The sequence below is a fragment of the Myotis nattereri genome (assembly GCF_964212035.1).
Source record: "Myotis nattereri genome assembly, chromosome: 12".
Taxonomy (NCBI): domain Eukaryota; kingdom Metazoa; phylum Chordata; class Mammalia; order Chiroptera; family Vespertilionidae; genus Myotis; species Myotis nattereri.
The window spans coordinates 58860429-58920495 of NC_138087.1; the positions used below are offsets into that span (position 1 = coordinate 58860429).

Sequence of the window (60067 nt, forward strand, 5' to 3'; positions counted from 1 at the left end):
AAATTAACAATAGATAAGAGAGCAAAAAAAAAAAAAATTGAGTGAAACTTCTCAGAGAGGATGAAGAAGAATAGAAACACAGTTGAATTTTGATACACTACTACTGAAGTTGGGGGACTCCTCAAAGTCCAATATAACATTGCCAGGCTTCCCCACTTCTCTGCAGCAGAAAGCAGAACCCTGCACACTGCACAGTGTGAATGAAACCGAGGATAGGAAGCAACAACACAGAGGCCAGGAAACCACAACTGAGCCGCCTCCCGCGGGATGAGCCTTGTTGCTGGAGACGGAGCCCTCAGCAATAGGGGTGCAACCTGATAGGGGCTGAGAGCTTCAGGCCACATTGTTGAGCTGGTTCCAGACCCCCACATTCCCAGGGGGAAATGGATCAAGTCTATGCCCGCAAGGAGAACTCGACTTTTCAGAGGAAGGACAGTTAAAAACTGGCCAAACACCAACACACGGGGTGGCAGGACACAAAAAAAATAAGAGAGCCAGAGGTCACCCAAAGAAGTTACCATTCCTAATCAAGAAACAAAAATTTTATTTCCTTTAGGAGCCTAATGCCTTTCTTTCTTCATCAGGAGCAAGTCCTTCCCCTCCTTCCAAGCAAAAAATCTAAAAACAATGTGTTGAGTCAAGAAACAATCTCTCCATGAATTCACATGAACTGGACCCTGAATTTTGCAGCCAAGTATTTCTGATCAATAACCTCCCCGATGACGTGGATCGATGGGCCCTTTGAGAACTCTGCTACCTGCTGAGACGAGAGAAACACACACAGCACAATGAAAGATGCCTTCCCAGGGACCATTTCTGCCCTGCCCTGACAGCCCTGCTTCCCCAAACACTCACCCTGAATTCCCCTGCAGGAAGCAGTCTGGAGCAGAATGCGTGTTGAGCCAACTGCATGCACGGACACTTGCCTGTTGCCCTCTAACTTGTATCATTCATTCAAAACACGCTAATTTATATCATTCAAAACACGCCAGCCTTCTGTTCAAAGGTCAAATTGTCTCCACAGAAACAGCAAGCAGCACGTTCGCTTTCAGGCCCCAGTAGGTGGTGGGTCTGGGCAGAGGCTGTGTAGAAGTTTCCTATTTGATCACACAGCTCTGGTTTTCAGACCTTGGCTCCACCTCTCAACTCCCAGCTCTAGTCTCCTTCACTTCGTTCCTTCTGGATCTTCTCCTCTAAGTCTGTGGCCTCTTAGGCAGCTGCCTTTTGTGGTGGCTTTTAAAAAGATGAATCCCAAATACCCATCTTCAGAGCAGTGTGGGTTTTAGACTCCCTGGCAATATTGCAGTGGGGGTTGGGGGGTTGGGAGAGATACTTTGTAAAGTATGTGATTAAAGTATATGATAACCACTATGCAGTACACCTGAAACTAGTACAAAATATTAACTGCAAAATGTAATTAAAAAATAAAATTTAAAGCCTTTTAAAATATATATATAGCCCTGGTGGGGTGTCTTAGCTGGTTGGTGACATCCAGTGCAATATCAATGTTGCACTCTCACATCGGAGTTTCTCTCTCCGTCTCTCCCTTCCTTTTTCTCTCTCACTCTTAAAAAAAAAAAAAAAAAAAAAAAAAAATTTTTTTTTTTTTTTTTTTTTTTTTTTTTTTAAAGAAAAGGCTCTCTAGATGAGTATGCCAAAGATTCCTGAACCTTGCACCCAGGCATTCTGACTTAATAGGTCTGAGGTAAGGTTCCGATATCTGTACTTTGAACGGATGCTATTCCATATCCATTTGCAAACCACTCTTCCAAGTAACAACAGAAGCCCTCCTGGTGCAGAAATGCCTCCCCTAGAACCTCTGAAATCTGCCCCATTGTGAACTCACTCTATATCCATTGTCATAATGTACAAATGACCCAACCTACAGATTATAATCTGTGCTTCCAGGTTCTGAATTTCTCGAGGGAAAGGACCTTGTCTTTTAATTTTGGCTTATTTTGCAGCCAGTGAGGTGTAGTTGAGAGACCACTGGTCTCTGGAATCAGAGAGTCCAAGATTGAAACCCTCTGATCCTCGACCATCTATCAAGGAGACTCACCTCGGGCAAATTACTTCACTTTCCTTTTTCAGTTCTCTAGTGGATAAAATGGGACTGACGTGATCAAATGTATTAAAGGTGAAAAACAAGCCTTGAGGAAAAGGGGCTGAACTTTGGAAGTCATGGGAAGACTGGAATGTCTGGAAAAGCAGGGTACTTGGCACAGCGCTCCCACAATGGATGAGGGGAACCGGGGCAGGATAGCAAGGCTCCCAGCTAGTGACTAAGTCCCAGGACCATAGCCAAGGATGGGAGGAGAGGGAGGGATGGGGGTATAGAGGCGTGCAGCAGATATAGTGCTGTTCTTCTAAAACTTTAAGAGAAGCACAGAAAAGGGTAGGCAAGTCATGAAGCTTTGGTACCGAGGTGATATAGCGAGGGGCAGGTTAAACTGGCACCGAGCCAGGCCTTTTCCACTCTTCTGCCCAGGACAGAAGACCTCAGGAAACCTGGCCCTCCATGAACCCTTAGGGATGTAGCAAATGAGGAGTGAGGGCCATTCTGGGAGCAATGGGCAGTAAAGGGCCAACCATGTGCAAAGGGGACATTAGCAATTGTCAATAGGTAGGTGGGAACCATGCAGAAAATACTCTGAGGTCTTTTGAGGAAGAAAGAATTGAACCTCCACCCTGCCTTCAAACTACAACTCATTCCTGGGTCTCCAGCCTGTTGGCCTGCCCTGCAGATGTCGAAACCTGTAATCACATGAGCCAAATTCCTAAGTCTCTGTCTCTCTCTATCTCTGGCCAGACCTGAAAAGTGTAGATTCCTCAGATACATATTTTAATTTCTAGAATAAACACACAAACACACACAAATGTTTGATTAACCCAAAAGGAGACAGGTGATCTGAGTATTTTGGCTGTGTAACAAACCACCACAAACATAGAGATGTGCAACAGTAATTTATTTTGCTCATATATTCTGTGGCTCAGGAATTAGGACTGGACTCAATGGGAACTGGTTGTCCCTGTACCATGATGTCTGGTATCTGAACTGGAAGGTCAAAGGCAGGGGAATAAAATCAGCAGAAGGCTTATTTTTTCATGTCTGGGAGTTGATGCTGGCTCATACCTGGGGGCGTCATTTCTCCTATATTGGGGTCTCAAAGTGGACTTATGGCATTGGCTAGTTTGGGCTTCCTCACAGCTTGATCTGTGTTCCAAGGGCAAACCTCCTGAGAAAACACCAAGTACAGACTATATCCTTTTTTATAATAGACTAGAGGTCCGGTGCACAAAAATTTGTGCACGGCGGCGGGGGGGGGGGGTCCCTAAGCCCTGCCTGTGCCCTCTCGCAGTCTGGGACCCCTCGGGGGATGACTACCTGCTGGCTTAGGCCCGCTTCTTGGGTATTGGGCCTAAGCTGGCAGACAGACATCCCTCTGGCAGCCCGGGAGCCCTCGGGGGATGTCCATTTGCCAGTGGGGAGCAGGTCTAAGCTGCAGTCGGACATCCTTAGCACTGCTGAAGAGGCGGGAGAGGCTCCCACCACCACCGCTGTACTGGCAGCCATCAGCCTGGCTTGTGGCTGAGCAGAGCTCCCCATGTAGGAGCGCACTGACCACCAGGGGGCAGCTCCTGCATTGAGCATCTGGCCCCTAGTGGTCAGTGTGTGTCATAGTGACCAGTCATTCCCAGTCTTTCCGCTGTTAGGGTTAATTTGCATATTACCCTTTTATTATATAGGATAGAGGCCTGATGCATGGGTGGGGGCCAGCTGGTTTGCCCTGAAAGGTGTCCGGGATCAGGGTGGGGGTCCCACTGTAGTGCCTGGCCAGCCTGGGTGAGGGGCTGATGGCTGTTTTCAGGCTGGCCAAGCCCCCCAGCAGGGACCCTCACACCATGAGGGTGTGGCCAGCTTGGGTGAGGGGCTGATGGCTTTTTTCAGGCTGGCTATAGCCCATTCAGGGTGGGGTGTCCCCGCTGGGGTGCCTGGCCAGCCTGGGTGAGGGGCTGATGGCTGCTTGCAGGTTGGCCACAGCCCCTTCAGGGTGGGGGTCCCCACTGGGGTGCCTGGCCAGCCTGGGTGAGGGGCTGAGGGCCGTTTTCAGGCTGTCCACACCCCCTTCAGAGTGGGGGATCCTGCTGGGGTGCCTGGCCAGCCTGGGTGAGGGGCTGATGGCTGTTTGCAGGCTGGCCAAGCCCCCCAGTGGGGACCCTTACCCCATGAGGGTGTGGCCATCCTGGGTGAGGGGCTGATGGCTGTTTGCAGGCTGGCCAAGGCCCCCAACCACCCAAGCTCCCAGTGGAGGCTGGCTAGAAGCAGGTATCTGGGATTTATTTGTCTTCTATAATTGAAACTTTGTTGCCTTGAGCAGAGGCCACAGCCAGCCAGGGCAGGCGGAAAGCTTGGCTTCCTCCATTGCTAGGGCAACCAAGCCTCCTGCTTGCTCCAGCTCCGTGGCTGCCGGCCGCCATCTTGGTTGGGTTAATTTGCATATGGTCACTCTGATTGGCTGGTGGGCATGGCTTGGGGTGTAGCAGAGGTGCAGTCAATTTGCATGTTTCTCTTTTATTAGATTAGATTTGGAGGTCATATTGCACAAATCTCTGGCACATTGTATTGCTTATAGCAGTTACAAGTCCCCATCAAAGTTCAAATAGAGAGAACATAGTCCACAGACAAGGCTGTCTGGGTTGCAGGCCACTCCAGTGTGAGATGCCCCTCTGGTCGGGAGGATGGGGAGGCCCAAGGCTCATGGACCCCCATGGCTGCCTTAAAGGAGGGCTGGCGGCCCGCAGCTTGCTGCCCTCCCCACAGGGTGGAGGGCATCCTGTGAGCAGAAGGTGTAAGTGGGCTGTCGGTGTTAGGCCTTTAACCCAACTTCCAGTGATGGGGAAGCCCCACCCCTCTGCGTGAGGAGCCAGGTAGCCCGGCCAGTATGGCTCACTGGTCAGGTGACCCGGGGAGGGCGAGGTGTCTGGAAATGTAGAGGGAGTGCCTGTGGGACCAACCTGAAGTGGTTAGGAGGTGAACCAGGGCCTCGGGATCACCCGGAAGTGGTCAGGTCAGCCAGGGTTTGTTGGGTCCGGATGACCAGCTGGAAGTGGTTACGTCATCCAAAGGGAGGGGCCAGGTGGACAGACGGAAGTGGTGATGTGACCCCTGGGTGGACTGGGCCCAGGTGAACACACAGAGGTGGTCAGGCCAGCAAGGGTGTGGGGCCCAGGGACCAGATGGAGTGGGGACGTCATTGAGGGGTAGGGTCCAGGTCAACCACCAGAAGTGATGACGTGACTGCAGGGGTGGGCTGGGCCTGGGCCCAGGTGAAGGCCCGGAAGTGGTCAGGTCAGCAAAGGGGCAGGTCCCGGGGACCAGCGGGCCTGGCGACATCATCAAGGGGGAGGGGCCAGGTGGACAGCTGGAAGTGGTGACCTGACCCCCTGGGTGGGTTGGGCCCAGGTGGACACCTAGAAGTGGTCAGGTGAACCAGGGCTTAGGGCCCACTCAACAACTGGAGGTGGTCAGGTGGACAGGCTGGTGGGGCCAGGTGAGTGCGGAGAAGGGTCATAAGAGGACACAAAATACCAACTGTCCTGTGTCCCAGACTCTGGGTGGCACCAAGGAGGTCCCTGTCCTCAAGGAAGGGCGTTCCCCGTGAATGAGGCAGAAAGCTGGCCCTCAGGGCCTGGCCATCAGTAAGTGACTCTGGAGGGGCCAGGACACGGCTCCCAGAATGGAAAGGGTATTACATAGTGGCGCTCGTGGTTCTTAGGCCTTCAGAATAGACTTATATCAGCTTTCCTCAGTTCCAGCTTGCCAATTGCAGCTCTTCAGCTTCTACAGTTTCATGAGCCAATTCCTTGTAGTAAATGTATTTCTCTGTATACATTCTGTTGCTGTTGTTTCTTTGGAGAGCCTCAACTAATACACATTTGGGTACTGACTGGTTGGTAAACTAACGAATGTAAGATCACCTAGCTGATCTTAATGTCACTGGACAAAGTGAAGAAGAAAAGGATGAACTCGGGGATTTTAATTCCAAGCTTATGTGCCCATAAATGATCTGAAAGCCTCTATGTGTGCTCTGAAGAATATCCTTATCTCCTCTAGCCACAGGGCTGAGATTGCTAAAAATCAAACCCAGAATCTTATCTTGTGACTGGCTGAATTACAGTGCAAGTTGAACTCCCAGCCTCACCAGGTGCTCACTGTTGAAGTGAGAGCATTGAATGGGGAAGGTACACCATAAAGTTAATGTGAGAATTAAATCAGGTAACTAACCGTGAAAAGTCTTTAGCAGAGTTTTTAGTATACAGTAAACACTCAATAAGCATTTTTGTGTCTGCGTTTCTGTAAAATAGGTGGCTTATTGTCAGCTCATCTCCACTCAGAAGGTGACTCTACTCACCATAGATTTCACTTTTCACTATCCCATCATCACAAAGAAAATGTAACACAGTCACCTCTCACTACAGTACATAATCCTCAGATTATGCATATTATATGAGCTTACAAAATTTTAAAAGTCTAATAAATAAATTCAAAACGGTTACTGATTTTTAATTCCTCTCACTCAATTTTCTTTTTAAAATTTTGGCTGTGCAATTTATCCTACTATACCACCTCAGTCCAGATCAAGGGAGAGTGTCCACGATCCTGATAGTCTTCAGTACAAATAAGAGACAAGCCCACAGTCTGTAGCTTAAACAAATAAGGAAATTTATTGAATCCAATAACAAAAAATCCAAAGGTTAAACAGCTATGAAAACAACATAATTAGAGCCCTAGTTCCACTCTCTGCAACTCATTTGGCTCAGACCTTGTGTATTGGTTTTGTCCTCGGTCTGGCTGCTCTCATGGCCCCAATATGTCCTCAGTCTTAAGACAAAACAACATCCAAAGGGAAAATCTCCCATATCTTTGTTTTCTAAGACAAGGAAAACTTCACCCCAAATTCCCAAATGTCTCTTTCAATCTCCATTATCTTCAGATGTCTCTGACATCTCATTGGCCAGATGATGTCACATGTCCAAGCCTACACTAATCACTGGATGAAGAGAAAAGACCAATATGATTGGTCTACACCAATTAACACTCACCTGTGGGGGCTGGAGTTAAGTCTAGAATTCTCCAAGCACAGGGACCCAATTAGATACTACTAGAAAGGAGGAAGGTTAGGCTACCAAGAATATATGCAGCACAGATTGCAAAACCAATAAAAGTTTCTACCAGAAGCAACAGAAGTCTGTGAAGAGCACATATGAAGAATGAGAAAAAAATACCCAGTCATGGTTAAAACATGACAATGAAACAATAGAGTGGCAAGCCTCAGAGATAAAGAAAATCCAGAGACTGTTTAGGGCTGACAGGTCTAGAATTATTTGTATATTAAGAGGCACATAAACTGTTGTCTTTTGTCTAACCACCATAGAAAGGGAATCTGATAGGGCAAAAATCACTGGGACTCACATGTGCACTTAAATAGGAAAATAGCAAGTCTTCCACATATTAATTTAAACCAAAGGGACTTCTGCAGGCAGGCAAAGGATACATGGAAGGAGGGAATAGCTTGGAGAATCAAAATGTCTGGACAAGACAGTTCAGGAGTAATCTTTGTCCATAGGTTACAGAAAACACTTGAAATGTGGTTTCACCAGAAGAACACTCCCCCCAGATTTCATTTGTTATGAAGATTATTAAGGAAAAGCAGGTGGGGCAAACCATGCTGTTGGGCAATTCAATAGCCCTTGTTAGTAATGGATCTCATTTTTGTTCACTGTCCACCAAATGGACACGTTCTTCAATGGATGCTTGGCTCATCTCCATACCCATGGGTAGTAAGTCTTGATTGTCTAAGATGTTATAGTGGTCTCATTTCCCATGCCTGTGATTGTTTCAGGCATGAACATGGGATAATTTTTGGCCCATAGACTATCAAGCAAAATAAAACAGAAATAATAGACCCACTCCTGGCCACATTTTGATGGACTCTCAGAACACTAAGAACAAAACAGAAAATTGTAAAAAGCTTTCAAAGAAAGAAGGAAAAAACCCACAAAGGAGTAATAATCAGACTTCTCATTGGGGATGCATTTATTTTAAAGAAACAGGAATTGATGAACCAGATTTGACTGATAACCAAACCAAAAGCTATTCTTAGAAAAGATCACTGGAATAGACAAGTATTTGGTGAGTCAAACTAAGAGGAAAAGGAGATAGCATGTAAAGAAACAACAAAGGCACTTGATTAAATTCAATCCCATTCCTGATTGAAATTGTAATAAGAAATATATTTTGGGAATAAAAAGAAGCATCCTATTCTAAAAAACAAAAATAAATAAAGTATCAACTGGAAATCTATAGCAAGCATTACACTTGCCAAAATAAAAAGACCAGAGCACTGAGGGAAAATAATTGTTAACATCAAATTCTATATGAAGAGTTCAGATGACAGTCTGATCCCTCCATTGCAAATTTTTCATGCAACGAAGTTGTGACGAACCAGGTCAGTTTGTAATCAACTTGTAAAGAGACCACGTCGCCCTAACCGGTTTGGCTCAGTGGATAGAGGGTCGGCCTGCAATCTGAAAGGTCCCAGGTTCAATTCAAGTCAAGGGCATGTACCTTGGTTGCGGGCACATCCCCAGTTGGGTGTGTGCAGAAGGCAGCTGATCGATGTTTCTCTCTTATCGAAGTTTCTAACTCTCTATCCCTCTCCCTTCCTCTCTGTAAAAAATCAATAAAATATATTTTTTAAAAAATAAAGAGACCACGTCATGGAATGACCCACAATCTGGATTTGTTTGACTGTCTTTTTGTAAGTGCCATTTAATTTGTTCTCTAGCCACCACATTAATAAGACACTTGATCTAAAGGCTTGTTTAAGTTCAAATTCAACAGTGTTGTTAGAGGTAGTTCTGGGCACTCTAACTTACATCTCATCATGAAGCACATGACATCAAATTGACCATTTTTAGAGATGCTAACTTTGATAGGAGAGTTCAGGTGGTGGCAATACACGGACCTAAGACATCTCTAACAGGGGTACAAAAGATTCAGTTTGCATTGAAATAGCAGCATTTCCTGGTGCATATAAACTAATATTCAATTTACAAAAATTCAAAGTACATACAAATTGGTCATAAATACTTCAGAGGCACCTATACCCTAGTCCAGCCGTGGGCAAACTACTGCCCGCGGGCGGGATCCGGCCCGTTTGAAATGAATAAAACTAAAAAAAAAAAAAAAAAAAAGACCGTACCCTTTTATGTAATGATGTTTACTTTGAATTTATATTAGTTCACACAAACACTCCATCCATACTTTTGTTCCGGCCCTTCGGTCCAGTTTAAGAACCCATTGTGGCCCTCGAGTCAAAAAGTTTGCCCACCCCTGCCCTAGTCCTTTGATGTCGTCCCGTTTTCTTGAAGTTCATTCAAGATGATTGTGAGTATAGAGAAATCAGAAGGGCCCCTCTCCTCACCACATCCCTGCCTTATCCTCCTCCATCTCAGCCTCAGCGCTTGCTCAGAGCTGGCTTCTGGTTTGAGTGAGGTGTTGCCTGAAGAATTTCTGGATCTCTCCCCAGGCGTGCTCCTGGGCTGCAGCATGCGCAACGGGGTCGCCTCCCCAGAGCAGGGGTTGAGAAAAGGAGTAATTATAGGAAACGGCAATGGGGTTATTAAGGGGAGCAGAAACGGGGTAAATACGGGATGCATAGCACAGGGGTGCATAGGGCGGCTCTAGAAGGTGGCCTGCCCCTGGGTAGAGCAGCATCCTTCCATTGCTTCTCCCATGGCTCTTCAGCTGCTCCAGGGCCTGCTTAGCATATTCTTTGCTATTCATCGATTGGTCATCCTCTCCTACAATGAAGAGGATCTGACCCTGGGCCTTTTCAATAGGAAACACGCTCCGCTGATTCAGCTTCTCCCGGGGGTCCCCCCTGTAGTGGAGGAGGCTCACAGCCCCTGAGACGTGCACCTGCATACGCTCCAGAAACGAGGGAATGGGTGACATAACCAGACCCCTGTACCTGAACGGAAAGTCATAGAGGGCAGTAGGCCCATTGATGCAGACGGTGGCGACCACCTGCTTCAGGAAGCAGGCCATGGCCAGCCCGATCTCTGCACCTTTGCTCACGGAAAGCACTCCGATGCCTGGCCCTCGGACCTGAAACACAAAATGAAGGGAACCCATGGCAGGCCATCCACTGAGAAGCCGGGCCACAGGCCACTAGCTAGTATGACGGGCATTAGAACGAGTGAGGAGGGAGTCCTGGCACTCGGGGTCACCGGCTTTCGCAACTGTGAACACTACCCACCTCCCCTCTCTAAGCCTATTGTCTTGCAGGGATGATAGTATTACCTACCTTGCAGGATTGTTATTGAGGCTCAAGGGAAACAATAGAAATAAACACTTTATCAAAGGCAGAGTTCTGTAAAAGGCTGAAGGATCTAATGCACCAGCAACAATCTACATCCTAAAAGCAGAGGCAGGTGAGCTTTCTGAAGAATCAGATTCTTCTCTCCAGCTAGGAAAAGAGGTCTCCTGGGTGCGTTCAAATAATATGTCAGTGCGTTCCTATCTAAGTAGCGTTTTATAGCTACAGAGGTTTTGCACGTCCATTAACCCAAAGGCTAATCCTAATGAGAAAAGACTTGAATTCTACCGACAGGTGAATTTCAGGACCCAGTCCAACAGGAAAAGCAGTAGGTCAGAGGAGTGGGTCCTTCCTTCTCTTGTAGGCTGAGGGAGCAGAGGGGAGGAAAGGGTCTGAGAGAAGGGAGGAAAGGACCAGCATTCTGGGTAGACAACAGCAAAGATAGTGTCTGGTAAATGCTTTTGCTCACAATTGTATTCCCAACACCCTCCTGTCATCACAATCACCTGATAAAACATTGAAGAGCCCATTGTAAATAAAAATCAAGCACTTCTTTAAAAATATGTATTTTATTGATATTTTTACGGAGAGGAAGAGAGAGGGATAGAGAGAAACAGCGATCAGCTGCCTCCTGCACACCTCCTACAGGGGATTTGCCCACAACCAAGGTACATGCCCTTGACTGGAATGGAACCTGGGACCTTTCAGTCCGCAGGCAAACGCGCTATCCACTGAGCCAAACTAGTTAGGGCAAAGCACGCACTTAAAAAGCAAGAAGTCTTGGCTTTCTGCCCATTGAAAATAATCACAATATATCCACCCTTTTTTTCTTGTCTTCTTCATGCCAGTAAGCACTAAGCTGATCTCCAATCAACCCCACAGTCCCCTACGGCAGATATGAGCATCAGTCCTACAAGGTAGATAACAGCATTCCCATTGTAACTGTAAACTGTTGTACTATGCCCAGGCTTAAACAGACTGGTAAAATGTTCAGAACAGACATCGGAGATTATTTTTTTTTTTGATCTTTTGCTATAAAGTTACAAGGTAGAATGAAAAAAAATTTAAATACCTTGGGATGAGCTAGTAGCAAGTTGGCAGCTTCCTCAAAATATTCCAGGTCCACCTCCTGCATGTGCTTGGGCAGGTCTTCATAGGCAAAGTATGCTAATGCCAGGACTGCAAAGCCACGGGCAGCCAGCAGGCTGGCTCGGAATTCAATTAGTCCCCCTATACCCCCAAACATATCCACGATTCCTGGGAAAGGGCCTTCCCCTGAGAACAGCAAAGGGAGGAGAGAGTGAGATTAGAAAGAGGGAGAAAAGGGTCAAGCAGAGAGCACAGGCGGAGCAGAATGAAGTCCACCTTCACACACAAACACACAAGGGCAAGTTCGTTTTAATAGATCGTGGGACATACTAGTCCTCCGATACTTTGATGCCTTTTGATTTTGTCTTTATTTCCATCAACACTGTTTTCTCCACCACCGAAGACCAGTCTCACCTGGAGGGAGAAAAAGGGCTCCCCGCACGCGGCCTTCTCGGATGGGCACCCGCTGCGTCCCGGGGCTGCTGAACCAGCGCTGCACCACCTGGCTGGCCCGGGGCTGAGCCGGGGCTGAATCGTGGGAGCAAACTGAGTCGTATAAGTCCAGAGTGACCAAAAAGGGGCTGTTCACATCCCTCTTAAGCAGCCTCCCAAAAGGCCTGTCAGGCTTCATAGACCAGAAGAGGCCCATGGGATGGACCCCCACATAGTCGCCTCCAACTGCAGGAGCCTGCTTCAGGTCCAGCTCACCAGCCTCGTCAGCCCTGTAGAAGGCTTTGGACCGGTACAGGTGTCCCTTCTCATCCTTCAGAGATGCCGCGAGGGTCACCAGCTGCAACGGAGGCAGGCCTGTCGCTCGGATGTGCACGGGCTCATCAGAAAGCGCACTGGCTGGGGTGGCTGTCAGCTGGAACATTGGAGACTGCCCTGCAGCGGAAGAGGAGGCTTTGCATTGGAGAAAATTCCAAGGGAAAGGTCCAGACCAGGCTTGTGTGAGGTCCAGCCAGGTTAGATTTCTGGAGACGGCACAAGGTCTGCTGAACATTTCGAGGAGGGCGAGGAAACTGTGCAGAGAGTGCCCATTATTCTCATTTAAATAGGAGGAAGCAGGTTAAGTGACACGTCAACGTCTCATAAATAATTAATAGTAGAACTGGAAATTCAAGCTGGGTCCGGCACCACTGTCTCCTGTCTTATCCATTATATAACAGTGTGTTAAATCTTAGTTGTGTGGTTTTAAGACATTTGAGCTTTAATTCCTCAGTGGAGATAATATCCGTGGGACCAATTTCACAGGGTGTTTATTGGAACCCAAAGGTGCATGAGGAAGGGCTTAGAGAACAACCAGTGCTGATTTTCTGCCCCCAGCCTACCTGGGCTACAGGCACATAAACACAAAATATACTGTGGTGTGTTTACTTTCTGTCTCTAAGCTCTCCCTGCCCTTGTAAATCTGACCTGCCGCTCTATCACAGTTCCTATTATTGGTTCTTTTTAAGGGAAAATAAAACTTTATGATCTTGTCTCTATGTTTTTAGTAAAGAAACTATAATGTATATTTGATCAGCCATTTCTTACTCTGCTCAATTATGAGGAAAATTTGGGGTGTTCCTTTCTTACCTTCCTACCTTCCTTTTCTTCTTTCCTCTCTTCTTTCTTTCTTTCTTTCTTTCTTTCTTTCTTTCTTTCTTTCTTCTTTCTTCCTTTCTGCCTTCCTCTCCTTCCTTCCTTTTTTCAAATCCACATTTCTCAAAGGATTTGAACCTATTTACAGACAAACAAATACAGAGTAAAATAAAAATAAAATAGGGACCTGGGAAAATATGAACTAGAATCAGAGGCATTGATAAAAGAAAACCTGGAGCATGAAAAGTAGAGCATTTTGTGGGCTGTGAGTTTGGCACTGAAGTCGTGAAAACCGAAGGAAAAAAGGCAACCCAACCTGGTCAGCGTTGTTCTAATTATTCTCGTAGAAACAGTTACCACTTCCTCAGGGAGAAGAAAAGAGTGAGGTCTTCCCAAAATTTAGCTCTGAAAAAAAAAATTATTCTATGAGACTCTGACATAGGTATGTAGTGTGGGGGATTTTCCCAATAATATCTTCTCACACATTTTAGCAGTAGGTGTCCCCTCAAAAAGTTTGATTCTCCAAGGGATCCTTAATTTTTTATGGGGGAATATGAATTCAAGACTTTCAGGGCTAGATTTGTGAGTAGAAAAGCCTTGAGGAAATAAACTGACAGAGACAGAAAAGAGGCTCTTGGTGTCCAGTCCTTCACTGTGGAAAGAGAGTCATTGGAGGAAGGCAATGGTCAAGAGGAAAGTGCCTTTCTGCACTTTTTTTAAAGTGATTTTCTTCAAAGACCTCATTCCCTCCCAACCTGATCTCCTATCAATAACTGGCATTACTCGTCATGTTGTGTAAACCTAAAGCCTTGGACCATTTGAGTTAATTGAATAATTGTAAATGTTTTTCCTCAATACCCAGAAGGTTCTTAACAGAAGACGGTGGCATCAGTTCAGACTTCATGGGTCTTTCATTCATGTTAGTGAGATGGGACAATCATTTTAAAAATCCCATGTCCCATGTAGCATTTTGATGCTCTGTGGGTATTTTCTGATCTGATCCTTCCTGCAAGCCTCTGTATCTACTGTTTCCTTTGTCTCCCCCAAAAGAGATCTTAAAGAAGGGACCAGTGATTTCCCCTATTTTACAAATCCATTCCCAGGTCTTCTTGTTCTTTTCTTTCTCAAAATTCTATACAAAGTATTGACTCTAACAGATTTTATTTTCAAGTTGAATTAATTTGAATTGTTTCCATACCCACTCTCCAGCAGGCATCCCGCCTCTGTTCTGATCCCCCCAAGTGGACTAAAAACTCCTCAAGGACAGCAACAATAGGCTAAAACTTTAAGGATCCTATTAATACTCATGCTTCATACCATATACATGCTTGGGAGCTATGAGATTCATAATAACACCAGAAATGTAATGAAAGTACTCTACTTAAATAGTGCTTTTGTAATAATATAAGATGTTGAGGTTTCTTCCCTAAGACCTGATTCCTCTTTATCTGAGAATTGTTCCCCAAAAGCCCAGAAAATAACTCTCAGTACCTATGTTTATACCACATGACCTCAACCCTGGGGTCATTGTGATTGGATCAGGTCCAGATATGTGATTCAAGACTTGCCAAGGGTGTTCTCCTCCCACCAATTTAGAATTGAAACTCAGAGATCACTGGTCACTCTATCAGGGTCAGGACAAAAGGTGAGGCAAAAGGGCACCTAGGTAGCAAAATGTAGTGGCATTGCCAAGCCCCTCAAATTCTGAAAGTTTGGATCCCAGGAGTCTCTCTTGCCTCATCCTAGTCCTGGTCCTGGACTCTTTGTATGTGGCTAACTTCCCAACATTCAGAAGCTATACCCAGGTCATCACAGAAAGCCTGTCTTGGGGTCGAGTGTGGGAGCTGAGGAGAGAGGGACAGAGACAGAAATGAGATTGTTTTTACCTTGAGAAACCCCTGTTCCAGGACAGCACAGCACTTTGCACCTCACTCCCCCAGCCCTTCAGGGCAGAGCTGCAGGCTCTAGGACCCTTTTGCTGCAGGCCAGAGCAGCTTCTCACCACAGGCTATGTCCCAGCTGTGTGGAAGCCATAGGTCTCCTTTTGTCTCAGAACTGCCCTTTGGGGTGTGAGACAAGGGCCCTGAGAGCTGGCACCTTTAGCTATGCTTGTAAGTATCAGGTTGTCTGAATCTAAACAGGGCTTATTATTTCTTTATCAGCTATATCTCTCCGTTTTAGCCACATGCAGCTAATCAAATTTCAGTTCATTAAAAATAAAATTTAAAATGTAATGACTCACCCACACCGTATTTCAACTGCTCAGTAGCCACAGTTAACTAGTGGCTACTGCCTTGGACAATGTAGATATAGACCATTTTCATCATTATAGAATAGTCTATTGGGTAGCACTACTCTAAATGATAAATTATTCCTCAAGGGCAGGAATTATACCTTGTTCAGCACTCTATTCCTTGATTTCCAAAATAGTGCCTGGCACATATTAATTGCTCAGTAAATGTTTGAGGAATTAAATTTTTTTAAATGATAGGTAAGAGAGCAAAAAAAATAAAATTGAGTGAAACTTCTCAGAGAGGATGAAGAAGAATAGAAACCCAGTTGAATTTTGATACACTACTACTGAAGTTGGGGGACTCCTCAAAGTCCCATATAAAATTGCCAGGTTTCCCCACTTCTTTGCAGCAGAAAGCAGAACCCTGAACACTGCAAAGTGTGAATGAAACCGAGGATAGGAAGCAACAACACAGAGGCCAGGAAACCACAACTGAGCGGCCTCCCGCGGGATGAGCCTTGTTGCTGGAGAGGGAGCCCTCAGCAATAGGGGTGCAACCTGATAGGGGCTGAGAGCTTCAGGCCACATTGTTGAGCTGGTTCCAGACCCCCACATTCCCAGGGGGAAATGGATCAAGTCTATGCCCACAAGGAGAACTCGACTTTTCAGAGGAAGGACAGTTAAAAACTGGCCAAACACCAACACACGGGGTGGGCTGCGGGGGGGGGGGGGGGGGGGAGGACAGAAAAAATAAGAGAGATCCAAAGGTCACCCGTAGGAGTTAACATGCCTAATCAAGAAACAACAATTTCCTTTCCTTTAGGAGCCTAATGCCTTTCTTTCTTCATCTGGAGGACGTCCCCCACCTCCTTCCAAGCAAAAAATCTTAAAAACAATGTCTTGAGTCAAGAAACAATCTCTCCATAGATTCACATGAACTGGACCCTGAATTTTGCAGCCAAGTATTTCTGATCAATAACCCCCGTGAGGATGTGAATCCATGGGCCCTCTGAGAACTGTGCTACCTGCTGAGAGGAGAGAAACACACAGCACAATGAAAGCTGCCTTCCCAGGGACCATTTCTGCCCTGCCCTGACAGCCCTGCTTCCCCAAACACTCACCCTGAATTCCCCTGCAGGAAGCAGTCTGGAGCAGAATGCGTGTTGAGCCCGACTGCACGCACGGACACTTGCCTGTTGCCCTCTAACTTGTATTATTCACTCAAAACACGCTAATTTATATTGTTCAAAACACGCCAGCCTTCTGTTCAAAGGTCAAATTGTCTCCACAGAAACAGCAAGCAGCACTTTCGCTTTCAGGCCCCAGTAGGTGGCGGGTCTGGGCAGAGGCTGTGTAGAAGTTTCCTATTTGATCACACAGCTCTGGTTTTCAGTCCTTGGCTCCACCTCTCAACTCCCAGCTCTAGTCTCCTTCGCTTTGTTCCTTCTGGATCTTCTCCTCCAAGTCTGTGGCCTCTTAGGCAGCTGCCTTTTGTGGTGGCTTTTAAAAAGATGAATCCCAAATACCCATCTTCAGAGCAGTGTGGGTTTTAGACTCCCTGGAAATATTGGGGTGGGGTGGATGGAGTCACTTTGTAAAATATGTGATTAAAGTATATGATAACCACTATGCAGTACACCTGAAATAGTACAAAATATTAACTGCAAAGTCTAATTTAAAAATAAAATTTAAAGTTTTTTAAAATATATGTATATAGCCCGGGGGGTGGGGGGGCGTGTCTTAGCTGCTTGGCGACATCCAGTGCACCAAAAGGTTGCCAGTTCAATGTTGCACTCTCATATCAGAGTGTCTCTATCTCTGGCCAGACCTGAAAAGTGTAGATTCCTCAGATACATATTTTAATTTCTAGAATAAACACACAAACACACACAAATGTTTGATTAACCCAAAAGGAGACAGGTGATCTGAGTATTTTGGCTGTGTAACAAACCACCACAAATGTAGAGATGTGCAACAGTAATTTATTTTGCTCATATATTCTGTGGGTCAGGAATTAGGACTGGACTCAATGGGAACTGCTTGTCCCTGTACCATGATGTCTGGTATCTGAACTGGAAGGTCAAAGGCAGGGGGATAAAATCAGCAGAAGGCTTATTTTTTCATGTCTGGGAGTTGATGCTGGCTCACACCTGGGGGCATCATTTCTCCTATATTGGGGTCTCAAAGTGGACTTATGGCATGGACTAGTTTGGGCTTCCTCACAGATTGATCTGTGTTCCAAGGGCAAACCTCCTGAGAAAAAACCAAGTGGAGACTATATCCTTTTTTATCATAGATTTGGAGGTCATATTGCATAAATCTCTGGCACATTATATTGCTTGTAGCAGTTACAAGTACCCATCAAAGTTCAAATAGAGAGAACATAGCCCACAGACAGGATTGTCTGGGTCGCAGGCCACTCCAGTGTGAGATGCCCCTCTGGTCGGGAGGATGGGGAGGCCCGAGGTCCATGGACCCCCATGGCTGCCTTAAAGGAGGGCTGGCCGCCCTCCCCACGGGGTGGAGGGCATCCTGTGAGCAGCAGGTGTTCGTGGGCTGTGGGTGTTAGGCCTTTAACCCAACTTCCAGCGATGGGGAAGCCCCACCCCTCTGCGTGAGGAGCCAGGTAGCCCCGCCAGTGTCTCACTGGTCAGGTGACCCAGGGGACACGGTGTCTGGAAAGGTAGGGGAGTGCCTGTGGGACCAGCCTGAAGTGGTTAGGTCACAGGGGCGGGCAAACTTTTTGACTCGAGGGCCACAATGGGTTCTTAAACTGGACCGGAGGGCCGGAACAAAAGCATGGATGGAGTGTTTGTGTGAACTAATATAAATTCAAAGTAAACATCATTACATAAAAGGGTACGGTCTTTTTTTTTTTTTTTAGTTTTATTCATTTCAAATGGGCCGGATTCAGCCCGTGGGCCCTAGTTTGCCCAAGGCTGGGTGAACCAGGGCCTTGGGATCACCCGGAAGTGGTCAGGTCAGCAAGGGGTTGGGGCCGGATGACCAACTGGCTGGAAGTGGTGACGTCATCCAGGGGGAGGGGCCAGGTGGATCTCCGTGACTGAAATGGTGAGCTGGGCCCAGGTGAAGGCCCGGAGGGGCCCAGTGACCAGTTGGAAGTGGTGATGTCGTCGAGGGGGCGGGGCAGGTCCACTGCCAGAAGTGATGAGCTGACAGCAGGGGTGGGCTGGGCCCAGGTGAAGGCCTGAAAGCGGTCAGGTCAGCAAAGGGGTGGGGCCCAGGTTCCAGCTGGAAGTGGTGACGTCATCGAGGGGCGGGGCCAGGTCTACAGCTGGAAGTGATGAAGTGACAGCAGCGGTGGGCTGGGCTCAGGGAATCCTGGAAGTGGTCAGGTAAGGCAGTGCTCTGGCCAGGCCAATAGCTGGAGGTGGTCAAGTGGACAGGCTGGTGGTGCCACGTGAATGCGGATGATGGTCACAAGCAGACACAAACATCCATAGACCCTTCCTCATATTGGGAGAAATATTAGTTACATTGTTTTCAAAAAAGCATGTGGACCCTAGCCAGTTTGGCTCAGTGGATAGAGCATTGGCCTTTGAAGTGAAGGATCCTGGTTTGATTCCAGTGAAGGGCATCTATCTCGTTTTCAGGCTCCCAGTCCTGATGGGGTGGGGGGGGTGGGGGTGTGTGTGGAAGACAATGAATTGATATGTCTCTCTCACATTAGTGTTTCTCTCAATCTCTCCCTCTGCCTTCCACTCTCTATAAAAATCAATGGAAAAATATCCTTGGGTGGATTAAAAAATTTTAAAAATTGTTTAAAAAAAGCTTATGGGATGAAATACATGTGTATATGCACATCTATTTGTTCAGCTGTCTTTGGGAAATATAATCTGCCACAACAGGAAAAGAGGAATAAAAGAATAAATAATAAAGGGCTATGTATATCAGTATAGGGAAAAAAAGTATGTCATGGTATTGTCCATGGTTTCAGGCATCCTCTGGGGGTCTTGGAACATATTCCACTTAGATATGTTATTCTCTAGCCATATCTAAAGTCTGAACAAAAAATAATTCCTGATTAATCACATCCTCGTTTAACCATTTTGTCATTCAGAACCATTTGAGAAGTTTCTACAAATTAAGTACCCTAAGTGTACAAATACTCACTACCCTACTGGATATTCATAGGTACTCAAGGGCACTTTTGAAAAGTTATAGAAAAAAAAAAAAGGGTTTGAAATAAACACTATCTCTTTTAAAGAGAACACCCTTTTATAGAATCTGGTATATCTGTTACAGAAAAAGTCCCAGCACTTTATAATTGGCACATATTCTTTTTTTTTTCATTTATAATACTTACACTAAGGAAATGACAAGGCAGAAAAACGAATTTCACCTTTAAAAACACAACACAACACAATTCAAGAAATCTACTTTAATTTCAATAGAGATTACTTCAGAATGAACAGAATCATTCTGTACTATTTGCAGTTGTGCAGGAAACCAAACAGTGAAACATCTTTCCATAACATCCTCCACAGACTTTTATATTTCTATCATACATGTCTAATCTCTTTCCTCAACTGTGTATATACAGCATATAATACTACCCTAGATTTAAGAGCAGTGACAATATGAAAACATTTTCTTGCCTATGAAGAATACAGCCACTTCTGAACACGCCATAGCCTTATATTTTAAACCCAAGTTAGTGTCTGGAGAAGAAAGTTTTCATAAATTATTCATGACCTGATTCTATTTTTTAAAGTTTCAGCAAATGTGAAAAAGAAAAAAAAGAACATCTTGACATCTTGTTAATTGTCAATTGATGATGTTATGAGAAGGAAAAAAAATCGTTCTTCCACAGAACAAGTGGTTTTGGAGAACAGTTCTGATAGTATTTCAAAGTATCAAAAGGTCTGATAGGTGGCCTCCTTGTTGGGGGGAGGGGGGCGGGGAGATGATTACAATAATTTCAGTTCCTCTTCTGAATTGCTCAGTAGCCCCACGAGATTTTTATATTGGGAGGCAGATTGCTGGCCACAAGGTCATCAAATTTAGATCCATCCTGAACAGGCACCTTATAGAACTCGAGGACATCCCTGACCCTGCACATCTCATGGAGCCTGGAGTTAGGCACTGCGTGGCCCAAGTCATCAGCTAAACGTGCCAAGAAACTGAACTTCAGGCGCCCGTCTTCCAGGGAGATGTCCTGCCAATTGCTAGGCGCAGATGAGCCAAAAATGTCTTGGACGCTCGACTGCAAACGGCTCTGGAGATCTTCAGGAGGTACGTACGTTCGGCTGCGTAAGGGCGGGCACGCCAGGACGGGTTCTGTCTTCACCTCCTCTACCGCCTCAGCCACCACTGGCTTTTTCTGTTCTCTGCAACGATCAAAACCTAGTACGTGAATCTCTGGCTCAGTGTGTGAGTGAAGCTGACAAACATCGCACGTGGATGCCCCCCCTCCCCCCGCCCCGCTCGCGGAGACCGGCGCTGAAGCCCAACTCGGAACCCTCACACACTAGCCAGGCGCAGGACCAGGGTCCCATCTCAACAGCACGGCATTCCCTTTGGCATTCGTCCCTTCATCTTCCTCCGTGTCTTCCCTTACTTTCCATGACTCTGACCCACCACCTAAACTTTCGCTTTACCTGAATCGAGACCAAAATTCTCGACGTGGGACGCCTGCGATGATCCACGTGAGGCCTTTTCTCCAAACACCCGGCACTGAGACCGCTGCCATCTCTGCGGAGAGCTACGCGACGGAGCTCCGCCCCCGGCCGGCAGTGACGCTCCAAGACTAGCCAATCGGGTGTAAGCTTAGTGACAGATGGTCTCCGTTCCTAGTAAGAGTCTCCTGCGGCCTGCTGGGAAGTGTAGTCCTGAGGAGGCTGGACCGCGACGCTCTCTCGGAGCATGACGGGAGTTGTAGTTCGGCGGAGTCCTGGGAAGGTTCCGGGTGACGCCTTCTGGTCCGGGGGCGGGCGGTCGGAGCGCTCCTAGGCTGAGAGGAGGAGAAACTGACAACGGGGAGGAGGCTCTAGCGAGGCCTGGAAGGCTGTGCAACCCGGCGGGGGAGGGAATTCGGGGTCTGGGGGCGGCCAAGGAGCGCTTCTGAAATGCGGCTGGGGTCGTGACCGCTCGGGACCGAGCCGGGACCTGGCCAGATCCAGCCTGGAGGCCTCTCCCTGGTCGGGCCTAATCTCCTGCGGTTGGATAGGCCTCCTCGGAGACTCCTTTCCGTGCGCGCTCCAGGTTCCTGCCCGAATTTCTGGCCAGGAGATGGCCGCCCCGAGCTCCCCGCTGGACCCAAAGGTAAGTCGCCCCTCCGGGTTTCCGCGTTGTCTCAGCGCCACTCCAGCTAGGCCGCGCTCCCCCGCCCCCTGGTCCCCCGACCCGGCCTTCAGGGCCCGCCCAGTGCGGGGAATCTCATTCCCCGCTGCTCGGGGGTGCGGCTCTCGATGAAGCTGCCCCCAGGCTCCGTTTCATCGGGAGCGACCTGATCACTGGGCACATGCTCCCTTCCAGGGCTCCCTTGGCCAGTGTTCCAGGTGAGGCATCGTTCTGGACCCTCCTCTGCGCCTTCCACGCCTGTCGCTTTGCTTGGCTCCAGGACAGACGCTTAGCGAACTGAGTAGAATGGACCCGAACAGGATCCCAAGCCAGTGCGAATGGAGAATAGGAGCGGGGTGATGCGGTGAAGGAAGCTGGAGGGGCTCCTTGGGGAAGCTCGCTAAAATGACAGTGTTAGGGTGTAGTTATTCAACCACAAAAAGCCTTATCCGTAGGCCCCCGCCTGCCAAGGACAAGCGCCCCGCTCAGTTACCGTCTGTTGTGGGGTGCCCTGGCTAGTGTGTGAGGGTTCCGAGTTGGAGTCGGTCCCCAGAACGGGGCCCCGTTTGGAACTCTCAGTCCCCATGTTCCTTCTAGCCTACCCGGCCCCCACCCGTGCCCCTGTCGGTGGTGGAACTGTCCTTGAGACAACAAGGACTGACCACAGAAACCATACTGTTTCAGGGGTTGCTGACATTTGAGGATGTGGCTGTGTTTTTTACCCAGGAGGAGTGGGATTATCTGGATCCGGCTCAGAGAAGCTTGTATAAAGATGTCATGATGGAGAATTACGGGAACCTGGTCTCGCTGGGTAAGAATCCGCTGTTCCTCTCTGATCGAAATACCTAAGAGGCTGTCAGGCATCAGACTCTGAGAACACTAACCTTCCCGCCAGTCACTGTTTACCTGACTCTGAACCCCCTCTCATCCTTGCAGTGACCACAATACCAGCCTTTCTGGCTTCCTATCTTCACCATCTCATCCCCATATTGCTCTGTACTTTCCCTCCTGGCTCCTCCTCCCACTGCTCTCCTCCCACCCCTTGTCACTCTGCCTTCTGGAGCCGCTGTTCCTCTTCACATAATGTTCCGTACCCCTCCTGGCCTTCGCTGAAACCTGGCACTGCCCCAAGGACACCACATCTCTGGGAGGGACTGCTTATTCTCCCACGTCCTCCTCCGTCCCCATCCTCTGTCTCAAGGCTGGAAGGGAGAAATTACTCTTCTCCCAGCTTTTCCATGCTCTTCCCAAAGCATTCGTTTTCCAACTTCAAGCACAGTATCTCCCCTCCGAGGCCTCAGCAGTCTTGCTCTATCCACTCAGTTCCTTTTCACTGCCAGGTGTCAGCTGTTTTTGGATCCTCACACATAGACTTGGTCACATGTTTCAGAGTCCTCTGTGCTAACCCACGCCGTTGATGATACAGTCATTCCTTAAGCCTCAGTGCACCTTGACCACATTGTCTTCAGGGACCCTGCTTTCCCTTTTTATTCGGCAACTCACATCAAGGATCAGACCCTTCATTTTATCATAAGAGGCAAAAACTTAAATATCTTAGTCTCTGACCAAGTACTCAGGTATTTATTGACTGTAACTCAATAGGGATTATCAAAACAAACATAATCTCAATTGGAGTTTACTATAACTTCTTCCTTACCTTTCTTCCTCTCCTACTCGTTTCCTAATAAAGCTGTTCATTCTTAATGATGTCTCCTGTTCCTTGACTTCTCTGTTTTTTTCTCCTCTTGCCTTCACCTCCTCATTTATTCCAAGAATCTGTATATGAAGTTATCACCAGCATGCTCTCTTTCAGCCACCTTGTCATTATTCTCTACCCATGCTATAAGCTTAAAATCCTGTATTCATTATTAAATCTGCCTTCTCTCCCCTATCTGAGTTATTAAACACAGCAGGAGAAATTCTTCAATGAAAAGGATTGATGCTTTGTATATATGCATGGTTTTTCTTCTAGTCGCCACTGGCTTTTTACATCTCAACAAGTTTTTACTCTTGATTTGCTCATTCCCTGTTTCTTTGGTGACTGTTCCAAAAACGAGCGTTTTCATTCGGTCCATCGCTCAGTAGCGGACCCCACCTTCTGTTTCCCCAAGAAGATAGAGGCCACTAAAGGTGAACTCAGCTTCTCAGCCCCTCACCTGCACACTGAAGGCTGCCCTCATCTCCCTGCCTCTCCGCACTTAGACATCCGCATCCTTTGCTTTTCCCTCTTTAGCGTCTGTCTCTATTCCTTCTCCTCGGATGTCTTCATTCTGATAATAGGTATGTTCTTGGCCCTTTCAATTGGGGAAAGAAGAAGGAAAAGAAAAAAAACTGTCTTTTGAGCCACAGTCTGCCTCGTGCTGCTCCCTGTGACCTGCTACTTGCTCTCTTCACAGCCAGGTTTTTCTGTGTGTAGTTAATATGTTTTGCACTTTTTTTCTTTAAGCCCTTTTTTTTTTTTTTTTTTTTTTTGCATCTACCACTCCCTTTTAGTTGTTAAACATTGGTCTGTAGCCCAGTTGTCAAATGCAAAAGACTCTCTTTGGACCTTATTTTATTCTACTTCTCTATGGATATTTGAAATTCATTATTGCTTCTTTCAGTTGCCTTGCACTGTCAGACTTCCTCTCAGTGTATATACTTTCCTTGGTGGACCTTATCTACATTCATTTCATCGGCTACCACCATGTGATGGTAAGGCTCATATCTTTCTCTCCACCTAAGAGAGATGATATGGAGCCTAACTGTCTAAATAAAAATCCTAGTTCCACCACTTACTAGTCTTGTAACCATGGGTGAAGTAATTAACTTATCTGTGCCTCAGTTTCTTATTTTATAAAATGGGAATGATAACACCACTTACTTCTTAGGGTTATTGTGAGCATTACCTGAGTTAATATATATAAAGCAATTAGGACACTGACTAGCATGTAGTAAGTACAATATAAATCTTGGTTGCTATCGTTACTATCATTGTCATCTTCTTTGTTGAGCTCTGAATTCCTAGTCATCTGTTTTTGAAGACCACACAAGACACCTGACAAATCTCAAATAATCCATTAAGATCTCAAGGCCTCTTCTTCAGAATTGAGCACTCCTTCCTCTGCTACCTTGTATACACATACATTGTTTAATTTATCACACTTTACTATAATTATTCTTTATGTTATTTTTTTAACTAGATTGATCTCCATGAGGCCAGTAACTATTTTTTTCATTTAATTTCTCCAGCACTTAGGACAGAACCAGGCATATATTATATACTTCTTAAATATTCATGTGTCTGAGTGAGTATACTTAAAAGTCATAACTTGGCTAGATTATTACATTTGCCCTCTTATTCTAGTCTCCCTTTGTTTTAATATGTTCTCTTTTTGCCACCAAAATGATTTTTTGTTAATTAATTGCTTACAACTTCTGGTGATTCCTGATAGCTTAAAGGATAAAAATCTTGATTTCTTATCATATACACTAGGACCTCCTTAATATAGTTTCTGCCTGGCTTTCTAGCTTCATCTATTTCTGACCACCAGTTCAATCTACAGCAATATCAGCTGCTGATTTTTTTAAAAAAATACATGCTTATTGATTTCAGAGAAGAAGGGAGAGGGAGAGAGAGAGATAGAAACATCAATGATGAGAAAGAATCATTAATTAGCTGCCTCCTGCATGCCCCCCACTGGGGCATCAGCCCGCAACCCGGGCATGTGCCCTTGACCGGAATTGAACCTGGGACCCGTCAGTCACCAGGCCGACACTCTATCCACTGAGCCAAACTGGCTAGGGCTGATTTGTTTGTTTTTTTCAACATTCTGTGGTATCTCTGAGTTACTGCCAGCTTTATCCACATACATGGTATCCTGGTTGATAGAACCAGGCAAATGACCAGCCTTTCCTGTCCCTAGTGCTGAAAATGTGAGTACCATATGGATAAAGGCATGGCAGTGAGCCCATTTGTGGTATCCTACTCTCGGGCTCTCTTCTTTGGTGAAATACAGCTTTTCATCATTTATTCCACAGTCTCTTTATTCTCTGTAGACTCTATCTCCATCCCCGTGAGAGCTCCCTTGATGAGATATCACTATTAGTCGATTGTTCCAATGTAGTGCTTTCCTGCACTTCATCTTGTTGCTTTACTTAACACAACACTAATAGATTTGTAATTTTGGTTTATTATTTATACCTTTCTTTCCTTGCTGATAGTTCTTTAAAAACTTTAATAGCTACATTGATAATACAGCTGACAGCTTGATTTCTCAGTTCTTGGTCTTTCAGTCCTTTCTATGAAATCGACTTCTTCAGTTTTAATGATTTTCCTCTAGTCTACTTGACCATATTAGCCTTTGACAGAACTGGGAATTGCTGTACTTACAAGACTGTAAACTCATTGTTTCCTTCTTTGATTATAATCTCTTTGTACTTATTTGTTCCACTACTCATTCATTTAATAAGTATTTATCAAGCACTATGCTAGTTCTAAGAATACAAGTTCTTCCCCATCCTCTCATTCTTTTACCAGAAAATTGTTGTCTTTATACTCCATTGGATAGTAGGGTTGGCAACTGTTGTCCACAAGACAAATGTGGCCCACTACCTGTTTTTGTACACAGTTTTATTGGAACATGGACTGCCCAATCTTTTATGTATTATCTTTCGTGCTATAGTAGCAGAGTTGAGTAGTTGCAACAAACACCACATGACTCTCAAAGCCAAAAATGTTTACATCTGGCCTTTTACAGAAAGAGTATCAACTCCTTTTCTGTCCTAAAGTTCAGCCACTTCCACTTTGCCATTTCCTTGCTTTTCCTCTCTCACCTCAGCTACTATATTATAAAACTGGTTAAAGATTATAGAAATCAACTACTTAAACTAGCTTAAGCCAGTAAGAGAAGTTATCATAGGGACATAGACGGCTAGCCTAATATGCTAATTGTTCCTCCGACTGTTTGACCAGTCGCTATGATGCTCACTGACCACCAGGGGGCAGATGCTCTGACAATAGGTTAGCTTACTCCTGGGGTCCAGCTGATATGGACTGGGTGAGATGGGCCGGACACGCCCTGGAGCCCTCCCACAGTCCATCCCTGGCCCCAATTGTGCACCGGTGGGGTCTCTTGGCCTGTCCTGTGCCCTCTCACAATCCAGGACCCTTCAGGGGATGTTGGAGAGCTGGTTTCAGCCCGATCCCTGCAGGCCAGACTGAGGGACCCTACTGGTGCACAAACCCATGCATCAAGCCTCTAGTGCAGTGGTTCTCAACCTTCCTAATGCCGCGACCCTTTAATACAGTTCCTCATGTTGTGGTGACGCCCAATTTCATTCTTACAAATTGAACATAAAGCATAGTGATTAATCACAAAAACAATATGTAATTATATATGTGTTTTCCGATGGTCTTAGACAACCCCTGTGAAAGGGTCGTTCAACCCCCAAAGGGGTCGCGACCCACAGGTTGAGAACCGCTGCTCTAGTGGCATATATGAGCAGGATTGCAACTGGACATCAGAAAAGAACTAAAACCAGAAATTGGATCACTGTCAGAAGTTGAGAATTAACTGTCTTTGTGTCCTGTTTCTTTCTCCTTGGCAGAATAGTCTTTCCTCCTATGTTCACATGCTTTTGTTCCTTTAGTTTTTAGTTTCTGTTGATAGGTTACATTCTAGTCACATTTAGGCTATTTCAATTTCAATTCCAAATTCCTGGGAAAGATGCACTTTGAGTGAGCTATCTTACTCTAGAATTAGCTGCTCACAAAATGGGAACATATATTGCAAGTATGGCAGATAACCCAGAAGGTGATTCTAGCTACCAAATGCAGATCATTTGGGTAGTCATTTCTAGGCTGCTCCATGTAGAAGCCTAGACTCACTAATTTCTGTCTGCTTGACCTATATATTTTTATGCCAGTGCCTCTATTTTATTTACTTGAACAATATTTTACATGTTCAGATAATTCCTTCTTTTACATTCCTTTTCAGGATAACTAATTTTCTGCATTCTTCTGGTTGGAATCTAGATTCGTTGGGGTTTTTTTTTTGTTGTTTTATAGGATTTTGATTGGAATGCAGTTAGGTTCAGAGATTGGTTTGGGAAGAATGAAGATCCTTATAATATTGAATCTCTCAATCTCTCTGTTTAACTGTCTTTTATGTCCCTCAGAAAAATTTTCTGGATGATTTTTATGGATCTTACATTTTTCTTATTAGATTTATTTCTAGTTGTGATTTTTGTTATTACCATGAAGAGCATATTTTAATTTTCTACATTTCTATAAAATGGTTTTTCTTGGTAGTAAAAAACAGTATCTATTTTATATGTTAGTCTTGTTATCGCTATTATATCCTAATTAATTATTTTAGGTAGATATTCATATCATTTGCAAAGAAATAATAATTTTTTCTTATTCCTTTTAAAACATCCTCTGGAATAATATCTATTGGGTAAACATGAAGAGACTTTTCCTTCTTACGAGAAATTTATAATCTAGTAAAACAGACAAAAATAAATTGTTAAAAGTTCAGTGTAATAATAGCTTTAATGGAGTTATGGACAAGGGCTAGTGATAAAAAACAGAACACCGAAATATGTCTAGTAGAAAGAGTGAAGGCTTTGTTGAAGGACTATTGCTTTGAATTGAATCTTAAAGAGTAATCAAGAGTAGCCCAGCTGGTGTGGCTCAGCGGTTGAGCCCTGACCCAGGAACCAAGAGGTTGTGGGTTCCATTCCCAGTCAGGGCACATGCGGCTGGATCCCCAGTAGGCAGTGTGCAGAAGGCAGCCAATTGATCATGTTTCTCTTACTCATCGATGTTTCTATCTTTCCCTCTCCCTTCCTCTCTCTAAAAATCAATAAAAACATATTTTAACATAATAAATAAATAAAAATAGTAATCAAGAGTCTTCCAGGTAAATAATGTTGGGGGACATTTAGTAAACAAGATGTGCAGTGAAATGGCATGAAAGATCATAACACAAGCAGTTTGTCCACTTAAATTATAGTAGAGTAGGTAGCAGGGTGAGTTACAGTATAGAAGTGGTGAGTATCATAGTGCAAAGAGCTTTGATTTGATCTTAGAAGTAGAGTGCTGGTGAATCTACAGATGGTGACATGAGTAGAATTCCATTTTGTGACGATTTCTCTGGATTCAGTGAAGTAAATGTAGTGAATATAGAGTGAGATGGTGGAAACATGGGTAACAATAACCTTAAACAGTTGACAAAGGAAGAGAAATCCTTGAAGGACTTGTATTATAAAAGGTCTAAGAAGAAGTAGGGAGACAACTAAAAGAACATAATGATACAGAAACCTAAAACAGATACTGTCAAGAAATGGGAGTGGTCACCAGTGTCAAATGCTGCTATAGGAAATAAGGACTGAAAAACATCCATTGTATTTTTACTCAAAAGTTATTGATGACTAAATAAGTTTCTCTAGATGCTGGAAGCAGAAACCAGATCTAACAGTAGGTTGTAGAATAGATTGAATGGGAATAGGTTGGGCATGGAAAACATAGTTAGGAAATGAAGAGCTACACCTAAGATTTTTCCCCCCAAAGATTGGCTTTCATCAGAGAAGGATTTCAGATTCAAGGTAAATGGTCATATTTGTATGTTGGTAGGAAGGTGTCAAGGAGAATACAAATTGAAGAAAGAGGAAAAAATGCTACTAATTAAACAAGTTCCCAGAGGCAAGTGGAATCAAGAGAGGGTAGATGGATTAGCCTTGGATAGGAATGGGGTATATATTAATGTACAATTGCAGATAATTTTATAGATAGGGGCCAGAAAGTTGAAGGAGTTCTCCTATCCTTTTTAATTGTGTGAAGGAAAAACAGTCCATTGAATTTGAGAGAGAACACTGTAAGTAGCCTAAGTAAAAGTAAAGTTTCTAGTAAATTGTATAGGGAATAAAGTGTTATGTGGGGTTTTTTTTAGAATAAAATAACTTAATGACTGATTTGGATTAAGTGAAAAAATTCAAAGATGAATTCACAGAAGACTAAAAAGTTGAGAGAAAAGGGGAACTCTAAAAAGGAAATTGTTTAAGCCAAATTTATACTTAGTAGTGATTGAAACTTCTAGTAAAGTTATCCAACAGGCACCAAGAGTTAGAAATCAAGGAAAGAAGTCAGTATGATACTCAGTTATATCATAGACCATTATGTTATCTTTCCTCTAACACAGTGGTCGGCAAACTGCGGCTCTTTGGCCCCTTGAGTGTGGCTCTTCCACAAAATACCACGTGCGGGCGCACATGTACAGTGTGATTGAAACTTCGTGGCCCATGCGCAGAAGTCGGTATTTTGTGGAAGAGCCACACTCAAGGGGCCAAAGAGCCACATGTGGCTCGTGAGCCGCAGTTTGCCCACCATTGCTCTAACACATGTGAGATTTTCATCTCTCAGTTGTCATGCAGCTTATCATTTGGAACTAAAGGGTTCCAACTTGGGTCTTAATATCTTTAGAATGAGAATCATATATACTTGAAGAATGCGGTGTGATTTGTTGTTGGTGAAGTCATAAGCTATCACAGACTACTCTTTTTCTTTGTTTCTTCTATTAGTTCTGACCATGTCCCTTTATATTTATTTTATTATGTCTTTCTATATTATGGACTTAATGTCACTTCAATCTATCATTATTTTTGTTAAAAGCCATTTTCTGTCTTGATTCAGGAACTGCTTTTTATTTAATATTTTCTTTATCATATTATTTTCTTTCTCTATTTATATTTATTGTCCATTCCATTTAGTAGGAGGCTTCATGTCTTATCTGAATCCTGGCTCATTACACAATGCCTGGAATACTCTTTATTGTAATAAATAAATTCTTATTAATGAATGAATTTTTGCTTTCCCTTGTTTTTGTCTTTTATCTTTTTCAGTATCATTTTATGATTCCTTTCTGTCAGTTATTTGGTCTACTCACTTTGTAATAATGCTGTCTCATTCTAAATTTTCCTGAACCTACTGTTTTTTCCCATTTTATTCTTTCTTCCTTGGTAGACCAGTTCATCCCACCACTACTTGTTTTAATTCTTTGTTTATTCACCTTACTTTGCATAATTTACTATTGATTTACCAGCCCTTTCTCTTAACTCTTCTTGCTCCTACAGACTCATTCTTTGCCTCATAAACACTCTTTTCATACCTGTTCTCCAAGAAAAACATTTCATTGCATCAGATAACTAATACTCAATAATAGTAATTATGTAGTTTATACTCTTTACCAAGTAATGGGTACTGTTCTAAAAGCTTTGTGTATATGAACTAATGTAATCCTCAAACAATATTGTGAGGTAGTAAACTACATTTGACATAGTAGATTAATTTATCTTAATTTGATTTATCTGAATTATCTAATTTTTCTGACAGTTTCTCCTTAATAGAAAAGAACTTGGCTGATGTTTCTGTTTTCTATTTATTATTCTAGATGTTTTAAACAGAGATAAGGATGAGGAACCAACTGTGAAACAAGAAATTGAGGAAATTGAGGAAGAAATGGAATCAAAGGGTATAATAGTTACAAGAATCAAAAGTGAAACTGACCAGGATCCCATGTGTAGAGAAACCTTTGAACTTGTTGGTAGGTTAGATAAACAGAGAGGAATCTTCTTATGGGAAATACCAAGGGAATCTTTGACCCAGGAACAAAGAATGTTCAGAGGAAACACTAACATTATTCGTAAGAGACCTAACTCAGAAGAGAAATGCCATAAATGTGAAGAATGTGGAAAGGGTTTTGTCCGCAAGGCCCATTTCATTCAACATCAACGGGTCCATACTGGTGAGAAACCGTTTCAATGCAATGAATGTGGGAAAAGTTTTAGTCGCAGTTCATTTGTTATTGAACATCAGAGAATTCACACCGGAGAAAGGCCCTATGAGTGTAACTACTGTGGAAAAACCTTTAGTGTGAGCTCAACCCTTATTAGACATCAGAGAATCCACACTGGAGAGAGACCCTATCAGTGTAATCAGTGTAAACAGAGCTTCAGCCAGAGAAGGAGCCTTGTTAAACATCAGAGGATTCACACAGGTGAGAAACCCCATAAGTGTAGTGACTGTGGTAAAGCCTTTAGTTGGAAGTCACACCTTATTGAGCATCAAAGAACTCACACTGGTGAAAAACCTTATCACTGTACCAAATGTAAAAAAAGCTTTAGCCGAAATTCATTACTGGTTGAACATCAGAGAATTCACACTGGAGAAAGACCCCATAAATGTGGTGAATGTGGGAAAGCCTTTAGATTAAGTACATACCTTATACAACACCAAAAAATCCACACTGGTGAGAAGCCTTTTCTTTGTATTGAATGTGGAAAAAGCTTCAGTCGGAGCTCATTCCTTATTGAACATCAGAGGATCCATACAGGTGAAAGACCTTATCAGTGCAAAGAGTGCGGGAAAAGCTTCAGTCAACTTTGCAACCTTACTCGTCATCAGAGAATCCACACAGGAGATAAACCCCATAAGTGTAAGGAATGTGGAAAAGCCTTTAGTAGAAGCTCAGGTCTCATTCAGCATCAGAGAATTCACACTAGAGAGAAGACATATTCATACAATGAAACTAAGGAAAGTTTTGATCCAAATTGCAGTCTTGTTTTACAGCAGGAAGTCTTCCCTAAGGAAAAATCTTATAAATGTGATGAATGTGGGAAAACTTTTAGTGTCAGTGCTCATCTTGTACAACATCAAAGAATCCACACTGGTGAAAAGCCCTACTTATGTACTGTGTGTGGGAAAAGCTTCAGTCGGAGCTCATTTCTTATTGAACATCAGAGAATCCACACTGGTGAGAGACCCTATCGATGTAGACAGTGTGGCAAAAGCTTTAGTCAACTTTGTAATCTTATTCGACATCAGGGTGTTCACACAGGTAATAAACCCCATAAATGTGATGAATGTGGAAAAGCCTTTAGCCGGAACTCAGGCCTTATTCAGCATCAGAGAATACACACAGGAGAGAAACCTTATAAGTGTGAGAAGTGCGACAAAAGTTTTAGTCAACAGCGCAGCCTTGTCAACCATCAGAAGATCCATGCAGAAATGAAAACCCAAGAAACCCATGAATGTGATGCTTGTGGCGAAGCCTTCAATTGCCGCATATCTCTTATTCAGCATCAAAAATTGCACACTACATGGATGCAGTAAATATAGAGAAATATTTAAGCTTAGTTGGACTTGAGACTAACTTACCTAAGTGCAGTTTCAACATTGCTCAATATGAGTCAGATTTAGTAAGAAAGGAAAGTATCTTTGGCCTTAGGCAAATGGTTTCTAGAGATTCTGTGAATAGTGGACAACCAGCTGCCCACAGGCATTTTTCATTACTCTTTGTTTTGATGACTCAGTAATATATGCATCTTTTTTAAACAAATCTTTCAGGTTAAACCTGGGCTCAGAGCATTTGATTATAATAATGAAGGGAGAATGACAAAGTTGCATTGATACAAGGGAGCTAGAACCACTCATGTTAGAAAACTAGAATAATTCTTCAGAGACCTCTGCCACCATCTTATATGGTAGTTCTTTCGGTTCTATGATATGTTTGGCTATGCATGCCAAAGTCCAGTAATTGAGCATATGATGAAGTTTTCAAGGAAACAGCCCAGATTTTTTGAAACTGATTTGTTTTTTGAAAAAAATTTTTTTTTGAAACAGTTTTTTGTTGTTGTTTAAGCCAGTTATTTGGCATGTGAGTTACAAGAAAGCAGTTCCAATGCCTCATGGTTCTCAGAAATGTGAAATGAGTGGACCATTAATTTTACATGTTAAGATTATGTAACAAACCTAGCAAAGGTGTTACCAAGGAATCTTTGGCAGTGCCTTTTTCCCCCCCAAAAAAAAATGGGCCCAAAAAGGTGGAGGAAGACACTATTCTTTTTGTGTCCTCCCATCTGTGAAAGATATTTGTAATCCTATACAAATAATCATATTCCTTCACTACCAGTAGCATGTGAAAGTGTACATATTTTGATTGCCAAGAATTGAAAATAAAGAGACCTGGAGTCTATGTTAGGAAGCTGAGATATTTTGGTATTGCTTTGGTTTTTATAGTAACTAGACTTTGCATGCAGTTTTAAAATTCTTATTTCTGGTTCTAGGGCTTCCCTTAGTTACAGGTTACTATAAGCCTATTAATTCATCTGTTCTAATCATTAAACCTGTTTTGTTTTGTTTTTTGCTTTGTGTAAGAGTTCTTTGTTATTATAGTGTAACATCTATCCTGTCAAATATATTACTGTTTAAAAAGTAGAATCATGATTTAAAGGAAATTGCTATACCTGTGAGATAGTAGAGATATCCAGAGGTCATTGGAGTTGTGGACATGATACACAGGGAAGATATCTGGGCTATAAATTTACTTAGGATTCCCAAGTGTTTAGACACAGAAATGAATTAAGATTTAACAAGAGGATAAAGTAAATAAAATAAATTAATGAATCAAAAAATGGAATCCCAAGACCCACTCTTGTTTATGGGGTGGGCAAGATGTGAAAGAAACTGAGGAAGTTTCCAGAAGTATGGAAAACCCAATATGTAGTGATAGTTGCTATAGGATACTGGCCTAGAAGGATACTGAGGAGATATCAGTGAGGGGTTGAAGAGTATCCTTTAGATAATTAAAATGTCAATGAGTTCTATAAGAGCAGCTTTCAAATTTGGAAAGAACCAGTTTTCAGGGGGTTAATGTCTGGAGAGTCTAAATCAGTTCCCAAATACTATCAATTCATGACTTCTACATTCAAATGGTAAAAAGGATGATATAGTGTCTTTGTAAACAAGTTAAATTGATTAAAGACCTTACTTAATTCTGAAATTATGCCCCCTGCTTTTTTAATTTAAAAAGTTCTTTTACAAAATAGTAATTTTAGGTGATAGTCTGTTGAATGTATGTCTCTGTAGGTTTAAAAAAATTGGCAACCTTTTTTCAATTATTCTTCTCACCCATCTAATTTTATTGGTCTATAGCAGTGGTCAGCAAACTGCGGCTCGTGAGCCACATGCGACTCTTTGGCCCCTTGAGTGTGGCTCTTCCACAAAATACCATGTGCGGGCGCGCACATACAGTGCGATTGAAACTTCGTGGTCCGTGCACAGAAGTTGGTATTTTGTGGAAGGGCCACACTCAAGGGGCCAAAGAGCCGCATGTGGCTCGCGAGCCGCAGTTTGCCGACCAGGGGTCTATAGTAAGGAGTAAAAGGTAGATTGAGAAAAGGGCATGTGGATCAAGATTAAAGAAAAATTTGAGTATTTTTCCATTCTGAACAGAGCCACTTGAGGGAGGTTGAAGATAAAGGAAAGCATGTGGACATTGATTGTTATAATCTAAAATTAATTCTAGCACTAATGGAAGAATTTTATTTGGAGATTTTTCTTCCTCCAATTCGATAGAAAAAGAGAACAGATTTAGAAATAGAGTGTGCATGACATGACCTGTTTTCAAAAAATAGTTATATTCATCTTTTGAGAGTCAGGGAAAGAAGAGGGGTAGGCACTGTTAGGGGTGGAGTCAAGAGCTTCATTGATAATAAAGGTTTGAAGTACAATGGGGAGAATGGAAGACTTGGGGGTGATGGCTTGTGGGTTTTTGTATAGGGCCCAGTTGAAATAAAGGACTATGAACTTTTAATGCAATTGCTCAAATTCCATGTTGAAATAACACATGGGACAATTTTGAAAGAAAATTTAGAGTTAAAATAGATGAAGCAAAATACTAGTAGATTTATTCAGGTTCTTTAGAGAATCAGCCAATAAACCAAAAGGATATATAGGTAAGCAGATGATGGGTGGGTGGGTGAGTAGGTAGATAGATTAGATAGATGATAGATAGGTAGATAGATGATAGATAGAATAGGAATTGGCTCCTGTGAATATGGAGGCTAAGAACTCCCACAATGTGCCTGCCATCTGTAAGCTAGAGAACCATGAAAGCCAAAGGTATAATTCAGACTGAGTTCAGAGACCCTAAAACCAGGAGCTTTTTATAAAGACTGGAGGAAATGCTCTAGTTTAGGCAGAGCAAATTTGTTCTTCCTCCACCTTTTTGTTGGTTTCAGGCCCTCAATGAATTAGATGATGCCCACCAACATTGGTAAAGGCAATCTTTATTCAGTTTACGGATTCAAATGCAAATTTCTTTCAGAAGCACCATCACAGGCACACCCAGAAAAAATGTTTACCAGCATTCCTTAGCCCAGTCAAGTTGAAAAAATTAACCATCACAGTGGGTAACATAAAACAACCAGGAAAAAGGAGTCCTTGGTGGTGAAAGAAAAAAAATGGAAATCACTGTAAATATTCCATTTCTCTGTAATTTTGATGAGTGAGGCATTTCACTTTCGTCTGTCTTCCTAGGAGGATGTTAGCAAATCTAGGCATACCCAGTTGAGCATGATACATGCACTATAAATTTCAACTTTTTCTGTAGTCCATCTATTACAGTCACTTTGTTCCTAAACAGTATTTGATAACTTTCACCTTCTCTGTCTCCTTCAAAAGTGGTGGCCTTGGGTGGTTGATGGCGGTGGGTACATTGGCTTCTTTTTAATTAAAATCATCTCTATTACCATGATGCATGGACAAATAGGGCAAATATTTAATGTCCAAATACTATAAGTTCAATTAACATGTATTTTTAAAATACCCTCTAGGTGCTGTATTAATGCAATAAGTTTTAGTTGCATCAAACAGTCCTTTATCCTCTAGGAGACAAAGGAGTAACTAGTAAGCCAAATGTATTCCGTAGAGTACAGACTGGGAGAAAATCACCTAACTTTCCAAAACAGTTCTAACACATCTCGCACAAATAAGACAGAGTGCGTATCTGCCTTTGCTATCTCCTGTTCAGAAGTGGTGTTCTCAAGAACTTTTCTCATGTCTGTCCAATGGCTGTGATAAACTTCCACATCAGGGCAGTCATTGCATTCCTGCAAACAAGAAGTGCATTCTGATTTCTTTGGCCTGTAAATTCCCCCAAAATAAAACCAGGGCAGGCCAAGGAAAAGTTTCAAGTGGCTGCAGAGAGATGACTTGCCCTTGGCTATCTTAGGAGGGCAGGGTAGATTTCTCTGACACCTGAGCTCTCAGGTTGCAGCCTAGCACTGGTTGTTCTGCCCGCTGGGAGAATTGGTGCTATGTTTAAAATATGCTCCGTTTCATTGTACCACTGTGCTCCAAGAGCTGAGTCTGTGTATGTATGTAAGCCTCTTTTTAAGAACTAGATCTAGAATTATTTTGAATTTTCATTTGTCACAGTACTTGCCTCCCACGTTGAAATAAAAGAGAGGCATTATTAGGATGGCAAATGGCTATGTTGCACAAGGAGAAATTCGTTGTTTTCCTCTGATGATGTCATGTCCACTCACCAACTTTTACCAACAAGGGGCTAAGCCCTATGCTATTATACACACTTAGCTAGCTTCCAGTTTCCTTCCTATCTTCTATATTCTAAAAAATAATTTTCAGCAATACTCTTTTATCATGTTATTCCCTGTGCAAAAATTATTCACATTTCCCTATTTCTCATTTCATCGAGGTAAGATTTTCCATAATATCTCTGCCCAAGCTCCCTTTCTCCTACTGTGCCACTCCGCTTGGACTCACCATTCTAGTCAAATTCCCCACAATATCCTCAACATGTATAATCTGTACTCTTGTCAGGACACAGCTAATTCATCTCCACTCTCAAGTGCCTTTATCATTCTTCAAGAGCCAACTGACAGGGGAAAATAGATATTTATTCACAACTTACGTATCTGGCACTGTACATAGAATATTGCTAACCTCACAACAGCCCTGTTTTACAGATGAGGAACAGGGCTCAGAGAGAGGAAGTATATTTCCCAAGATCATACAAAAAACTACCTGCAACTCATCTTTGTAAAGCATTCCTTCCCTTTTGACCTCAGCACTGGCCTATGCCTCTGCGGTTTAGCACATTATTGTGTGCCATTTTGTCTCCTAATTGTGTCCTTGTTTTCCTCATCTCAATGGTAAGCATAGAAGGACCCTGTAGTATCTTTACAGGGCAAAGCGTACAGTAAGTGCTGAATGGATACTTGACCAGTTTTATATGTTTACGTATATTGATGCCCAGTACTGTTAGGCTATTTTAGAAGGCTTGGGACAGATTGTGTTACAGCCAGAAAAATATGTTTATTTGAGTAATGGAAAGAGACCTGTGTCTGGCTGTGTTGAGCTTTGCTGTTATTCCTATCTCTTAATTCACCCTCTAGAAAATGGGTTTAGGTAGGGAATTGGTAGCATTGCATGAGTCCTCAGGCTCTATTGAGCATGGATAATTCACCTGGTACCCTAAAAGTGTGGCAGATATTGTTCTAAGGGCAGGTCCACAATTCTTTATCTGAAAGTCTTGAGGACTTTGCAAATCACACTGGTCTCACCTACTGGTTTTGTGACCTTGAGCAACTTCCTTAGCATACTGGACCCCAGAGGCTGATATTCTCATCGTTACAATCAGCTTATGCTTCTGTTAAATTCACATTATGAATCGTCTCATCTTGTTTTTGTAAAGCATGATGTAGACTCATATGTGAAACTAGGCTCTTCATATCAAGAAGACACATGTCTTTAGATTACTTAATATCTCTCCGTAAAAGTCCTTTAGTCATCTCCCCACAATTCCATATCGCCCTAGTATCTCCATGCCTTCTCTCTTCCTCCTCCTTTCTCATTTTTCCTTTCTCCTCCCTCTTTCCTTTTTTTAAAAAAATATGTTTTTATTGATTTTTCAAGAGAGAAGAAGGGAGAGGGAGAGAGAAAGAAAAACATTAATGAGAGAGAAACATCTATCAGCTGCATCCTGCACGCCCCTACTGGGGATTGAGCCCACAACCTAGGCATGTGCCTTGACCAGGAATTGAACCAGTGACCTCTTGGTACATGGGTTGATGCTCAACCACTGAGCAGCATCAGCTGGGCTCCTCTCCTTTTCCTTACCCCTTTCTTCCCTTCTCTCACCCTCCCTCTTCAGAGCAAAAAACAAACTCTTCTTTTTATTCCTTCCAGTATTTAGTAATTGTTTTGGCTTGTCTTTTGATACTTATGCCTTCAAGGTATTATCTTCTCCCATTGAATTATCAAAGAACTTTCTTACACAATGGCAGTTGCTTTTCTGAGTTCCTTTCCTTGTTAACATCTTGTGATCTCCAACCTAGATGTCCTTACTTCCCTTTCTGTGCCCAGCTATACTGATAGACTGTCTTCCTCACTCCTCAACCTCCAATCAATAGCATTTGTATTACTTGCTTAGCTACCTAAGTTTGTCTATATACAAATGCCTTGGCTACCCTAAAGCTGAAAGTTTTTTTAATTACTTTCAGTGCCTAGTACCAGGTTTTATTTTTAGTGGGTGTTCAACAACTTCTGGAATAAATCTGACAGAATACCGAAATCTAGGAAGCCATTAATATGTCCACTCAGTGACCACACAGTTAATAGAAATTGAAGCCTGTAGCTTCATAACTCTTGTCTTCATATTACCCTGAGTGGAGGAAATTACTTGGCTTGAGGTTTCAAACACATTTGCAGTTCTTTAGTAGGGAAAATATGTCGGATAGTAGCCAGGGAAAATGCATTATATAAATCCTCACCCTCAGTGAAATGTAATTCAGCCTTAACCAAAAGATAGAAATAACTCAGCCTTGATTATAAATTCATGTTCAACCCATAACTGAGTGTCTAAGAGGTTTCTCTACCACAGAGGGCCACTGGTGCTGAGTAAGCTCTAGATAAAAGATTTCTGGCAGAAAAGCTTTGTCACACCAGGTGTTGTGACAAAAGCTTTTAGGACAGCTCAGCACATGGTAAGAGCTCAAGTAGTGGCTGATGGAATGAATGGATGCAATAAGAAATGTAGAAGACCAACTCTGGTGGCAGAGGTATTGAACACTGCCTGTTGCCCACCTTTACCTGCTCCCTGGTTATGTGTACCTTTTAGTAGAAAGAGACCTGAATGTTAATCTCTCAGCTGTACTCCCCCAAAATGTGTGACCATCATCCAGTAATTTAACTGTTCTAGCCTTGGTTTTTATCTTCTGTAAAATGAAAGACTTGGGCTAAATGACCTCTAAGGTAGATTTGAATTGCTCATATGGATATAGTTCCTTGTCTTTAGAAAGTAATGCAGGTACATGGAAATAGCCAAATGTCCTAGAGACACATAATAAGTAATTTCTTATATATATAATTTATAAGTATATAACATATATATTAAATTTATAAATAATTCCTTCCTTACACCCACTACCAGGTCTTTCTCATCGGAAGAAGGCCCTTTGGATTAATTCCATTTTATTCCTCTAAATAATGTGCTTATGCCTCTATTTCTTAATTTATCAACTCCAAGCAATAACATTTACCTTAGTACTCTTCAAGGCAAAGAATTTAGTTTACTTCCTTCTCCTATATTTTAATTATAGGTATTACTCTTGTAATGATTTATATCTATTTCCTTTATTACTTTAGTAGACTTAAAACACTATTTCTTAATCCATCAATTTTAAGCAGAATTCCTGACTCCCCACTAAGTGGATTAGTGCTCCCTTTGCTTTCCTCTATTTCTCCTCCCCTTTGATTTCCCTTCTGTCAGTTAAATCATTATGTCATCCAAAGTTTCAACATTTAAATTCTCTTTTGTAACTATGGTTTTCTGAAAATGGAAAGCCAATCAAGTATAATTATGTGAATATTATTTACTGCAAAAGTAGGCTGTGTGCTTGGCTGTGCAGAGGAACATGTAGTCCTGTCTCATCAAACCTGGGCCATTGAAGAGGAATGCTCAAAGCAGCAAAGTCACATTGATTCTCTCAATAGCCTCCACGTGTTTCTCAAAATCAGTTCACATTTTAGCTTCAAATTATACTAAATGGCTTTCATTTTGGGGGAGCCTCAAACTTGAAATCTAGAGTGGTCATTCTCAAACTTGGCTCCACATGGAATCATCAAAGGAGCTTTAAGAAACCCTGGTATTTAGAGGATCCCACATCAAGTGTTTGATTTAATTGGGCTCAGGTAATTCCAATGAGTAGCCAAAGTTGAGGACCCTAAACCATAACATCAATCACGTCTAGTAGAGTCAAAGGTAATGAAATATACTGAGTCCTTTGAAAACAGGAGCAAAAAGTAAAACCCAACACCAACTGAAGGTTTATAGCTTATTTTATTTTCTTTTTGTCACAGCTGTCTCTTTCATAACCTACCACGCCTAAGATCATTTCATAAGATGCACTTCTCTGCCCTCAGCTTCTGAGACGTTTCACTCAGTCGTCGTTATTTGGATGGAGAGCAGATTTCGTTTTAAAGTCTATTCTTTTCTTAGGTGGAGACTCTGGGTCATGGGCAGCAGGAAGTGTGGCAAGGAAACCGCCGTGTGAAATTTCATCAAATCCTTGATATTTGGACTTAAGTTTCAATAACTGATTTTTTTTCCCCTTGTGTCTAAGAATTTAACATGTATTGTGTTTCCGGTACTTCAATCTAATTTGGTCTGAATTCCAGGGTCAGTCACAAGGTGGTTGTTCCCTTTTAGCCCTCTTCCCAAGACACCTCAAAGGCTGGAGCCAGCCGACCTTTCTGTTTCTAGTAGGTATAGTTGGCTGTGAAGAGCGACTGGGTGGACGCAGCACCAGAAGAGCCCATGGAAGTATACTTGCCTTTGGCTGCCTGGCAGTTAGCCTAAAAAACAAGGGTGACAGAGGAGGCGGAGTTAGAACAAACACAACCATGTGCTTCAGCCTCTCATTTGAAACCAGCGACACCTTCATTTCGACATTTCCCCCCTTACATTGATTTGGCAGAATATGGAGTATTGCGGCTGATATCATTCCCCTCCTTTTGTAACATGTTATCTCCTTTATCCCAGTTTTCTGAGCATTTCTTTGGCAAGACTGAAGTTTGTGTCAGTTACTGGGAAAGTCTCTTTTTTTATATATTTTATTGATTTTTTACAGAGAGGAAGGGAGAGGGATAGAGAGTCAGAAACATCAATGAGAGAGAAACATCGACCAGCCGCCTCCTGCACACCCCCCACTAGGGATGTGCCCACAACCAAGGTACATGCCCTTGACCAGAATCGAACCTGGGACCCTTGAGTCTGCAGGCCGACGCTCTATCCACTGAGCCAAACCGGTCAGGGTGGGAAGGTCTCTTTTTAGTACCAACAATAGTGCAACAGCAGTACTAGAAATTAAACTTGAGAAACTTCTCACTAGTATTGGAGTGGGGATTTCAGGCTTAACAATGGGGAAGCTTGGAATACCTGTGAAAGTTGTCTGCTAAGAAATTGACTAGATATATGGCCAAGCATCATTTTTTAAAATTTCCCATTTTTTACTTATATTTGACCACAAGAACATGTAATTTTATATAGTTGTTATCACAGTATCATTTGATCCCCTGTGTAAATTCCAATTAAAGTTGAGTTCAGGATTATAAAACCTATAATAATATTCAAATGCCACTCTTCAAGTCACTGTTGCTATTGTTTACTCTCTCCAGGACTTATTTCTTCATCTACAGTAATTTTCAACATGTGTTTCATGAACCTAAGCAAGTGTAATAACTGGAAATCCTGTAGCTTGACCCCAGACCCTCGGGATCAGAAACTCAGTGGCCGGGGCCCAGCAATCTGGGTTTTAACAAGCCCACCAGGTGATTCAGATGTAGGCACTAGTTTGAGAACCACGTCTCAGACGATAAACTCGGCTTTCCTTCTTTGGTGTGGATTGGCCCCTGGCCCTTACTTTCATAGTCCCTCCATCATATCAGCTACATCTCAACTCAACAGCTACACGCCAGCACGGCCATACCCAGCTCTCCATCATCATAAGGTAAAGCACTACCTCTTACAATCTCACACCCCTCTTATGCCCCAATTTCCCTGGGGACTTCCTTTCCTTTAGTGCTTCATGGCCAAACCTCTGGTGAACTCTTCATTTCTTGCCCAGCCTTCTCTGTGATCAGCAAGCTACATAAGGCCATCACTCAAATTCAGCACTCTTCCATCTCCTTATTAAACTTTTACTCTTTTCTCCTGCTATTCCCATTTCGGTTGACCTGAATCTTCCTGCATGCTTAAGAGAACTGTCAGGAAATTTTAGGATCTAAGTTAATGTACCACAGACTCATTCTCCTTTCAGCTGCACTTTGCCTAATAAGCTTGGACATCACATCTGGTCAATTTCCCAGCTGATGATTTCAACAGCTATTCCAAGCTCCTCCACTGTTAAGATTGAAATACAGTGGGGCCTTGACGAGTTTAATTCGTTCCGAGACCGAGCTCATTAACTCAAATTACTCTGTCAAGTCAGTCAATGCAAAAAATAGGCTGAGAGACAGCTGGTATCTCAAAAAACTCGTTAGTCGGGACACTTGTTAAGTCAAGGCCCTACTATATCTGTTCCTGTCTCACTCTCAACAGATGCCCTCAACTGCAGTAAGCAATCAACCATTACCTCTCTTTATCTCAACAGATCCGATTTCAACCCATTCTCTCTTCTTTGATGTCTCTCCCCTTCTTTCTAAGACCAACTTTGACAACTGCGTTAACATTTAGTTTCATGTCATCCTATTTCCTCTAAGCCCTTGTCCTCTCCATGATCTCCACTCTCCTCATCTTCACTCTGTCCTCTGGCTTTCTTTTTCTAATGGGTAGAAATGATATCACTTTGTGGGTTTGATTTGCATTTCCCTGGTGATTAGAGATGCTGAGAATCTTCTCATGTATTTATTGCCATTTGTACTTCATCAAAGGAGAAGTGTCTATTCGAGTCCTTTGCCCATTTTTTTAACTGGGTTGTTTCCATTTTTGTTACTGAGATGGATAATAAAATCTTATCACCTATCAGATTTACAAATATGTTCATTCGTTCTATAAGGTGTCTTTTCACACTCTTGATAGTGTTCTTTACATCTAAGTATACCAAGCTCTCTCCTACTTGGCTAAGCTCTAAGCTCCCTAAAGGCAGTGGCTGATCTGCTTTATTCACCCTGGTCCTTGGCTCATAATAGGTGTTCAAAAGGAATGGTTACTAGTTGAATAAAATAATTTTTGTACTCATTTCTCCTGGTAACCTTTCTAGGTTTTCTCCTGACAAACTTCTTGAATATGCACTTTTTTTCTTCTCTCTCTATTGAAACTATTTTATTGAGGGTCACTGATAATCACCTATGCCCATCTCTGCCTTCTCTGAGCCTCTATTCTGAATCTCTCTGAAGTGTGTTGTTACTGACCCCTTGAAATTTTTTTCCCTTTGTTCTTAGAATCCTTGGTTCATCCTATCATATTATTGCTGCTTGTTAGAGTGGCTTCTCTTCTTCATCTTCCCAAAACGAAAGGTGTCCCGGTTCAGTCCTTATCCCTCTTATATTTCCTCTGAAGTGTCTCTGTGGAAATTGTCCTTCAATCTGTCATCAGCTATGCACACAGTGTGGATAACTCAAAACTCTCTCTAGCCCTCACCTTCCTATTGAGCTCCAATGCCACTTTTTCAAATACCCAGTGGACATTATCTGGAGATACCTTCATGGGCTGAGAAAGCAAAGTTTTCCCATATGACAGAACCAGGCCCCAAGTGTCCACTTGATCAAGTACATAAGAGGTAGTAGCATCTTACCACAGCCCGCTTCATAAAAGCCTCCTGTGTCGCCTTCTTGTTGGCAGCCTTGCCACCCCAAGCAGCCAGTGCACTGGCCTGCAGGGCCCGTCCATAAGAGAAACTTAGTTTCCAGGGCTTGGGGAGAGGGCAAAGGTTGATAGCATTGAGGTTGAGGGTAGCATCCTCTTCACTCATGCCACCAGACAAAAAGCAGATGCCTAGAAGGGGAGAAACCACTCCACTCAGTTAGTCCCAGCTTGTGGACCCAGCTTGAGAAAGCAAGCAATGGGCCTATAAGGAATGTAATGTTTCAATCTTTTCTCTGCTTGATTGCATGGGGCTGGGTCGGGGATATTAATTTTCCCTTGTTGAGGCTAGTTGGGCTAGGGGTACAAGGGCTTTCATAAGTAAGGAGGGAGGTGAAATGTTGAGGAAAGCAATGGATCATGTGCATGTGGGCAGACTCAGGATATGTGGTATCACAGAGTGTGAGGGGAAGTGCTGCTGCCTGTGAGATGGCAGGGGTCTGTTTCATGGGTAGAAGACCCCGGACAAACAAAATGCTTGTGGAACTTCAAAGGCCAAGGGCCAAGACCTGGAGTTAGAGATGAAGGAAAGCCTTACCAGGCACAGCAGCAGGAACGGTACGGTGGAGAGCGGTGACAGTGGCCATGGCCACTTGCTCTGGAGTATACTTCTTGGTGCAGGCATGTCCAGCGGTCACCATGTTGGGCTTCAGCAGGGTGCCCTCTAGGTACACATGATGGTCGTTCAGGGCCTTGTACACAGCAGCCAGGACCTGAAGGATAAGAGATCCAAACAGATGAAACCCAGAGCCAGACTTAGAGTCACCTGCCCTTGGCACTTTTATGCTGCACGGATGCAGGATGAAGGAATTGTCGTATGTGGCTTGGCCAAAGCTTCCCAACCAGCCCCCAGGCCTCATCAGGGCAAGGTATTGCAAACCACAGCCACTGAGCACAGCCAAGCTGGCCTGTACCTGCCATCCCTACTCTAGCTGCCTACTGCATGTCTGCTGGCATGGCTGCTTCCCCTCACTCCTTCCTTCCCATCACTCCCTTTGGTCAGTGGAGACTGCCTGGATTTAGTTAGTTGGGGACATCTAAATTGGCCTCCATTCTCCTTCCCCTTAGATGCTAAGCGGTCATAAACACATACACTTCAGACACAGAAGTGCTTTCAGATCTCATTTTAGTCCACCTAATTTTGTCAAGGAAAACACTGAGGTCAGGGTACACTATGTCTCTCCCTCTCTTGCAGATATGCTGTGACTAATTTAGAAAGTCACAAGTAGACAAATTACTTTCTAATCGCATGTGTTTTATGTAAGCCTCATTTTATTTTAAAATTTCTTAATTTACACCTAATGGAACTGAGGCCGCACAAGTAGATACATGGATTCTCAAGGCCTAGTCTCGGTACTGCAAGTCCTGTGCTTTTTTCATAAGGAGCATACCATGTACCCAAAAGTGGTAGGTTTGCTAATACCTCCTTACCGTCTCAATGCTACATAATGATGCCGACTGAGAATATTTCTCATATAGCAGCTGATATATGTTAAGTAATAGCTGTTACTTAAAAGCAAGGTTTTTCAACTAGGATTTGGACTTACCTTCTCAGTAACATATTGGCAGTGTTCCATGTCATGGTCTCCATCAGGAATTACCTCTGGTTCAACAATAGGTACCAGCCCGTTCTAAAAAGGAAAAAGGAGAGAAAGAGTGAAGCTCTGCTCACGGGGATCCTTTCCTTAAGAGATTATTCAACAGTTGAGGTTGGTATAAAATGAAGCCCTTTTGGAGAAATATCATGTAAGTGACTCAAAGGCAATGCAAAGAAATTTAATGAGATATCTAGTGAGCATGGCTTAGCCAAAAAAGAATAGTGAGATTAAAAAGAAAGAAAGGGCCATAGTCAGTTTGGCTCAGTGGATAGAGCATTGGCCTGCGGACCTAGGGTCTCAGGTTCAATTCTGGTCAAGGTCAAGGTCAAGGGCATGTATCTTGCACATTGATATGTCTCTCTATTTTTCTCCCTCTCTTCCACTCTCTCTAAAAATCAATGGAAAAATATCCTTGAGTGAGGATTTTTTAAAAAAAAATTAAAAAAGGAAGGAAGGAAGGAGAAAAGAAAGGAAGAAAAATTTTTCTGGGAATGGGGAAAAATAAAAACAAACTCCTAATTTCTAGGTCTTATTCTAGAAACTACTCCAGCTACTTCAGAAACTAGCTGTCACCCTTTTAGAGCAGTCAAGCTTAAATCACTAAGAAAGATGCCTCTTGTGTGGGTTAAGTAAGGAATTCAAGAAGTGTTTACAATTCTGATTGGGAATCTCCAGGTGCCCACAACTCAGCACCCATACAATAAAATCAGACTAAATTGGATCCCAGAGACACGTCAACACATGTTGGAAACTTTAGCATCAAGTCTCCATCCTCCATAAAATTATGTGGACTGGATCAGAGCTATCACCCTTGACCTGGGGGCCTCAGAGGATCTTGTCTTGGACATGGTGGAACACAGGCAAGCAAGTGCCCTGGCCTCAAAAGCCTGACCACTTGGAAGAAGAACAGCAGTTGAGGGTATCTGCCGTTTGGGTCTTCCTAGCTGGCTTGTGCAGCCACATCTTTCCCTACCACACGCGGCTACAGCAGAAGCAATGAAAATGCCACCAGGATAGACTGGCAGGGGGAGAAGAGGGTTCATGTGTGGATATAGTAAAATTAGAAAGATAGGCTCTAAAGATAGCACTCCCCTACTGTTTTTTAGCCCAAGGGGAAGCCTGAGCACCTGCTGGCAGATGCTGGCGTAGCGAGCCAGGGCGTTGGCATTTTCCTGGATAGCAAGGGCGGATGGACACTGGTTGTCAATCCTCAGCACAGCACGCCACTTCCCAAAGTCAACACCGTCTTTCTTATACTGAGCACAGCGCTGAGAAAGGCCATCGAGCCCTGTAAGTCACAAAAGAGAGAATGGCTTCTTTGTGGCCCTGTCCCTGATCCCTGGGGCCGATAAAGTGAAGGAGTGCTCCCTTGGCTTAGCTTCCAGTCAGCAGAGCTTGAGAGCCAAAAACAACCAGATAGGTAAACATGGGTCCCAACACTGAGCCAAGAGACCTGGATTTAATAAATATATTTTGACGCACATAAGAATAGAGGGAATGAATATTTGATTGGTATATTTGCTATGTTCCAGGAATGATTCTATGCATTTTGCACTCCATTTCTCATTTAGTCATCATAACAACCGTAATAGCTAATATTATACTCATTTTACAGATGTGGATAACCAGGCTCCGAGAGGTTGAGTGACTTGACTAAGTTTGCATAGTGAGAGTGATGGAGCTGGGATTCAAATTCTGTGTAGCTAACCCAGTGTTGTGGTTTATACTTGTCTACTTGGGCAGTGAAGTACCTAGCAAAATGATCTAAGTCATAAGTGATGGAACCAGGATTCACACCCAGGTATGTCCAGTCCCAAAGCCTGGGACCATTACTCTCTACTGGTGCTGGATTTTTTCTCTAAAAATAATATTCCCAGGGACAGAGTGTCTTCTCTGTGCAACACACTGTGGTAAGTCCTTTATATATATTGTTTAATTTAATCTTCAAAGCTATTCTGCAACGCAGATATTGTTATCCCCTAGAATTTCCACAGAACACTTAAGTGACTAACCAGAGGTCACACAGTTCTCAACTAGAGGAGCTCGGATTGAAAATCAGGTGCATGTGGCTTTAATCCCCATGTGATATTGGTAATTTATTTTCACTTACTCATTTCCAGCATATATTGGCATGATTCACATCAGTGGGCAGTATCCTTACCTTGAATGGTGGTTTCCTTGTTTGTTCCTGCAAGTGGAGCAGTTCCTTGGTCCAACTGTGAATTAAATAATTAACAAGTAATTAGCAGGTGTCAGGTATCCCAGTAAATAAAACACCAGCAGAGCCCCTGGTGCTGACTAAGTAGTTCCCATCTTTCACAAATCAAGGAGTTCAGTTAGGAAAATGGATTAGCCATCTGGAAGGACACAACAGAAAGACACAACAGTCCATAGCAGAAGGGACGTTACCTGGAAGGGACAATGTAAGAGGGTCAAGGTCAACCCTAAGAGGATGGAAAGCACAGGCCTGGAGCTTGGGAAGGAAGAAGTAATCTGATAGCACTAGGAATACTAGTATAGAGGTTCTGTATAAGAGCAGCATCCCTTAAATTATTCATTCATTTATTCAAGAGACATGGTGGAGCACCTTCATATCGTAGGTACTGTGTTATTACAGGAGATGAAGAGAATAGGATGCAGCCTCTACTCTCCGCAGAGCAAAGGCTAAGTTCATGAGCCCGAGAGGTGGACAGTCTGGGCTCAAACGGCCTCCAATTTTGCCTTGCTGCGGGCAAGTTATGTCACCCTTGTAATTCCACTTTCTCACCTCACCTCTAAAATAAGGAGAATAACTGAGTCAGCCTCCAGAGGTTGTCAGGAGGATTAAATGAGTCCCTGGAGGTCTAAGCAGTTATTGAATACTTTACTCTTGTGCAGTATTGGAAGACCTAGTTAAAGATAGAATAGTGAGTGCTTTCATAATCACAGCTATCATGCTCTGAATAATAATTTTGTGACTGGGACTGTTTTTAAAACACATTTCCTCCTTATAAGAATCTTATGAGGTAGGTACTATTATTCCCATGTTAGAAATGAGGAAATTGAGACACTAAGAGATTTAGTACCTTGTAGAAAATGGTTGAAAGAAGAGGGCATGGGAGGAAAAGTCTAGAAGAGGATCAGTTCTCAGGGGAAGGTGTGATGGAAAGCAGATGATGAGACATGTTCCGAGTGCTGGCCCTGCCACAGCCCCTGGGCTGGGCACTTAGAGGTGAAGGGAGTGCAAGGACTCACCTTGATCCCCACCACGATGCCCTTTTCCTTAAGGATGTTTCTGAACAGCTTGCCCTGGCTGTCCTTCTGGTAGAGGGTCTCATGGAACAGGATCACGCCCCCGATGCTCTGGCTAACAGAGTTGTCCACGGTGAAGAGGATTTCACGGAACTGCCGTCGGTTCTCTTCTGTGTTCTCCACGTTGATCCTCTGCAGGCGGTTTCCCATGGTGCCTATGGGTGGGCGGGCAAAGGCAGTGTAAGGAGCCAGCCCGGCTTTCCTCCCCACGATCAGAACTCCTGCCTCTTTTTTGTCTCCTTTGGCTGCTGGGCAGGAAGAGGACGGGCTGGGCATGTCTGAGTCAGGGAAGCCACCAGTGGGTCCAGGTGGTAGCTAAGGCCCTCCAGCCTCTCCCCAGCCTCTCTGGTTCAGCCCTCAATCTGACTGTTGACTTCTCTGGCTTTTATCGTTTCCTGGTGGCGTGCGGGCCCGCCACAGCTCTCCTTTTTACCTTTTCAGGCTTACTTAGACACAAGCGCTTCCCTGTGCCAGATGTGGACACTTCCTTGCCTCTCTGCCCTTCCCTGGCTGACTTCTTATTAGCAGCAGCAGGCTGTGTAACTGACCGCATTCTGGTTACTGAATTCCTGGTCTTGCTATAGCCTGAATTCCAATGTCCTCTGGCAAGGGGCCTCAAAATGGAAGGCTGAGTCTCTGTCTTAGGTTTTCAGAAATCTGCCAACTAGAATGACAGGACCCCAAAGGTCTCTGCTTCCTAAGCCTTCTGTTCCCACTCCTGTGTGCATAAGCCTTTACTCGTCTGAGAGGAAAGAAAACATGGATATCAAGTTGCCTTTGCGAAGTGTAGAAACAAGAGTATGCTTGTTGTATGATGCTTCTCGCACTCACCTACAGACTCATCGGCAGCCAGGATCCCCTTCCCATTAGCAACGATGCGCTGGGCGATTTCTGAGAGCTCCTTCTTCTGGTCTGCGGTGAGGGCTGGGAATTTGTGGGCCATGGTGACAGGTCTGGAAAAGAGTGCAGGAGAGTCCTGAACAAAACTGAGGGTGGATCAGATGGACTCATGACTAAGGCAGCTGGGTGTGCAGTCTAGCCCTACAGGCCCTCTGCCATTTCTGGCCCGTTTCTACAAGTGCACAAACAAATGAGGTCTGGGAGGGAGGGTGTTTTCGCCCTTAGCCTAAGCAGTTGCAGTTAGCCATAATGGATGAAGGGGGGAGGGTACATGTTCATGGTGATGCTAAATAGAATGCCTTCCAGGGCACCTTTGGGATGACTGTTCCTGAGACTGAACCAGCTCGTTAGTGACACATCGCATCTGACAGGTAGATGGCACTGCAGTAATTGATTCTCTACTTCATGGATTTCTGGTGCCATCAGGTACCCTAGATGGCTTGAGGCCAGGACAGTGAGGCTTTTGGCCTGTGTGGCCATTCTCTACTTTGTTCTGTTAGTCTATAGCCCACCAGACTATTCTCCAGGCAATACTCTTGAGAAGAGAGACCACCACTTGGACTTGAAGCTAACATTTCTTCAGCATTGGGATCTACAAGGTGGCGTGCAAGCTTCCTTTTTTCCTGTATTCAAACACCTATGAGACCACTTGAGGCCAATGGGTAGAGTTTTTCTAAGTGCCTCTGGGCTGGAAATTCCCAGGGCCCAAGGGTGCTGAAGTCATGGGGTAATCCCTGTCCCAATAATTCTCAGTTTCACTGCTTTAATGAAGGGAGATTGGCAGTGGGCCTCTGAAGGGGATCACTGCACCTGTTCAGCTGCCACTTTGACTAGTCTTAAAAAATGCAACCTCACAGGGCTCTTTTTATCTTATATGTTATAAGAAGTGATTTTGCATAGGATGAGCTATCCAAAAGGACAAACCATAGTGAAGATTATCTTGAGCCATTTCCTATCCAATCCTATGGCCTCCTCTCCCCCTCATACACTCATACACAAATAGTGCAATAATAGTAGCAAATTATCATTGACTGCCAAGCACTCTGCTACTTGCTTTGCATGCACTATATAATTTATGCCTCACAATAATCCCAGAAGGCAGCTGGAATTCCCTCCTTCCCATATAATAGATAAAGAAAGAATATAAGAGTGTTTGATTTGTCCAAAGACAAATAGCTAATAAGACACAAAGTTGGGATAAGGGACAGTACTCCTTTATTTCAAGGGAAGAGTGAGCTTGGTGAAAGGAATCAGCCTTAGATGGCTCTAATGTCCTTGAGGACACCCTCAGAATACTTGGTGATGATACCCTCAAGGTACCCCAAATCCTTGGACTGTAGATCATTATCCCCCCACCACTGACATTACCAATTCATAAGCATCTGACACACACACACACGTTTGCTGCTAGTAGAGCAAATAGACCTGGTTCAAGGACAAGCTCTGCCTCCACTGGTTGGGACCATGGGCAAAGCGGTAATTTCTGAGTCTGAGTTTATTATGGATTAAATGGCAGTAATATCTGCTCTGGTTGTCTCATTGCCAAATGGATCACCTGTGACCCACAAGCACTCTACTCGTTGTGTTTGCTCAAAATAAATTTGTCGAATTGCATGATAAACATGAAGATACTTTATAAAGCATTATGAAAATGTAAGCTATTATTATTATTTCTTTTTTGACTGTTAAAATAGAACTACCTAAGGGACTTCCATGTTTCTATTTGTCACCAAGCTATTTTCTTCAGGCCGAGTGTGCTGACTCAACCAGAAAAACCAAGAGAGGAAAGGTCGAAGCAACCCAAATCTGTTTATGGGAAGTTAAACTTCTACTGAAGGTTTAAAGGTCTGTACCACATCAGCGCAAATGTTACCCGTCTGTTAATCATAAATCAGGGTCACAGGCCAACGTCCACCACCGGGGACAGGAGGCCGGCGGGAGTGGGAATGGCAGAGCGTGATCTCTCTGCCCCTGGCCTCTGCTCACTGAGGTCTCAAGTCAACATTTTTTAAAAAATAGATTTTATTGATTTTTTACAGAGAGGAAGGGAGAGGGATAGAGAGTTAGAAACACCAATGAGAGAGAAACACCGATCAGCTGCCTCCTGCACACTCCCTACTGGGTATGTGCCCGCAACCAAGGTACATGCCCTTGACCAGAATCGAACCTGGGACCCTTGAGTCCGCAGGCTGATGCTCTATCCACTGAGCCAAACCGGTTAGAGCTCAAGTCAACATTTTTTAAAGTGCAATTGGAAGTTGTTCACATTATATTATTAAGTGAAAAAAATCCAGTTTCAGAGAAGCATGCAATACATAATATCATTCTTTTAAAATTAAAAACATGGTATACACACATACTGTCTGTATGTCTATATAAACAGGGAAGAACCACCCTGGGGCTACCCCTAGGGAATGAGATGGGGTGGAATGACTCATATTTCCCTGTTTAAACGTTTTCATGTTGGATTTCTTACTAAACAGGGTTACACATTACTTAATTTATTATATGTAATAAATTAACTGGTGATATATGTCTAAATCTGGGAGAAGGTTGTGAGTTTGTACATATATGAACAGAAGGTAACCACGGAAAAGCAGAGCTGCAAGTGACCTCGGAGCACCCTGAATCAGCCCTGCCAACGTGAGAAACGAGGAGACAGCGGCCCAGGAAGAATATGTCTGATGCCCCCTCTAAGTTGTGATGTTTAGGCTTATAAATCACATCCTATTGGTGTACGACTTGGAATCCCAATTTCCAATCCTTCTCAGCAAAATAACAGAAGGAACCCTACAGTGCGACTCTGTCTGACTCCCTAGGAGAGGTTCTATGGAAAGATAATAATTTATGAAATATGAATATTCAACTTCTGGAGAAATATAAGGCAGTGGAGAGTCTATTTGCTTCTCCATGTGCAAGGCAGTTGGATTTGCAAGAAGACAGACACCAGGGGCTTATTCTTTGGAAGCCTGTGCTGGCCAGGCACTGGGAGCAGCACTTTTATGTACGGATGGAAGATGCTCACAGCCTCATCCCCCATCCCAATGCCACCGTGGCAAGACAGTGGGATGCTCTGCCAGCCTGAACCCTGATGCCTGTGAACACACCTGCAGCAGCCCAGAGAGAGGGTTGCTCTTTCCTCTAAACTGGCAAGGAACTCCTAGCAGCTATGCCCCATTCCCCGGCCTGGCACCTCAGGTCCAGCCTGGGCCTGGGTCTTCCCCAGAGACACCTTGGCCAACACAATGATGGCAGCAGGGTCCCAACTGGCTAATGGAGCCCCAGGCCACCATTTAGAGTCAAGTTTATTTTAAAAGGCAACATATCTTCACAACATGCCTCTTTTGTTTTGTTTTTTTTGCTTGTTTTTTTTTTTTTTTTTTTTCAGAGAGTGGAACAAATACACCTAAAGACATTGGTTCCAAATATCTTAAGCTGTAGCGCCTTCGAGGTGCTTGGTGCCAGTAGAAAAGACTGTAGACAGCATCAAACCAGTGGAAGGTTTGAGACTTTATAATCAGATGACAACGCTGCTCTGTGAGGTCTCCAAGCCCGTTCCACTTTCTCATCGGAGCAGTGGATGAAGGCCAAGGGCAGCACACGTCGGAGTCCATTTCTGTGACAAAGAAACTGCAGTGCTAACACTGGTCCGTGTGGGAAGAGAATGAAGGAAGTGACAGAAGGTGACAGATACGTAAATAAATCATCAAAATAAGCAGTGGTTGTGGAAAGAGTAGAAATGAGCCGGCATCTCAAACACTGAGTAGAACCTAACCCAATGGGTTCATTCAAGTTGTCTTTCCCAGGCCAAGACCCAAAAGAGCCCTCAAACAGGTAACACTGGTAACAGCAGCAATCTTGAGCAGTTTGCTGCCAGGAAAGGTGTGAGGAAAAACAAACGTTTCAGCAGATCATGGTGTTTTCAGCCACCATCCTGTTTTTCCTGAAAACAAAAGCAAACAAACTTTCCCCTCCACAAGCTTTCATTAACCCCTTAATCCCGGGTGCCGTCCAAGTAGACAAAAGAAGTTCTTTTACTTACAATGTGTGAGCAGAGCGTCCTCTTAGAGATCAGAAGCCGTGGGTGAGGCAGCAGCTGCCAAATAGGACGAATCTTTGGGAACACTCAGCTTTTATAGATTTCTCATCCAAGTTGTGTGGTGTGTGTGTGTGTGTTTTTTTCCTTTTGCCCTCCCCTTACCGCCTTGGCCTGGTGGGGAGGTTCTTATCGAATACCTCTGATTGGCTCATAAACAGCCAGTCCTCCTAATCATGCTCACATACTCTGTATGCATAGGATGTTAAAGCTACAAGGGCTTTCTGCAGACCATGTAGTTCTTACTCCAGACTCTTCGATTGACTGGTGAAGACACCAAGGCACAGAGGATTAGGGGATTTCCTCAACGTCAAACAGCTAATGCATGGCTGAGCTCTAGAATTCACGAAGGGAAGTTGGGAAGAATGTTAGCTTAGCTCCATCACTTAAAAAAATACACGACCTTGGTCAAGGTGGTCTTTATTTCTCTGAGCCTTACTTTTCCCCTCTGTAAAGTGGAATCACAACTTTACCAGAGCATTCTGTAGGTTTGTAAAGCGCCTGCTGGATGCATTCCTTTTGGGCACCCCTTCCTTGTGCCCCCAAACCAAGCTGGGCTCCCTAGGGTTTTTAAAGCCGAACACACTGTCTTTATTTTCATTCTTTCTTAAATTTTACAGTTTTGTCTTAAAGCTGGTAAAGACTAGAATAAAACTCAAAGTGACTGATCTAAGTCATCATCTCCCCTTGATATGGCACTGTCCGGGTATGGGTCCATTCCACAGCTTTTCTCTTGAGCATTAAAGCAAAATCCAAGTCAAGAGAAGGTAAATAAAAACACTATGTGCTTCCTGAAATAATGAATGAAGCAAATAAATCTTATGGGGAAATCTAAAAACAATGAAATGACCCTGATCCTGGGAAAGTATAAATTCTCAGGAATATATTTCTTTGGGATAATTCATAAAGTGGGGGGAGGTGGAGTCAAAGTGCTCAATGGTATTGAGTGTGACATTAGAATTTATGAGTGAACAAGTGAAGTGTCAATGAAATGAAGGAAAAGGTATCGGAGAACTAGGGTGTCTAAATAGCGTTTAGGGTCAGGTAGGTTCTAAAAGTGGGTAGTGTTAAACATCGACTGTGATTATTAAAGGAAATTGAATGTTCGAAACACAAAATCGAGGCTCATTTGTCTGGGGAAGCCTTGGCCACGGCCTGTTCTAAGGATAGTGGAGGGCGAGGCCAGGTAAAGCTGCCATCAGCACTCCTGAATCCACTTGCTGCCCAAAGGCGTACTTTCTGGTTTCCCATCTCCACCGGGTGCTCATTCAAGCACCTCGTGCTTGGTTGATCAGGTCAAGATGACCCAATCCGGGGGGGAGGTTTCATCAGGTTTTATTTTGTCAAAGAAGAACGGAGGAAGTAGAGGCGGACGGTGGTGAAAGAATGGAGCGTGGGGTGAGTAACAGATGTTGGGGTCGGGACTGGGTGGTTGGAATTGTGACTAAAGCATCCCGCCCGCTGGGAGCTGCATGGTAAAAACAATTTCACTTATGCTACTAATACTGATTATTCTCGTTATGATCATGACAACAATAATAATAGCTAATTTTCTTGGGTCCTATGATGCATTGAGTTCTTTTTATAGATATCTCCAATCTGAGCCCCTCTCTGAAATTGCCTGTTTTCTGGATAAGGAAACTCTGGTTCAGAGAAGGCGAGTAACTTGCCTAGAGTCCCAAGACAGGCACACAGCAAGTCTGACTCGCTCTGACTCAGTGGTCTACCGCAGAGCTGCTTACATTTGGGTCACCAAAGACTGCATAGATTAGCAATTTCCCTCTCCTCCCAGCACTGTATCACCTTGGACGCTAAAACGTCATTAATCAGGGAAGAATGACTTGCGTAGGCAGACCCAGGTGGCCCCGCTCCTGCTGGGCATCGTTTCACGTGAACAGCAGACTGGCCAAGCACGTCAGAGGGCATGGTGCGCCCGCCCCCGACTGGTGCCACCTGCCGCTGCTCCTGTGGCATCAGCATTTGCCTGCTTCCAGGGTTTGATGTGTAACTGAAACTCAAAGTTCAAGACAGCGAGGCTACAGCTTACCAGGCCTTAGGAAAACAGTAGCTCCTGAGCAGCACAGACGGTTGGCAGCTGTGTGTTTTAAGTCTCTTAGCTCCATAAAATATTCAAAATTGAGAGCTCACGGGACTTGGCGGCTGTGAAATACCGGGAAATCCTCCAACCTGTTCTGTCCTCAGTTTCACCATCTTTTGAAGTTTCATAGGAATCCAGGCTGCAGCTGCCCCGAGATGGTGCATTCAAACCACCATGCCCTCTCGCCTTTAAAAAAAAATGTGCTAAAATACACATAACGTAAAATTTTACCACCTTAACCGTTTTAAGTCTCCAGTCAGTAGGGTTCATTGCATTCACATTGTTGCTCAACCAATCTCCAGAACTCCTTTTCTCTTGCAAAACTGAAACTCTAGATCCATTAAACAACTCATCATTCCTGCCTCCCCCTCCCCACCCCCCATCCCCACCATCACCTCCCTGGAAACCACCATTCTACTCTCTGCCTCTGTGAATTTCACTATCCCAGGTACCTCATACAAGGAGAGTCACACAGTGTTAGTCATTTCCTGACTGGCTTGTTTCACTTAGCATAATGTCTCCAAAGGTCATCCATGTTGTCGCATGTGTCAGAGTTTCCTCCCTCTTCAGGGCTGAGTAATATTCCATAGGCCAAGGGGCACGGGTTGCTTCCACCTTTTGGCTGTTGTGAATAAAGCTACTTTAAACACGAGTGCACACATATCTTGTTGAGACCAGGCTTTCAATTCCTTTGTGGCCCGTTTATTAATGTAACAGTTTTATTGAGATAGAATGTACATCCCATACAAGTCACCTGAAGTTTACAACCCAGTGTTGTTGGGTATAGTCACAGAGTTAGAGTAGTAAATGTCAGTTTGGGAGAGTGATGTGGTAGGCTTTTTAAAATGCCAGAATCGGAGGGTACAGATGGTTTTTAAAGCACCAGAACGAAGGCTGGAGCAGAAGCCTTTGGGGAGCCTTTCATTTCCTCGGGGTGACTTTTTTTAGAAGCTCCTCCTCCCTAGGAAATGTAAACTCTGTGTGTTCTAGGGAGACTAGAGTGCCTGCCTATATTCAAGCCTCCAGGGCCAGTGAATTTAAGAGTATCCAAATTCTAGGCCTTAGCGGTAACAATATTTGAGACAAAAGAGTAAAATTGAAGCTTGAAATGTGGCCAAGAACTTGAGGCTTTCCTTGTCTGAGGAAGCAACTCTGTGCAGTGAGGATGCTGCAGAGGCAGAGGCAACTGGAAAGAATGGGCTGCAGGATTTCAGAATTACTGAGTGGCCAGTACTTTTCCGACAGGAAAGAGTTACTCTGGCCCGCAGTGACTGCCCAATCCCCACATTCCTTCAGCATGGGTGCTGAACTGCCTCGTCAGTGTTTTCTCCCTGCCTCTTGCTCAATCATCTCAAAGTTCAATTTCTCCTTCACTATCTAATCAGAATTGTTGGTTATTTATGTCATTAATGATCCCAGCATATTTCTCACTTTTCCTTATCTCTTGGGTGAACTGTTTGGCCTGTAGGTTGGAAGGCATTGTGTGCTGTGGAAAGAGCCATAGGTGGGGAGGCAGCAGGTCTGGGTGGGGGTCCAGCCCTGCCGCTGGTTGGCTGTGGAACTGCAGGAAATCAGCCTCCCTTCCCTGATGTGTGAAGTCGGCCTAGCAATACCACTCCTTTCTAACTCCCCATGTTGCTGCACTGACTGAAGGGTATCCCCTAAATCAGCGACTTGCAACCGCTGTGCCGCAAGGATTTGTAAACCATGCAATGCCTAATTAGTCAGGGGCACTGACCTCTTTGCCCATAGATTGTCAAATAAAATATGACAACAGCCGACACAACAATAGCCGTCTGGTGTGAATGAATCAAAATTATACTCTTTTTTTTGTCAGATCGGCAAAAAATAATATATTTTTTGGTGTGCCACAGAATTTTAGTAATTAGTTTATCTGTGCCCTGAGATGAAAAAGGTTGAAAATCACTGCTCTAAGTGCTGTGAAAGTGATAATGACAAACTATTATAAACCATGTCACTTCACAGAAGCAGACATTACACTGCTCCTGTGGCAAAGAGATAAACAAAGAGATAAGGCCATGCGCGCGCGCGCGCGCGCGCACACACACACACACACACACACACACTTGAAAATCAGAAAACAAAGTTCTGGCCATGGCTCTACCCTGAATAGCTGGATGACATTGCTCAAGGGGGGTGATGGCCATCTGTTGAGCACCTCCTCCTTACAGCCTTTTCTGGGCACTTCACATAGAATGTTTCACTTACTCCCCACGAAGTCAGCAGCGTAGGTGTTGTTTTGGAGAGGATGAAATTGATCCGATCTCTGCCTCAAGGTCACACTATTGTAAGCACCAGGGCAAGGACTGACGTACAGACTCTAAGGTCATCCTGGGACTTTGAACTCATCGTGTATACAGTGAAGCACAGGATCTCTTCTAGTTGTAATATTTTATGGCCTCTTCCTCCAAAAAACTGCATGTTTTTGGCATTCCTGATTATCGCAGAACAAAGGAAATTATTTTAAACAATAATAGAAGAACTTAGATTAGACTATGAAATGTTTTTTAAGGGAAGTGTTGTGGAAATGGATTAGTGATTGATGGGAGCACTTAAAATACTGGCATGTCTAAGAGAAACTAGGTGGTTCCAACCCCTCGCCTCTTCCTCCCCTATGATTCTTTGGGTTTGCTTCATCTCATCTCAGCACTTTGGGAATGAAGGCACCAGGCTGACCAGATCACTGTCCTGGAAGGCTGGGAAAAAACCCACCCGGACACTGAGGGGCAGGTAGCGAGCCAGCAAATCTGCACATGGTGGACCAGTCAATTGTTTAGTGACCACCTCGTTGCCACCTATATTCCCACAAAATGAAGATCGGCGTCACTCAGCCTCCAAGGTGAATGAATCCAGTCACCTACAAACTCAACTGTCTGCCCTTCTGAAGGTCTAGCCATAAAATTTCTTGGCGAGTCAGTATAATTCACTTATTAAGAATGTGGACTTTGCCCGAGACAGTTCGGCTCAGTGGATAGAGCCCCAGACTGAAATATCATGGGTTTGATTCTGGTCAAGATCACATATCTCGGTTGCAGGCTTAATCCCTGGCCCCAGTCAGGGTACATGCAGGAGGCAACCGATCGATGTGTCTCTCCCCTTCCCTTCCACTCTCTCTAAAAATCAATGGAAAAATATCCTCGGGTGAGGATTAACAACAATATAAACGAACAAACAAATAATGTGGACTTTGAAGTCAGATAGAACTTGCCCTCCAGTTCCAGCGCCGAGCTCCCTACTTGTGTTACTTTGGGCGAGTTCGCTGACCTTTTGGAGCCTCCATTTTCTCAGCAAACTCTCCTAAACCTTGACCTATGGCAGTGTTGGGGGGTTGTATTGAATGGACAAGAAAGCAAAATGCTTGGCCAAAATTAAGTATTATATAAATAGTATTGCTGTCAGCACCATCACCCCTTTCTCCTCCCATATCCTCCAAATTCTGTCACGAAAGAGGAGTGAGTGGTTCCAAAAGTTGTGCTCCCGCAGCACCCAACCTCACCACCTAGGTTCTTTACTCTGGATGCTCCATCTCGCTCCCAGCCACCAAAGCTTCCCCCATTTTCTATGCAGATAAATTAATCTGGGCCCCGAGTCCATCTCACAAGTTGCATGTTCACACCCAAGAAGAGGTACCCGCCCCCTTAGAGGGCAGTCAGGGGCTGTAGATGAGGAACAATTTTTCCCCTGTTATGTGAATCCAAGGAGAGTATGACTCACTCACTGAAAGAGCTGAAGAGAGGAAGAAGCAGGTTTGAGGAGACTGGAG

The 60067-nt window shown here is 43.8% G+C and overlaps 4 protein-coding genes and 1 long non-coding RNA gene across 6 annotated transcripts; 2 read left to right on the plus strand and 3 right to left on the minus strand.

Moving 5' to 3' along the window:
- Nucleotides 1–9398: 9398 nt before the first annotated feature.
- Nucleotides 9399–12524, minus strand: LOC308528082 (acyl-coenzyme A amino acid N-acyltransferase 2-like; the record flags this gene model as incomplete). The annotated part of the gene is given in 4 exon segments (XM_081103589.1): nucleotides 9399–10174; nucleotides 11458–11660; nucleotides 11889–12498; nucleotides 12501–12524. Coding segments are annotated over 4 exon segments (1479 nt in total). The 3' UTR covers nucleotides 9399–9532.
- Nucleotides 12525–17779: 5255 nt separating this feature from the next.
- MRPL50 (mitochondrial ribosomal protein L50) lies at nucleotides 17780–21007 on the minus strand. Its single transcript, XM_081103593.1, has 2 exons — nucleotides 20913–21007; nucleotides 17780–20642 (listed from the first exon to the last, which is right to left on the minus strand). The coding sequence occupies exons 1-2, from the start codon at nucleotides 21002–21004 to the stop codon at nucleotides 20255–20257; spliced, it is 480 nt and encodes a 159-aa protein (XP_080959719.1). The 5' UTR covers nucleotides 21005–21007; the 3' UTR covers nucleotides 17780–20254.
- ZNF189 (zinc finger protein 189) lies at nucleotides 20568–33779 on the plus strand. 2 transcript variants are annotated; one of them, XM_081103590.1, is made up of 3 exons: nucleotides 20568–21576; nucleotides 22279–22405; nucleotides 31026–33779. In XM_081103590.1, the coding sequence occupies exons 1-3, from the start codon at nucleotides 21544–21546 to the stop codon at nucleotides 32744–32746; spliced, it is 1881 nt and encodes a 626-aa protein (XP_080959716.1). In that variant the 5' UTR covers nucleotides 20568–21543; the 3' UTR covers nucleotides 32747–33779. The 2 variants fall into 2 exon arrangements, with proteins under 2 accessions (XP_080959716.1, XP_080959717.1); XM_081103591.1 differs by having other exon boundaries at nucleotides 21244–21576; nucleotides 22321–22405.
- Nucleotides 33780–40760: 6981 nt separating this feature from the next.
- ALDOB (aldolase, fructose-bisphosphate B) lies at nucleotides 40761–55287 on the minus strand. Its single transcript, XM_081103592.1, has 9 exons — nucleotides 54132–55287; nucleotides 50021–50142; nucleotides 49133–49344; nucleotides 48060–48114; nucleotides 47026–47186; nucleotides 45848–45931; nucleotides 44839–45013; nucleotides 44233–44432; nucleotides 40761–41293 (listed from the first exon to the last, which is right to left on the minus strand). Exons 2-9 carry the CDS (start codon nucleotides 50130–50132, stop codon nucleotides 41198–41200), a joined length of 1095 nt encoding a protein of 364 aa, XP_080959718.1. The 5' UTR covers nucleotides 50133–50142; nucleotides 54132–55287; the 3' UTR covers nucleotides 40761–41197.
- Nucleotides 50042–51904, plus strand: LOC308528086. Its single transcript, XR_013996669.1, has 3 exons — nucleotides 50042–50106; nucleotides 50396–50460; nucleotides 51837–51904. It is a non-coding gene; the product is annotated as an uncharacterized lncRNA (long non-coding RNA).
- Nucleotides 55288–60067: the final 4780 nt, after the last annotated feature.

Bases quoted from the DNA above. Each gene is read 5' to 3' on its own strand.
- MRPL50 (XM_081103593.1), bottom strand. From the start codon at position 21,004: ATGGCAGCGGTCTCAGTGCCGGGTGTTTGGAGAAAAGGCCTCACGTGG. The intron at 20,643-20,912 runs GTAAAGCGAAAG...TGATCGTTGCAG, and splicing joins GAATTTTGGTCTCGATTCAG to AGAACAGAAAAAGCCAGTGG.
- ZNF189 (XM_081103590.1), top strand. From the start codon at position 21,544: ATGGCCGCCCCGAGCTCCCCGCTGGACCCAAAG. The intron at 21,577-22,278 runs GTAAGTCGCCCC...ATACTGTTTCAG, and splicing joins GCTCCCCGCTGGACCCAAAG to GGGTTGCTGACATTTGAGGA. The intron at 22,406-31,025 runs GTAAGAATCCGC...TTATTATTCTAG, and splicing joins CGGGAACCTGGTCTCGCTGG to ATGTTTTAAACAGAGATAAG.
- ALDOB (XM_081103592.1), bottom strand. From the start codon at position 50,132: ATGGCCCACAAATTCCCAGCCCTCACCGCAGACCAGAAGAAGGAGCTC. The intron at 49,345-50,020 runs GTGAGTGCGAGA...GCCCACCCATAG, and splicing joins GGCTGCCGATGAGTCTGTAG to GCACCATGGGAAACCGCCTG. The intron at 45,932-47,025 runs GTGCTCAGGCTT...TTTCCTTTTTAG, and splicing joins ACGCCAGCATCTGCCAGCAG to AACGGGCTGGTACCTATTGT.